At 33.4% G+C, this 72,089-nt stretch overlaps 1 protein-coding gene across 3 annotated transcripts; it reads right to left on the bottom strand.

Moving 5' to 3' along the window:
- Nucleotides 1-42,083: 42,083 nt before the first annotated feature.
- Nucleotides 42,084-69,827, bottom strand: LOC123692585. 3 transcript variants are annotated; one of them, XM_045637349.1, is made up of 10 exons: nt 69,539-69,827; nt 68,761-68,962; nt 57,851-57,989; nt 49,808-49,924; nt 48,357-48,605; nt 47,722-47,826; nt 47,060-47,281; nt 46,183-46,342; nt 44,080-44,201; nt 42,084-42,542 (listed from the first exon to the last, which is right to left on the bottom strand). In XM_045637349.1, exons 1-10 carry the CDS (start codon nt 69,555-69,557, stop codon nt 42,411-42,413), a joined length of 1,467 nt encoding a protein of 488 aa, XP_045493305.1. In that variant the 5' UTR covers nt 69,558-69,827; the 3' UTR covers nt 42,084-42,410. The 3 variants fall into 3 exon arrangements, with proteins under 3 accessions (XP_045493305.1, XP_045493303.1, XP_045493304.1); XM_045637347.1 differs by having other exon boundaries at nt 42,084-42,488; XM_045637348.1 differs by having other exon boundaries at nt 42,084-42,488; nt 68,761-68,959.
- Between the last annotated feature and the right edge of the window lie 2,262 nt (nt 69,828-72,089).

Raw genomic sequence — 72,089 nt, 5'->3', positions numbered from 1 at the left:
TGATGAGTGGAGACGTGCCTTGGAAGATGAATTTCTGGCCCAAATTAAAAATGTAACTTGGGAAATGGTGCCTCGACCACCAAATCGAAAAATTATTGGAAGTCGATTTGTGTTTGGTTCGAAGACTATAGGCAAGAAAGTGAGACTTGTAGCAAAAGGATGTGCACAACGGCCAGGGGAGGATTTCCACGAGACTTTTTCTCCGGTCGTGAGATCTTCATCTATAAGAATTATAGCTGCCTTATCAGCAGAATATGATTTTGACATACATCAGATGGATGTGGTTACTGCCTACCTGAATGGAACATTAGATGAGGAAGTATTCATGGAAATACCAGACCAACTTGGCAATGTTCTGTGTAGAATACTGTCTAACCAAAAGATTGGAACAAAGAGAAAGGTTATTAATGATGAGAAAATATTGGAGACAGCTTGACGTTGGTATGATGCTATGAATGAATGTGAGAATGGTGTATGTTTGTTAAAAAAATCTTTGTATGGACTGCGTCAGTCGGGGTTGCAGTGGCATAAAGAGTTAGTTCGAGAGCTTACTAGTATTGGATTTAAAGCAATGCCTCAAGATTCTTGTTTGTTTGTAGCACAAAAGGGTGAATGTATGATGTTGATTGCAATTTATGTAGATGATATTATTTTGGCGACGAATGATAATGTGTGGATGAAAGAAGTGAAGTTTCAGTTATCATGTGCATTTGAGATGAAAGATATGGGTAGAATAAATCATTGTTTAGGTATTGAGTTTACTCGGGATGAGAATAATAGAGTGTATCTTAATCAGAGGTTGTATGTAGAAAAAATTTTAGAATGTTTTGGTATGAGTGAATGCAAACCTATTATGACTCCTATGGATGTGAATGTTAAGTTAGAAAAACCTGAATGCATGAATGATGATATAATGAGTAAGTATCCTTATCAAAGTTTGATTGGTGCTTTGATGTATTTAGCCGTGTCCACAAGGCCAGATATCACATATACAGTTAATTATCTTAGTCAATTTAACACTAATTATGATAGTGAACACTGGAAGGCTGCTAAGCGTGTTTTGAGGTATTTGAAAGGGACACTTGATTATGGATTAATGTATGAAAGAACAGGTTTACCATTATTTGGTGTGGTAGATGCTGATTGGGGTTCAAATACAGTTGATAACCGTAGGTCATATTCTGGATTTGCCTTTATTTTTGCAGGTGCTCCTATCAGTTGGCAAGCATCAAAACAAAGAACAATTGCTTTATCAAGTACGGAAGCGGAATACATGGCTCTCTCTGAGGCAACAAAGGAAGCCATGTATTTACAAGACATGTTTGGGAATTTGTGTGTTGAGTGTGAGTGTATTACATTATTTAATGATAACCAGGGTGCGATTAAACTTGCACAAACCCGAAATTACCACCCTCGTACGAAACATATTGCTGTTAGACATCATTTTATTAGAGATGCGTGTGAGGAAGGTCTGGTGTGTTTAAAATTCTTGTCCACAGATCAAATGCCTGCTGATGTGTTGACCAAGGGCCTTAGTAGAAGAAAGCATTTTGAATGTATCAATAACCTTGGAGTTGTGGACATTTTTAAGGAAGGTGCACTCGCGACTTCGAGGGGAGGTGTTCGTGTGTGAAACGAAGTTCGCGCGTCATTAACAGATTGAAAATAGTTTTATTATCTGTGCTTGCGAAGCGTATAGCTCGCGCTTTACTTTTTCCCTTGTATTAACATTCTATTCAATATGGCTGTCGCCTGTCGATTGTGATACGGATACGATTAAACGATGTGAATAAGTCTGCGTTTTAATTCTCTGCCCAACACCTATGATAGCTCGCTTATCAAATAGCTCATGGCATTTATAACGTTTTTGTCAACAGGATAACCTTATATTTGTTTTTATAAAGTGAAATAGAATTGAAGTTGTAATAATATGATACATTAGTTCATATGAAAGCTAGCAAAATCTAATTTAATAAAATAGTTTCCCAAATATTATGATAAAATTAGCAATGTTTTTGCAAGTCTGTTGCAAACAGACAAATGAACTGAATACACAAGTTAGATAAATACATTGTATTTCATTTCGCTATATTTCTTCAGACGTGACGACAAAAACATATCTGACGAATAGAACAATGGACGGGGTCATTACGCTGAGCGAATGAGGAGTCTTTATTATCTACTAGCTTACCGCCCGCGGCTTCGCTCGCTTTGTCTAACCTAATAAATTATATACTAAAACCTTCCTCTTGAATCACTCTATCTATTAAAAAAACCGCATCAAAATCCGTTGCGTAGTTTTAAAGATTTAAGCATACAAAGGGACATAGGGACAGAGAAAGCGACGTAGCTATGTAGTCATGAACAAATATGCCCATGATAAGAAAGGATTTCCCGTGGAAAAACGGGGATGCACGTACAAAGTCGTGGGCGGAAGCTAGTGTTTTTATAAAATTTTACTCTGTTGCTAAAGTATTTTGCATATTACAATGTATTTGTGAAATTTAATCTGTTTTAATATGGTTAAATGTTTTGTTACCAGAAATATTATTTACCTTTTATAAACTTTTAAAGTTCACACGCATAATATGAAATATAGTGAGTTCCTGTTTGAATCCATGTCTAAAAATAGCGATACCAATATACCAGCTACGTTGCTTTTGTTAAAATTTTGTTCAAGCATAGCAAAAACTAACACATAATATGATTTTTGCCAGGAATCTCTCTTGTTATTATTTTAATAATCATAAATGTTTAAAATGCTCACAAAAAATTCAATAAAACCTGGCAACATAGTATAAAACAAAGTCGCTTTCTCTGTCCTGTCTTTATATCCCTATGTCCCTTTGTATGCTTAAATCTTTAAAACTACGCAACGCATTTTGATGCGGTTTTTTTAAATAGATAGAGTGATTCAAGAGGAAGGTTTTAGTATATAATTTATTAGGTTTTAGACAAAGCGGACGAAGCCGCAGGCGGTAAGCTAGTTTTAGTATATAGTAAATACGTAGCCTTAAAACAAAGTAAGAAACATAAACCTATTCGAGATTGACAATTTTTACCTTTATTTTCTAAAATAGCGTTATTATTTTGTCTCTGTCAAAGGGATTGGGGATCAGTGAGCCGAAACCAGAGAATTGTAACTTAAGTAGGTATTCTTTGAAAGGGTCTTACAGAATTTGAGAGGAATAGATAAAAATAATGGTAATTTGTATTTGAAACAAATAAATTCATATGTTAGAATTATAAACATAGATAGAGATTAATAATATAATTAACTATCTATATAATTATATAAAAATTAAACCCGTTTCGCGTTGTCGCAGCATCACGTGTGAACTGGTGGACCGATTTCGATAATTCTATTTTATTATATTCCTTGAAGTAAGTACGCGGATGGTTCTTATGTAGAGAAAACGTAAATATGTACCACGGGCGTAGCCGGGGCGGACCGCTAGTTTTTAATAAAATCATTCACACACCAATTTAAAGTAAAAGATACTTTAACAAAACGTTGAATTAAATTAAATAGAACTAACTATATTGTAACAATTTGTCACAATGATATCAGTTACAAAACGTCCCTTGATACATTAAGGACTAAGGTCGTTAAATTTGAAGTCGACCCAAAACACAAAATGTCTACGGGTTAATAAATTCAAAACCTACGTGAGCTTGGATAAAGGTACTTTACATAGTATAAAGAAAGAAGTAGACCGACTGCCGATCTTCAGGAGCGTAGGGTACCTAAACTCGCAAGGCGCAGGGTTGTCACTTGTCACGTCATAGTTATTAAAAAAAAATGTGTGCGTGTACTAGTGTACACACGTAAGAAGTGAAACTTCTTTATGACCTTATTTTTCAAAAAATAATTTACTATATGCAACTTTACAGAAATACGTCGAATCACGCGTGGTAAGGATAAGAAAAAGATGGCGCGTAACGGAAAAATGTCACGCGTAACGGAAAAATGTTACACTAAATTTTTTTCCAACCCCGATAAAGAAGTTTCACTTCAATAATAATCGTATAAACAAACACCGACCGCTCACAGCAAAGGCGCGGGTGCGGCACTCACGAGACCGGTCCATGAGTAGAAACCGAGCGGCGTTGTGTGCGTGCGTCAAGCTTGCGTAATGCGTACGTACATGAACTGGGGGCGTGGCCAAGCACTCCGCGTACATACAAACGAAGATAACTTACTTTTCTCTTTATACTATGTACTTTATTAATGATTTTGACAAGACGTGAGGTAGCGTTTTAGTGCTGAGATTTTAGAATGTAATCGTGGTTTATGGCATGTACTTGACGTTTGAAGGATCTTATTAGTGAATTTACGATTCCATAGCAGTAGTTTTGGCTAAGGGAATAGAATTAACGGAGGTATTTTGTATATTGAAGGACTCTTTAATAGCGTATATTCCCTATTCTATAAGAATGGATTTGCTATATAAATGTTCGAAGGAAAACCTTATCAATAGATATGAATGGGATCTGGATTTAAACAAAAATATTTATGCAAATATTTTTGTTTAAATCCAGATCCGTTATGGTATGCACCTACCTGTTATGTTATGTGAAGAAAAACTTATATAGGTAGGATTTTATCTTAAAAATTATTATCTTCCCTATAAAATGTGAAACAGATTTATATCTAATATCTGGGTATGGTATCACAAGGGACTTGATACATAAAAATATTTTAAATGATGTCTCAGCCGAATTCTTATATTTTATCTCGGAAATTTTACCTTTATCTTACGATTGTAATATAGAAAGTAATTCCCATTCTGACAAGGATCAAAAGGGCCGATTACTTCTAGCCCGTAAGAAATAGATATATGAATCAAGAAACACGTGACATCTGCTACGCAAAACTTCAATTAATTTATAGGTAGTTAATTGTACCTCTTTTTTTATTTTAATCTGCAGAATACTGTTACTTTCTTATACACGTACATAAATTACGTACGTATAAATGTATCTACATGGTTCGATATCTACATTATAAACGGTTGAAGCATTTTTCACGAAAATCTCGGCTCGATAGATTTTCGTGATTTTTCTTTTCATTGTCTGAAAATAACAAAAAAAGACTAACTAAAATGGTTGGTTATAACAGTTGTCGTTGTAATAAATTAATAATTCCAAGTTGTTACGAACTTCGGCTAGTTTATACGTAAAATACCGAAACTGAAACTCATACAAAGTAAAGGTTCATTCAGGGACACTTCTGTACATATTAAACTCTAAAATTTAATAATCTGACCTTGTGTGGTTTGCCTCTGAGGTGTTTGTATGGGATGGCTTGAATCATAAACACTGGAGAAATATAATTTAATATTGTCGTCCAACTTAATGTTATTAGTACGAAATTCTGTCTGTCTGTTTCACTTAGAAATTGATTACGGTAAACAACATCTAAAGAATTGAAATGAGGATGAATGAATTCAAAGTTCTTTTAATAAAATGTTGTAGTAAACAATGATATTTAAAATTGCTACGAATAACTAAATACTTTTATAGAATCTAAGGATCAAAACAAAAATTATAGGAGTTTACGAAATTGTAAAAGAATAGATTTAAAACATAAAAATATTTCGTTGGTAGCGATCATAAAATATTAAATAATAGATGTTTTATTTAAATTTAGTCGCCATAAACTTATTCTAAATGAATAATACATTATTTTCATTTAGTTCACAGATAAGAAACTAACAAACTCATAATTCATTTTGTTTTCGTTCAGTAAACAAGAGCACTTAGAACAATATTATGATTTAATGATGGTTATAAATCTTGCTTTAAGAATTGCTTGCTTTTTCCATAAACTTCTCGGTTACGTCGAAAAACCATCATGATAAAAACTTTATAAAACTCTTATTCCAGAGTAATTTCCCTTGATTAATTAGCTTTAGAGAACATTATTTCTAGTAAATGCTTATAAAATTATTAAAACTTTATTACAAAACTAGCTGCTCCGCAAACGAACAAACAAACAAACTCTTCAGCTTTATAATATTAGCATAGATTACGTTTCTCTATTGGAGACTACCTACACGTTTTATCCTAAATTTTATTAATAAATCAAACTTTCAACCTCAGAAGCTGTACATATTTTTTTTTTATTATCATATCTTTTTAATTTGTAAAATACTGTTTCAATATTATCATAGCTGATATTTTAATCTATTCTAAAAATATTCCACATGAAAGGAAGAATCGAAGCAAACCATCGAAAGAATTAAATAAAGTTTTGAAGTGAAAAAAATTTAGTGTAACATTTTTTCGTTACGCGTGACATTTTTCCGTTACGTGCCATCTTTTTTTCTCATCTCTACCACGCGTGATTCGAGATATTTCTATAAAGTTGCAAAATATAGTAAATTATTTTTTTGAAAAATAAGGTCATAAAGAAGTTTCACTTCTTACATGTGTACACGCACACTTTTTTTATGCGTTTTTTTTACAAACAAATGGGTTTTTCATATTATGTTTGTAAATTGTAGGTACCATTATACAATTTATTACTTAATTTTATTATTTAAACGATCAATCAATATTTTTATGCCACCAAAATGAAATACATGTCATGTTATTCGTTCCAATCAATCATTGGAATCCATATTGGGTTTTATCGAAAAACGAGGTCTTGAACGAAGATATTAAAGTAGGTAGGTACCTATACTAGTAGTGCCATTATATTTTAGTGATATCTTATAGTTTAATAGATGACCTTGCAAATTCTGCCAGGACACTCTTACGACGGGGTATAAACATTTGTTTACAACCAATTCTCAATCCTATATAATATACCTATATACGATTTATTCGTAAAAATTGTTCAAGCTTTTTACATCTTATAAATGAATAATAATGCCTCATTGAAAATCTATAATATAAAAATGAATCCCAAAATGTGTTGGTAAGCGCATAACTTGAGAACGGCTTAACCGATTTCGTTAATTCTTTTTTATAATATTCCTTGAAGTTCGAGGATGGTTCTTATGTAGAGAAAACGTGAATATGTACCACGGGCGAAACCGGAGCGGACCGCTAGTGTGAAATAAAAATATATACCTATTTCGGATGTCGCAACATCCGATAATTGTCTAAGTTAAACGAAATTTATATTATCCAAACAAAAGAGCAGATGTGTAGCGTGTTGTAAATCTTAGAGCAAAAACGCTCCTTTCTATACTACAAAAAAGTACTCAATAAAAAAACTTAAGTGTGAAGTCGAGTCAAAGCTACAAGCAATCATATCACCACAGCTTATGAGTTATGAAACAGTGAGAATCCTGTCGTGCCTCCTTTTTTCATTTCGCATGAATCTTTCATCTGGTATGGTTTAACAAGCTCTAGGTATCAGAGTGGTGTTAAAATGCTGCTGTTCTTGTTTAAATACGAATTTTTGTAAAGTAAAACATGTATGCATGTAAACATGTGTGTATTTATCGGCTTTTTTAAAGGAAAATTAGATGTAGAGCAAATGTAAATCGTGTGATAGAGTTGTTTATATTTTTAATTCGGTACATTATTTATTGTTTAGCTATATTTAAATCGTCATCTACGTTCTTATACAGACGAGGTAAGTTAATAAGTTTAATTTTCCTGATATCCGATCTTATTCTTATTTCTAAACACTATTAAATAGTATACAAAATTTAATTTGGCTTATTATATTTACGTATATTTATTGAATATAGCGCCTCATAAAACAATGAAAACGTCTACCACCGCTCAATCTCCATAATATTCAAGAATTCATTACCAAATTATTTAAACTATAGTATAAATCACCAAATTAAATAGTTATCTGCAACTAAGACTTTCCTCGCATTTTTCTAAAGCATTTGCCATTTCATAAAAAGCGCGATTTTAGTCACCCCAACTAAACCAGGGCGGGGAATACTAAAACGTCCTTATCTTGAGCGGTCGAAGCCTAAGCACTCCACCTTACATTTATTCGCACACCAATTTGCGTAATGGTTCTATGAATATTTACTTTTTTGTGAAATCGTGACTCGCAAGTTTAAAAAGAGACGTTTTTATGATATCGCTTAAAAATACTGACGCGTAGAATTCGCATGAAATTATTAGATGAAGGCGAGTGGAAAAACGAGGAAAATATTTTGAATTCTAGATGCTTTGAAAGAGATAACATTTTTTTTTTTCATTTAAATAATAATACCTCAACGGCACGGAATCTTGGCCACTTACAAATTTGCCGATAAAAAAAGTTTGGAAGTGTTTTTCACGATTTTTTTTGTATGCAGATATGTTAACATATTATTTGTTTAATTTTATGGTAAGAAATCATTGAGTTTGAGAATAATCTTTTACCACTTTTGAAGAGTTATTCGAAATTTGTGATTTGTGCGGTTAAGCCGAAGTTACGAATTGTTCGTTTTAAACTTTTTTCGATATCTTTTATGCCGTTTAAGTTATTGTTATTGTTGTACTGTAGTCAATGATCATAACAAACAATTAAAAATGCCATTAACATCTGAACAACCTACTCAGGCCATCACAATGTTAGACCAATGACTGCCGCAACGTAAAGTACCTAATGTACAGTACGTACCTCGTTCAGCGATGCACTATGCATGGAGAAGATACCAGGAGACTGGCAGCCACATGTGCAGACCAGGAAATGAAGGTGTGAGGTGCACATCAGCTCGAGAAGACCCGTTTATTGTTCGAGAGATACTCAGAAATGGCTTTCTGACAGTTTTTAGGATACGCCACCGGCTCTAAAACACCAGGATAATAAATGTGAGTGAGCAATCGGTGAGAAGACTAATGAAAGAAGTTAATTTGAAGGTTTTCAGACCAGCACGCCGTCCAGAACTCCTCAGACATCACAGAGAAGCACGTCTTCGTTTTGCACGAGAACATGAAAACTGGACCCACAGCCAGTGCGCTCGTGAGGTGTTCACAGATGGCTGCTAAGGCACTTTACGAGCTTCTGATAGCCAACAGTCAGTATAGAGGAGACGAGAAGAGAGGTTTTCACACATCACCACACTCAAAATGCGATTTTTCATGGAGGGTCAATAATGGTATGGGGAGGTATAAGTTTCGATGCTCGCACGGAGTTATTTATCGTAGATAATGGCTTAAATTTGATCAGGTACATCGAGGAAATTCTCCAGGAACATTTTCAGCCCTATTACAGGTTTATCAGTGAAGAAAATTTGCTACTTATACACTATAACGCACGTCCGCGTGTCGTACGATACGTATAAGAGTACCTTCAAGAGGTTATTATTGAAAAATTGGAGTGGCCAGCTCGTAGCCCGGATCTTAATCCAATAGAACACATCTGGGACATGCTTAAAAGAAACATAAAGTTCGATTCCAACCCAGCACTAATGTTAGATGAGCTTAGAAATACAGCTGGGGCCGTTTGGTACACTATAGCTCAAGTGGTCTCCAAAAATGTCTTCTAGAGTATGCCAGACTGGATGCAAACAGTGTTTAAGGCAAGAGAAGGAAACACCCTTTATTAAAAAGTTCAATTTTTTTTATGGAAACGTTCTTTCTAATTTTTTAGCATTTTTTAAGAAATCATTTAAATTTCACAGGAAAAGCGTAAATTCTTGTTTAATTCATATCTACTCGGTAGTACTTCTTATTAACTTCCAATTATTACTAAAAGTTAGTAAAAACATTAAAGTAACTAGTTTTGATTAAATTTTTATTGAATTTTGTAGTAGAAAAGAAATAGTGTTATTTTACGCAAAAATTTGCAGTGGCCAAGATTCCGTGCCGGTGAGTGTATAATTTACTATAATCAAACACATTTAAATAGTTTTCACGCTATTGAAATGTGATAGATTATAATCTGGGTATATTTTGGAAAGCTTTGAGAATTTTTAAGATTTTAATCGCTGTCAAAAAAATGTTCCATTCTCCCTTAAAAATCTAAAGTATTTATATTCTCTTTTTTTATCAATAACAAATTCCAGTAGTATTCTGTAACTGAAAAAACCAATAACATAATATGCTAGGATCAAAAACATAAACCACCATTTAGCGCATAAAAAATGCAAAGCTTACAGTGCTCATAAACATCCCATTCTAGCGCAGTTATGTTAAAAAATCCTGAAAATAACTCCGTAGTAAACTTCGCTCTGCACTAAACCATAGTATATAGAAAACGGACAGTACGGAAACTACGTTTAAAACGTTTGAAACGGCTCAATCACATGCACATTGGAGAGATTCGTTAGCACTTAGCAGTCTTCGCGGTCAGTCTGAAGCTAAGCGAATATAATACCCTAATATCAGAACTAAGTGTTTAAAGAACGCACGAAACGACGTCTAACCACGTATCACGTGAAGGTTACGCCATAATGATGTGGAAAAAATTTACAAAGTAACAACCCTATTACTTGTTGCTTGGGTATTTATTTTATCAAAAAAGCGTTACCTTACTGTATTCTATTTACTATGCAGCAAGCTTAAAATGCTTATCCCAAACCACAGATACTTGAAACTGAACAATTTAACCTGAGCGGCCTGACCCCAGTGGTCGGGAAAAAAGATAAATTCACACTCAAATTGAGCTGATGTTGTCACGTTCGGAACTTTGACTGCGGCTGACCTTTGGTACAGTTTGGTATTTTTTGTTGTTTTGTAAGCTATTGCGTTTTTTTGCGATAAAATAGGTATCGGCCTGGAAGAAATAACTTTTAAGTGATAAGTTCACCTTTTGTACTTTACCTCGGTACAATAAATGGCTAAATAAATAATGTCAGGAAAATTAATTGTGGTTTAAATTAAAAGGAAACAATGTTTTTAATAATTATAAAAAGCTTAAACAATTTGCGATTATGTATATTTTTATAATTACGGTTACCTATCACTATCTCAACTAAGATGAATAATAATAATATAACTACATCTCTGATGATTGAGAGCATATTGTAGTCGGGTAAAACCTAATGAAGTTAAAAAAAATAATTTTCAATACCTACATTAATAATAATCATTAGGAATTAATTAATAAAAAAAGCTTAAAAAATTTCACAGTATTTGTGTAAATTTTGCAAAAGCTTAATCTAAAACCAACCAAAAACCGCTGCGACAATCATGTCTTTGAATTGTACAATTTAACCTCTCATTTTTGCATTTCCTTTCATTTTCTTTATTTCACAAGAACAAGTGATCCGATTTTCATCAAACATAACTGAGACTGACTCTGATTAAAGCTTCTCGTAAAAAGAAACAATCTCTCTTCAAAGCAAAAAGATTTTAACCTTTTCACAACAAATAACAGTATTTATAAAAGTACTAGAGGTCCGCCCCGGCTTCGCCCGTGGTACATATTTCGCAATAAAAGGTAGCCTATGTCCTTTCTCGGGTATCAAAATATCTCCATACCAAATTTCATGCAAATTGGTTCAGTAGTTTAGGCGTGATTGAGTAACAGACAGACAGACAGAGTTACTTTCGCATCTATGATATTAGTATGGATAAGTACATCTTATAGCATTTATGTAACGTTGAATGAATGAATGAATGATAAGCAAATTTCGGTTAATAATAGCTCCCCTAATCGAATTTTGGCCAAGATGATTAAACTCGTTTTGAGACTAGCAACTGCGTATAAGAAATACCTACCACTTTTACTTTCATTCCATCTATACTTTTAAGGAACAAACCATTGCTAGAATAATAATATTATAATGTCATAATAAATAATTGTTTGTATAAAAAAACTTATTGTAAGTACCTACATAACATATTTTTGTGAAGGAATTCAATTATTACTGGTCTCCAAACTCAATCAACAACGTTTAGTTTCTTTATTATTGAAATAAATAAATAAAATAAAAATCTCATATTTACGCAAAGTAATACTACAAAATCCGACCAAGTGCGAGTCGGACTCGCGCTTAAAGGGTTCCGTACTTTGGGGGCCCCCCCTCAATATTTTACTTTTTTAATTTTTAGTATTTGCTGTTATAGCGGCAACGGAAATACATCATTTGTGAAAATTTCAGCTTTCTAGCTATCACGGTTTATGAGATACAGCCTGGAGACAGACAGACAACGAAGTCTCAGTAATAGGGTCCCGTTTTACTCTTGGGTACGGAACCCTAAAAAGCATCAGTTGAAAAAGACGTCATTATTATATTTAAAAACGATTAACAAAAGACATTGATCATCTTAACGAAAATGTTAATCAGTCATTAGTCTCTCAAAGAACATTATTCCAAATAATTCATTCCGTAATTACTATCTAATTAATTATTCCCTTTTCGTCTAAAATCAAGATGTCATTCGTTAATTTAAGACGGAAGCCTTGAAGATTAATATTCCAAGAATTCTCTTAGATTACCTCTGTTTTCGTTGAGTAATACTTATTTGTCCAATGGCATTGATTAAATAATTAATTAATACTGAACTGAAACAATACAGTATTTCAGAATTATAATAATAGATGCTAATCTATAAATAGCTATATAGTTTACTAGCTTTTTGCCCGCGTCTTCGCACGCGTTTTCAAAGGAAAACCCGCATATTTCCCGTTCCCGTGGGATTTCCGTTATAAAACAAGTTACCCTCTAGGTATATGTGTGCTAAATTTAATTATAATCGGTTCAGTAGTTTATGCGTGAAAACCATACAAACCTTTCCTCTTTATAATATTAGTATAGATATAGCTTGAAGAGTTTGATTAGGTATTTGTTTGAACGCGCTAATCTCAGGTCCGATTTGAAAAATTATTTCGGTGTTAGATAGCCCATTTATCGAGGACGGGTATATTATATTATCATCACGTTAAAAGAGATAGGAGCGCAGCAATGCGGGTAAAACTGCGGGGCACAGCAGCTAGTATTAGATATTTTGATTCGTGATAAAAGAATGCATGATTAAATCATGCTAAGTCGTATTCGACAAACTTTATTAAACTTAGCTACATCAAGGATATATTCAATTGAACCCTTTTGAATCAAATATTAAATATAATACTTAGTATTATCTCTACTTCACATGCCCATACGAATTATTACAAGATGAAAATCGTAATTTACAACAAAGCCGGTTCACTGAGCCGCATTGAATATGACCCACATTCATGTGTACCGACCTCTATCGGCTTGTACATAACTTATCAACCTTCGTGTTTATTTACTATTTTGTTTACTGCAATATGAATCCTGAATTGCTGTTAAAGTTAAACCATGAATAAAAAAAACTACAACATCTAGAGCACCTACGATTGCAAGCCGAAGTAACAAAGTCTTCAAGGTTTCTTTTAGGCAGATTTCTAGTAGACTCTAACTAAAAATTTTGCGCTGTATTATTTTCTAATAATTATATGTATAATCTAATCTCTAAATGAGCTTTGAAGACAGCCAGATTGGTTAGGTAGTAGGTAGGACTGGTATAGGTAAACTTTGCAACTTCTACTCTCTTATATTTACAACAAAGCTTTGAAGATCTCAAACAACCACTACATCCATGTATTTATTAAACTATTGCATAGCTTCTATCGCGGGCCTTGAGCGCGGGGACCGAATCCAGAAATTCCGTAACGAAAAACCTCACGCTCCCCACTTCGACCGCGGCAGCCCCCAGTGCCACACGTCATTTTTTCTTTACTTAAGCGTCTAGTTCTAACTCAAACATGTCTCAACGAACTTGGCAAAATTTAAAAGCTTTTGAATCGTCATATTATTCATTCGATGCTATCAGAGTTGACTCTGTAATTGGACTCTAAAAGGGTTGGACTATATCATATTCAATTTATCTGCACACAAACATTGCTTTCCGGCGTTAGTCCTTATTTAGAAGATCAATTTTGTTACTACTTGTATTACAAACGAAATAGGTATAGATGTTTATTGCAAATTCACACAAAAACGCTCCATAATATACGGAAAATGGATTGAAAATTTCACCGGTTTTTAAGCTATATTGCATATGCTATTGCTATTGCATAGCTTCTATCGCAGGCCTTGAGCGTGGGGACCGAATCGAGAAATTCCGTAACGAAAAAACCTCACGCTGGCTCGGAGGTGTGGCTTGAAGGCATGCTATGCAATAGCTTTACCGCGGCAGTCCCCGAGTGCCACACGTCGATCTTTTTTTTATTAATTTATTCATTTACAAATGAATACTATTCTCTCATATTATTTTTCAAACCTATTACCTATCTATATTATTATAGCACATAGTTCTAAAGATTAGCACGTTCAAACAAACGTCCGTAGAGCGCAATTTACCGAGATTCCTGCTAAGCCAAGCTTCTGATAACAGGGTGAGAAATTGAAGGAGTGATCCTTATATAGTACCTACGTATGACGTCACAACTTACACGTTAAGAAAGGAAAGGGAAAAAGTAGTGTGGCTCTTTATGAAGAAGTAAAAGAAACCTTTAAATTTTAATCAAGTAAATTGTTTATAAATATAGGTGAAAGTACAAAGTAATAAAGATACAAAAGCAATAATTTATTAATTATAAAATAGGTTATTAATTGTTTCAAATAGAACGCTACATTTTCCATTTATCCATCTAATTATACATTTAACAGAAAACAATATTTTATAACTTTTGATTTGAAGAAACATTCATTAGCGCCATTAAGTCACATACTTAGTCTAATATCTAAATACATACACCAAGCCTAAACCAACATTAGCTTGAACAAACAGAGCCTGTAATTGGTTTGATAATTGGCTAAGTGTTGTGCCTTTGTGACAGCGTGGTTTAGATAACGCAAACTTATAAGCTTGTAGATGGCTCGTAGATCATACATAGCTAAACAGTAAACATGCTTGGATACATTCATTTCATTGTCTACAGTATCAAATGTATTGAAGTTAATATGTAGTTAAAAAAAAATGTTGTGTGGTTTTATGAAACCACGGTAAAAGTGAAACTTTTTTTCACACTATAGACATTTAACTAAAAATTATCGTATTGGTACGATAATTATCGTACGTATCGTGCGTCACGCGACATGCGCTACACAGACCAAAAAGTTTGAGACGATGTAATAAAAGTTTCACTTTGAATGTGTGCGTGTACTAGTGTACACACGTAAGAAGTGAAACTTCTTTATGACCTTATTTTTCAAAAAAAAATTTACTATATGCAACTTTACAGAAATACGCCGAATCACGCGTGGTAGGGATAAGAAAAGATGGCGCGTAACGAAAAAATGTTACACTAAATTTTTTCCAACCCCGATAAAGAAGTTTCACTTCAAAAATTAAATAAAACGTAAGTTCTTTAGTTTTTCCTCGTTTTTGTGGCTCTGGCCAATAGAGATTAAAAAGTACAAGAAATTCGTTCGTTCCCAATTTCTTGTACTTTTTAAATAAATTTAAAACAAAAATATGAAATTTGCCTTTCAATCTTCGAATCAACATCGCTTACTTCATTTATAACATCTCAAAGTAAACATATTTCAACAGTCCATTATGCTCTCAACTATTTCAGTTAATCGTCATGCTCTTCACAATGGGCAGCGTTGGCCCAACAAATGATCGTCGATGTTTGCCCCCATTACGGCGATTATGAATAAACATCTACAATGACGGCTGATCATTATCTTAATTGCCTCTATTCGCCCAATGCTGCCCATTGTGAAGAGGGCCCATCTTCCGATTCACAAATGATAAATGTATTTATAGATGATGGTTTAATTTCCTGTTATAACATCTTGAAGACAATACGGCGATTGGATACATAGGACCTACACTCGACTTTGTTGTTAGAGAAAACAATGAAACTCTGAGAAATTTGCCCCAATGTTAAGGGTAAATTGTAAAGATAGATTTCTCGTTATGATGGTTTGCAAATCAAGAATAAAAGACATACTCAGGCATTCAACTCAATAATTTCTGTATTTAATAAAACATAAATCATATAACTAATGAGTAAAGTATTAATGATACAAATCTTATACATTTAAATGGACTTTTTCCTAGAGAAATAATATTATTATGTTGAATCAACATCTGTAGTGAACGCAGCATGCTATAAATATTTATTGAAATTGTTGCTTACGAAAAAAAGAAACACATTTTATCACATTCTACGCAAATGAACCTAGTAGGTACATACGTAGCGGAATGTGTGAACACAGATTGCTTAAAAACAAAACCTTTGATACACTTATGTAAATAAATCACTTTGTTTTTAAAACATAAATGTCAATGCAGATAACATAATATGAATAATATGTATTTTTACAAATATTATACTTGAACATTAAATTTATACGCAAATGCGGTAATTCTGTATTCAAATATTTGTATAATCCCTTTTATTTTGTTACGTAGGTAAATATATAAATAATATAATACGTATGGTTATAATAATTTTGAGATAATACAGGGCTGGTTACAATTATACAGAATATACTCGCTGCAAAGTGTGCGAAACGTCGGGATAATATCATAATGAATAAATCACGTTTAAAACCCGTTAAAATCTAAACGATTTACGAAACGTTACGTTATGAAATAAATTTAACAATGTTTTATAGCATTCTATAGATCACAGTATATTAAGAAGACATGGAAGACAACGCTTTATTGACCAGCTAAGTAATTAATTGTGTAGATTTTAAATGAAAATCTCGAAGCATTCATCTATCCTCATAAATAAAAACAAAATAATACAATATATTATGAAGATAATAAGCTTTTAATCTCCAAAATAACTCACCATCTTTCCTATCAAAACACCCACGTGATTTATATCCATACCAAAAATACTTAAAAACTTTGATAAACTTTTATATAAGGTTACAGGAGATGTTTAAAAATAGAGTTTAAATCTTTTCATCTCGAAAAACATCATTTTTCATGCAAGATGTTGGCAGTTATAAATCCTTGAGCTTACTCAAGATTCGCAAAGTTTATTCTGTTTATGATTTAAGCTTGATATTCATATCTACAATCCTGACTAAAATTGTAATTAATATCGTAAATGCGAAAATATGTTTTTCGTTTTTTGTACGAGCAAAAAGAGTATAACAAAGAAATATAGGTACGTAATATGCTGTCAGTGATATGCTGTTTAGTACCTACCTTATATAACTGGATGGAATCCTGAAGTTAAACAGTTTGTGATTAATTGGAGAGAAAATAGATTATGCTTCTCTTATTTTATAAGCTTAGTATATAAAATCCCTGTTCATTTATTGTTATTTTTATCTATTAGGTTGTTTATAATTCAAATAAATACCTCATGTCTAACAGGCCTAACAAACCAATTTTTTAACGCAACAGCCGCTTGAAAATTCAATTTTCAAATGGGTTTTGTCTAGATTCTATTTACATTTAAACGTTGAAAATAATCTCTCTAGCTCTCTAAAAAGCTAAATTTTCCAAAGAAAATTTCGCTTTCCCAAGACATAAACACGTATTTTTATTCGGATTTATTCAAATATAATTTCAAACACTTTTAAATAAAACGTTTTATAAATCAGTCAAAAGATATAAAACTAAAATAAAACTACTAAGAGTACATTTTTATTCACATGGAATTTTTCTTCGTTCGTTATTTTATTTCTGTTTCTAATGTTTCATTATTTACTTTATTTTGATAATTGGTACAGATTCTATATTATTTTTCATATTATTTATTTACGCTTTGTTTTATTATACTATGGTTACTAAGTTATTAAGATTGACTGCTATTTCACGGGTTCAATTCCTAGTTAAAGTCAACACACATTTTCTTTTGAAGTTAATTTTACAATAAAAAGTATACCAGTAATCTAAAGCTTAGAATAAGCACAGATATTTGAATTCGAATAAGTTCCAACCTCGCAATATATTGCAATCGTGTTTGACTTAGATATACTGGTTTGTAGTTTATCAATACATCGAGAAACTCAAAGTTTCATACAACAATGCATGTAAAGCAATAATAACAATAATATAAATCCTTCCGTAGATTTTAATTATATCAAATCAAATGCAACGTAACAAAATGATCGTATTAATTACAATAAGTCATTTATTTCCATTTCATTCAAATAAAGGAGATGCTATTGTAATTTAAAGTAAAGTAAAGTAAAAAAATGTTGTGTGGTTTTATGAAACCACGGTAAAAGTTTTTTTTTTTTTTTTTTTTTTTAACCTAAAATAATGAACCTAAGGTATCATTATTGAAAATTACGATCTAGCCTTTTACTATAGGCTAATGAGTAATATAAATCTAACTTAATTTGCTAGGTATAGTATGTCTAAGAATGTGTCCATTAACACTTTTCTTAATGTCTCTATTTAAGGCGAAGACACTTTGTTCATGTGTTCTTTATGAATAGCACTCACTATATTACACTGACACTTCACTAAACTAACTCAAAAGGTTTTGTCCTTTTCAGTCTTCTCACTATGTCCGTGTTGTCAAGGAGCTGGATAGCCTCGACGTTCACATGATGGTGAAGTCTGCGTTCGTGAGCTTCGGCGTTCTTTTTAATTATGTCCGTGACGAGATCTACTTTAAGGTCCCGATGTAGGTCGTCATTTCTAATGTACCAAGGAGCATTCACGATCTCTCTCAGTACTTTATTTTGGAATCGTTGTATGATAGTGATATTGCTTTGTTTGGTACAGCCCCAAAGCTGACTACCATAAGTCCACAAAGGCATAAGGACTTGTTTATACAAGAGTAACTTGTTTTGCTTTGAGAGTGAAGAATGCTTGCCAATTAGCCAGTACATAGCTTTATAGCGAAGCTCTAGCTCCTCGCGTTTCTTTTTGACATGAGCCTTCCAGCGAAGCTTTGCGTCTAGAGTCATACCCAGATATTTAGCTGTATTTTGATAAGGTATTACATGATTATTTATGTATACCGGATGATAATTTGGCTTTTTGTTTGTGAAGTCTATGTGAATAGATTTAGACTCATTGAGTTTTACTCTCCATTTTTTCGTCCAGTCAAAGATCGTATTAACAGCTGTCTGAACTTTTTCTACTGCTTCTTCATGAGTGTCACCTGTAGCCATTATAGCTGTGTCATCCGCAAATGTTGCAATGGTGTTGTTTTCTAACTCAGGAATATCGCAAGTGTACAACAAGTACAAAATAGGACCCAGGACACTTCCTTGCGGTACTCCAGCTTTTATAGGCTTAAGCTCTGAATATGCATCATCTTGCCTTACTCTAAACATACGTTGTGATAAGTAAGACTCTAAGATGTCAGCAAACTGTTTTGGGAGCATATTTCTTAGTTTGTATATAAGCCCTTCGTGCCATACTTTATCAAATGCTTGCGCCACATCCAAAAATACCGTGGAGCAAACTTTTCTTTCTTCTAGAGCCTTTTCAATTATATTGGTTATCCTATGTACTTGGTCTATTGTAGAATGGCGTTCTCTGAATCCAAATTGGTACTCAGGAATTAAGTTTCTTTCCTCGATTATGGGTTTTAACCGTTTCAAGAATAGTTTTTCAAATAATTTTGACATGATCGGCAGCAGAGAGATCGGCCGGTATGAAGTAGTCTCATGTGGCGGTTTACCAGGTTTTGGTATCATTATTACTTCGGCTATTTTCCACACATCAGGCACACACTTAAGCCTAAAGGTAGCATTAATGATTGTAGTTAGTTTGACAATAGCCTTCCGCGGAAGGTTTCTAAGGATTTCTCCAGTAATGAGATCATAGCCAGGTGTTTTCTTTCGGCTAAGTCGTTTAATTTCACTGGATACTTCTCTTGGAGTGACTAGTCTTATTTCTAGCTCATCATTTACTGTTTCTTCTACTAAAGCGAAGTGTTCATTCTCTTCATTGGGTTTGAAAATTTGCTCCAGATGTTGTGCAAATCTTGCTGCTTTTTGCTCGTTGCTGATTGCCCACTTCCCATTCACATCTTTAATTGGTGGGATATGCGTCATTGGTTTTTTTGAACTTTTTGTGGTTTTCCAAAGGGAGTAATCTGTTGTACGATCACTAGTTAGATGACTAAGGAAGATATCCATTGATTCATCTTGAAACTTTTGAATTGTTCTTTTCAGTTTTTTAGTAAGATTATTAAGGACTGTTTTATCATGTGGAAATCTCGTATGATGCCATATCTGTCTTTGTTGTCTTTTTTTGGCTATAAGATTTGTTATTTCTGGCGGATAATTATTGGATCTTTTGCTTTTTCTAACAGTAGGTGTATTATTCCAAGCGCTTTTCTGTATATCGACAATAAATTTTCTGATTTCATGCTCCAGATCTTCTTGGCATTTTAAAGGAATTTGTAATTCTATCACAGATTCCAAGTCCTTTTTGAAGCTTTCCCAATTAGTATATTTATTTACTAAAGTAGGATGGCTTTCCCTCATTATTATGCTCTCACTTATAGTTAGTATGATAGGCGAGTGGTCTGAGCTCATGTCATAACCTTCCTCAATGTGAAGAAAATTTTGTGATATATTTTTATAAATAAAAAAGTCAATTAAGTCTGGTTTTTTCTGTCGGTCGGTTGGCCAATAGGTTGGTTTCCCCGTCGATAAAGTTTTACACTGTGTATCTCTAATAGCACATAGTAACTCTCTTCCTTTGGTTGTGGTCAGTCTTGAACCCCAGTATACATTTTTAGCATTAAAATCACCTCCTAATATAAATCTGTTTCCAAGATCGTGTAGAAGGCTTTTGTAATGATCTGCTTTCAAGGAATACCTTGGTGGACAGTAAATGGATGAAATGGTTATAGGACAATGCTTAGTTTTTACACTGACCGCCACTGCTTGTATTTCTTCTTTTTCGTATTTATTTACTTGATAATGGTAGATGTTCTCCTTTATAATGACAGCACTTCCTCCTCTTGATGTATTATGGGGATGTAGCGCGTGATAAACTTTGTAGCCTTTGATTTCTACGTGGGATTCTTTGTTGAAGTGTGTCTCTGAGATGAGACATACATCAATGTTTTCTATGTCTAGGACTGCTGTTAGTTCGTTCTGATGTTTTAGCAGTCCATTTGCATTCCATGCCATAATTTTTAATGTGTTCGACATTTTTATTGTTTATATTTGGAAGCTCCTTTATTGCTTTCCTCAAGTTTTTTAAGCCTCTCATCAAACGAGGTTAAAAGCTTTAAGATGGTATTCATTTTTTCATCCATAAGTTGGTTTAGTGGCTTATTGTGTGACTGTGAGGATGTTTGTGGCTGCGCTCCTCGTGTCACGGATGCATACGAAAGTTCTTTTGTTGTTGTAAGTTTGCTGACTTTAGTTACTTTTTCTTTGTTTGGAATTTGAAGATTTGGCTGCGCATTCCTTTTTATGCTTTTGTTTTTAATAATTTGAAGTTCTTTAGCCACTGTGCATCCCCTATAGTTAGCCGGATGAGGCTCTCCACAGTGAACACATTTTGGCTTCATTGTAGTTGGTTTATTGCAATCCTTTGTTAAATGCTTGCCTGTACACTTAACACATCTGGGTTCTTTTGAACAGTATTTTTGTGTGTGGCCATACGCTTGACACCTTTTGCATTGTGGTATCAGCTTAGATGTTTTCAGGGGCTGTATGTCCACCTTACAGCCTAATATAGAGTTAATTCCATATATTTTTTTTATGTCCTCATCCTTATCGAAAGAGAGCATAAACATGTTTAAGGGTTCCTTGTTCTTCCAGCTCAGTTTGTTGACCGCGTCCTGGATTTTGTATCCCTTAGATGTCAGGTCTTCAAGTATTCTAGCTGGCACATATGAGGAGTGCAGGTTTTTTGCCATTACCCTAATCGGCCTTTCTTGTTTATTTTCATAAGAATACCAAAGGCAGTTGTTCTGTAACAAATGCTTGGTAATAGCGCGATATGAGTCACCGTCGTTAGAATTTATTTTAACTTTTTCTCCATTCATCATTTTCATGATGAACGAATCTTTCATTAGATTTTCCGAAAGAAGATCATAAAACTGTTGATAGTTTTTTACGTTTTCGACAATTATGGGTGGTGGTGAAGGTTGTTTCTTAGGTTTCACATTTTCTTTGTTTGCAGTAGTTTCGTCTGCTTGATGAGATGGTGGGGACAGTGATGTGTTCAATTTCCTTTTTTTTCTACTCTTCTGTCGTACCCATTCTGTTTCCTTTGCAAGCTCTTCTTCATCCGTCTCGTACTGGACCTGCATTGGCTTCCCATTATTATCTTTTTTGTCTGGGTCTGTACTTTTTTGCCCCTGGATATAACTCAACTCTTGCTGAAGTTTTTCTATTTGACCTTTGAGGTCATGTACTAAATTCTGGAGATGTTCTCGTTGTATTTTTTCTTCACTGTAGTGTTTATATAACAGGTGTTCTGTTTCAGTTTTTAGTTTGATTGGAGATGTCGAAGCCATAATTAATTAAAAGTTATAGCTTCGCCTTAACACTTTGTTTACACAAATATGTGAGTTACTTTCGGTAACTGGGTCATCGCGGCGACCGCACGCGGCCAGACGTGACGATTTGTAGGTTGCTGCGTCAGCGCAATACCCGAGCACTAACTAGCGCCCAAACGTGAGCGACGCGACGCGACCTTTCTTAGCGGAAGTCGAAAGATCACTGATGTGTCGGTAAAAGTGAAACTTTTTTTCACACTATAGACATTTAACTAAAAATTATCGTATTTGTACGATAATTATCGTACGTATCGTACGTCACGCGACATGCGCTACACAGACCAAAAAGTTTGAGACGATGTAATAAAAGGTTCACTTTAAAATATTTATCCAAAAATCAAGCATACAATCTTGTTGAACTTGTTTGAACCAAATGTAATTTAAAAGTAAAAAGTAATTTACAAACTAAATTAAGTAAATAACGACGTTGATATTGAACTATTATTTGTATTAAATTGTAAACAATACAATATATAGAAGACAAAACGATACTCAGTCATGTGAAAAACAAAGCAGTGTCCAAAGTCCAAAACCATATAAGCAGTCTATTTTACAGTAAACCATACGAAACATGTAGGTAACCATATTCGGTCGATCACATAAATCGAAAACAAGGCAGGGTCCAAAGTCCAACAAAATAAGCTGGTCTATTTATAACAGTTTAACATTTAAATCATACAAAACATATTATCTTTAGGTAGGTAGGTCATGTAAATGAAAAACAAGCCAGGGTCCAAACTCCAAACCCAATATACTAATCTACAGTTTAACATTTAACAGTAAACCATACGAACTATATTATCATTCGGTCGGTCACAAGAATCGAAAACAAGGCAGGGTCCAAAGTCCAAACCCAATAAGCTGGTCAGCAAATAGCAATATACAACATCAACAAGACCCTCTGTTAAAGGATCGACTTAGTTCAAGAGCTTTGAAACGCAATAATAATGTTATTGGTGAACTTTATCTAAGGCTGAACAATTTGAAAGAATAGTGATTCCTGCTTCACGTAATCTATACTAATATTATAAAGCTGAAGAGTTTGTTTGTTTGTTTGAACGCGCTAATCTTAGGAACTACTGGTCCGATTTGAAAAATTATTTCGGTGTTAGATAGCCCATTTATCGAGGAAGGTTATTAGGCTATAAAATATCATCACGGTATAAGACTAACAGGAGCGGAGTAGCGGAGCGGCATAACTAGTAAACCATAAAACTATATTATAAAAATGTATCGTACTTTCAAATATCTTGACTTATAAACTTCTCTACAAATAAACTGCTCTAATTGTTGCAATTGTTTATCTTTTTGCGTGCCAAAATTTAGAAACACACAAACGTAAAACTCAGGCGAAGCCAGGGTATCTTTAATCACATTAAAGTTAATGTAGAGTATAATAATAATTTGAAATTGAACAAAAATGCCTACAAACTCGTGAACCCTGTCTTTTAAAGTACTTAAAAACTAGCAGATCCTCTTGCAATAGATAAATGAATAACCACTTGATCTCAGGTATTACCCATTCAGCCAAACTATAGTTATTCGAGAATGGCTTGGAACCACAATGGATCGAGTTAGAAGCAATCAATGCCATATAGTTACGTATGCAAACCGTCTTGAGGCAAGGCTATCAATATTTATGGACGTTGGATGGGCGGTAAAATATTGCGTGGAAATTTTCCTTTGCAGGATTCGGGGTATTTGGTAAAATATTGCGTGGAAATTTTCCTTTGCAGGATTCGGGGTATTTATAGGGAACAGGTTTATTTATGTACTTGAAAATGGTCAAAGGTTATTAAATAAGAAAAGATACGTTTAGGTGCATAAATAAATACTTTAAAATACAGAAAAAATCTTAATGTAATAAGTTCAATCTAATAAATCGAAATCTACATAGTATCTTATCGAATCACTACATAGTATAAAACAAAGTCGCTTTCTCTGTCCCTATGTCCCTTTGTATGCTTAAATATTTAAAACAACGCAACGGATTTTGATGCGTTAGATAGAGTGATTGAAGAGGAAGGTTTTAGTACTTATTATAATTTATTAGGTTTTAGACAAAGCGGGCGAAACCGCGGGTGGTAAGCTAGTTTAGTATAAAATACTTAATCAAATTTGTTCGATTCTTTAGACTCAGATATCGTAAAGTTAATGGAAATTTAAGTCTAAACCTTTGAACTCCTCATAATGCTAATAATTGCTTCGTTAGGTCTTAATAAATACTCTCAGAAAGTGCTAAACCCCAGCGGCGAAGCCTCTGCAAAACCGGCTAAGCCTTTCTGTGTTAACAAACATCAAGTTTACAAAAGTTCTCTCTTAGCACTAGAACTAATTTCTAGCTTCGAGAAGTTTCTTAATCGGCTAGACTAATTCCGGAATGAATTTTTAAATGTTAATTTGGTCATTTTGTTGGATAATTGTTTCATTATAATAATACAAGATTTCCGCCCGGGCCTCCGCCCGCGTTTTCAAAGGAAAACCCGCATAGTTCCCGTTCCCGTGGGATTTCCGGGATAAAACCTAGCCTATGTGTTAATCCCATTTATCCTCTATATGTGTGCTAAATTTCATTATAATCGCGACAGTAGTATTTGCGTGAAAGAGTAACAAACACACACATACACATCCTCACAAACTTTCGCATTTATAATATTAGTAAGGTATACTACAATCCAAAAGTAACAGACAATCATTATTATAATTATAAAATATTAATATTAAATCAATAACACGAAAATTATAATAATAAATAATAATAACAGGAATGCATTTATGAAATTGGACTCATTTATTCTGTGACGTCATTCTAATTAGTCGCCAAATCCGTTGGGAGCGTAATTGCTGTTTTGTTCAAATACAAATTGTGTACAAATGTATGATTTTATTTTATCCTTAATTAAACAATAATTTATAGCACCGTTTGTGAATTATGTTTACCGCATTTGCTGATAGCAATATAATTTAGGAATTGTTTACAATTATTTGTTTTTAATATAAAAAATAAAAAAGACGACGTGGCACTCGGGGACTGCCGCGGTAAAGCTATTGCATAGCTTGCATTCAAGCCACACCTCCGTGCCCGTCGGAGAGGGGAGCGTGAGGTTTTTTTCGTTACGGAATTTCTGGATTCGATCCCCGCGCTCAAGGCCCGCGATAGAAGCTATGCAATAGTTAAAAATGTTTTATTTATATATAATAACAATAATAAATATAATAAAAAGTTAATTTATTTGCCTTCACAACTTAAACTATTACAATGAAACAAAATATTATGTAAACGTACTGTATGTCACATTTTCGTTGTGAAGGACTAGTGTCTGAAATAGGTCTGTGAAAGACCTGTAGTACAGATCACTAGCCCCCTTGCGGATAACACTACTAAAATACATTTATAACTAAATAACAAAACATTTATAGTTAACAAGTTAATAGTTTTACAACTTATATTTAGGTCTATAGAATAAACACATAAAAATCGGTCAAGCCGTTTCAGAGTAGTTTACTTAAATTTGTATTATGAAGACGAGTCCAAGATTACTTGATTAATCACTACATAGTATAAAACAAAGTTGCTTTCTCTGTCCCTATATCCCTTTGTATGCTTAAATCTTTAAAACTACGTAACGGATTTTGATGCAGTTTCTTTTAATAGATACAGTGATTCAAGAGGAAGGTTTTACTATATAATTTATTAGGTTTTAGACAAAGCGGGCGAAGCCGCGGGCGGTAAGCTAGTTGATACTAAAATGCAAAATATTTTACAAAGAAAACCAGGTATAATTAACATGCTAATTCACATTTCAGTTAATTTCATAAAAGGAAAAAGAATGGTTTCTTTTCGTAATGAATAATTTAATCTCTGTATTTCACAAGTCCAGCTAACATAGTTGTAAAAATTGTACAAGATTTTTTAAAATAAATGGCTGGAAATTCATCACAAAAACCTTATTATTTCTACCAAATATTTCATCCCGTACACGACGAAAACATTTTATGTAAGCGTATTTCATTTGTCTCGAAAAAATGCCTGAATCCATGTTATACGCTACCAAAAGGTTCAAAGAAACTACATATTATGGTGGCAATCTTTTTTATTTTCGTATATTGTATGTGCTGAATTCCGTAGGGATTTATGTTTAAAGGAGTCTCCAAATTTGTATTTATATATCACAAATTCTTGTTCGTGATTCGTCTAAAAGCATTTTGTTACAATATTTTTAAGCTATTGCATACCTTTTATCGCGGGCATTGAGCGCGGGGACCGAATCGAGAAATTCCGTAACGAAAAAACCTCACGCTCCCCACTCCGACGGGCGGAGGTGTGGCTTGAAGGCATAGCATGCAATAGCTTTACCGCGGCAGTCCCCGAGTGCCACACGTCGTTTTTTTTTTAAATTGGCAACATCCATATTTATTATCAACTGTCCGGCTGCTATTGGTCCTTTTTCGTGTTTTCACTTCATAAGAAACTTTCTTTGTCTCAATAAAAGCGTTAAAAAGAAATAAGAAGATTAATTATTATATAGAGGTATTGATGACTCATTATATTTTTATAGATTTAACATTAGTATATAGTACTACTTATAGAATGTACATACAGGTACATTCTATAAGATTGGTCAAAGATTTAACTGCTGGCATGGTGCACTAATACATAAATAAAACATGCGAAACGAAAATAGCATTTTCAAAGAGAAAGGCGAAAAGCAGTCTAAATCGATCCTCACAATTTTAGCTGAAAACTTTAGTACGAACTAATTCGGGCGACGAGCGCTCTGCAACTTGTATTCAATTAAAGTTCTCGGATAAACAGGGTTTAGGGAAAAACCCAATGGCTGAAAATCCTATGGGATACAAGTGAAGTTAGCGAGTGTTGAAAACACGCTTGTAAAAACTTCAGTTTAAACTGTGTTTAAGCAAATTGTAGAACAAGGCCATTTAGTTACGATTAAAAGTTCCGGGTAGGGGTCAAATGCTTTATCACGGATTAATTTTACATAATTACTACCACTTACGGCTTGACTGAACTCTATGGAGTGTAGTTGGTGGCACACACAGTTTAAAAAAAGTTAGTATCCATTTTGTGTATCGAGATTATATTATATTATATTATATCCAGGAAAAACTTACATCGCGATTTTCAGACCAATTAGTTATAACCATCATTTACAAAAATCGGTTGATACTGTTTTTTCTGAGTGACGAATTTTGTACAAATCCAGGGTTTTAATAAGCCATTAACATATACAAAATCTATTTGTTTAAACCAGGCCATAATTATATTTGTTGACGATCGTTGATTGTTTTAAACCAAACTTGATTTGCATATATTTCAAGTTTTATTAATAAATTATCATGCAAATTTTATTTTACTATCTTTGAACAGTTAACCATACGAACACACAAGGCAATCAATAAAACACGATACATGTTGAATTTGATATAATTATTAATTTATAAAGAAAAGAAAAAATTGAATAACGATGCGGGATTCGAACCCGCGTCCTTCACGCCAATCCGGGGCGGACGCTTGAACAATTCAGCGTCACGTTTATAAATGTATAAACACAATACATTTCAAATTAAATCTTTATTTCACCAGAATTATAGTGAAATTACACCTAAAACCGCGGTAAAAGCATCTGCTTTAATCATTTTTAATTAGTGCAAACCGCGGAAAGTTCTGAAAGGACTCATTTTAATTAGTTGGAACAGTTCCCCGGTTATTGCTTTACTAACTGTGCCCCACGGTTTTCCCTCAGTGCATCGCTACTGTTATGTTGGTCTTAGCTTTAGCCTATAGCCTTCCTCGATTAATGGGCTATCTAAAATTGAAATAATTTTTCAAATCGGACCAGTAGTTCCTGAGATTAGCGCGTTCTAACAAACTACAAGCTTTATAATATTAAGTATAGATTTGGCGTTGAAACGGATTGAATTTTATTACCATTGATAAGCCATTGATAGTATCTTGTTCACTTTCATATTTTAGTATCTTCGAAAAGTTGAAGGTGTATTGATGCTCGTTCACTCCTATTTCCTGTGAATTAAGTTCATTATGTAATTAAATTTTAAATTGTAGACTTGTAAAGTGATCCTGAAAGATTTTCTACGTAGATGTTACTTTAGAGACTGATTAAATTACAATGTGAATTTAGACGGTACAAGCGCAAGAAAAAATAAAAACAAACTGAAATAAATGTCTTACCAAAGAACACACTTACCACATTTGTCCTTCAACTGAATGCCAAACTCTCTCTGTAATCAAAATTCATTTAACGAACAACAAAAATAATATAATTAGATAAAATTGTTAAAAGGTCGTGACAAAAATTGCTTTCATTAAAACCTTCGTTCTAGAGATTTTGTTACGTCCGTTGAGTGATACGTATTATTATGAATAAATTTCATAACCCCTGGCGAAGTGTTTAATCCTTTATTCCCTTATATGATAAAAATGTTAGCGTTGTTTGTATAGGATAAAAATATACGAATAACAATATCAGACTTCTTTACTTAGGAAAATAACAAGTTAGTAGACATTTTTAAATAATCACCTACTACAGAAGCGTCGAAATTTATCTTTCTTCTTTATATTTGAATGGATACAAAATAATTATGTAAATCAAACAGTTATTCAAAAATTAACCCATTTATTTTCACATAACACTGGTTTTCAAATAAAGGCTTACAGGAAAGATGTAATTTACACAAATGTTCCATAATAAAAAATATGTGAAGCCTGTATGTTCTAGACCCTAATAAATTTAAGATTATCCGGTAACGGCCATCGTTTATTATTTAATAATAAACGTTGGCCTTTATAATAATAGTTTATTATAACAAGCTATAAAATTTATTATGAAGACAGAGTTTTCCATCGGTTGGTTTGTGATTGTGTCGGTTGGTTCTAAAAAAAAACTCTACAGCGATCTTCAAACGTTGTTTTCGTATAACATCGCATTTTTATATTTATTTACGTCTATTTGTTAAGTGCGTTTAATTCTAGAATTAATTTCATTTTAAGTAAAGGCATAGAAGCAATGAACAGACGATGAAAATTTGTTATGGGCGAGTGTTGGCCACGGATAGAAAACACATAATATATTAAATATGTTATAAGAATGCTGTAAACCATGACATAAATAATCGTTTTAAGCTATTGCATAGCTTCTATCGCGGGCCTTGAGCGCGGGGACCGAATCGAGAAATTCCGTAACGAAAAAACCTCACGCTCCCCACTCCGACAGGCTCGGAGGTGTGGCTTGAAGGTATTCTATGCAATAGCTTTACCGCGGCAGTCCCCGAGTGCCACACGTCTTTTTTTTATTCCGTTTTTATTCTCTTAAATACTAACCTCTAACCCTCAAGAGAATAACAAATAACACTACAGATGAAATTCGTAGACAGAGGACTGCGATAAATTTCATGTCTTTAGCCGTAATTATTATTCCCACCACGAAGTTGTTGACAAAAATTCTGTACGTTTCAGCAAAAGGTGATTGAGCCAGCAAATCCAAATTAATGTCACTCATAACAGCCTGCGGTTACGAGCTAAACGATATTAAGTTTTTGCACTCCATGTCACGGTTTACGAGATTTTTGATTAAGCTTGCCCATCGTTGTGGTCGTCTTGATGGCGGGTTTATAATAAACTGTAGATTAAATTGCGTAGACCGGACGAATTATGGTATGTGTTATTATAGATTATGTTTTTTATTTTTCGACGAAAACGGAATGTCGCTTGAACCGCAGGACAGTTCTTTAGCATGACGACTTTGATATATTATGAAGTATTGAAATGTAGAGTTAAAATTGTTTCTAAAAGAGCAACTGCAAAGTTGCTCGACGGCTCTACTCTGTAGAAACTGCTTTCCGAACCCACTGTTTTTTAAGCTTAGCTTCAGCATAGCTTCTATCGCGGGCCTTGAGCGCGGGGATCAAATCGAGAAATTCCGTAACATGTATACATTCAACTATACTTCTTTACAAAGTGCTATTCGATCGTCAAAATGCATAATTAAAAAAACGACGTGTGGCCCTCGGGGACTGCCGCGGTAAAGCATGTTTGAATTAGGGTTTATGTTATAAGGATGGGGTAAGGTAACTTTAAATCTTAAATTCAATTTTAATTTTATTTGTTCTTAATATGTTATCCTTAATGATTCATAATTCACATTAAAAGATTTTGGCTTTAATAATAATATTTAAAAACTCGTAACCTTTATTATTATTTGTATGCCCAAACCGATATCGTTTAATCGCGACTACTCTTGCGTTTTTGCGGTAATTACTTACGCATGCTTATTCATTCCACATTCATTCAGAAGCTGATTATTACAGAAAAGAAAATGGATGTCTAAAGGAAACGTCTGGAGGAATCAAAAATGTCAGCTTCATAATACTTAATTCATTTATTATGATTTTAGTTACTTACGTTATGCGAAAATGAAAATCCTTTGGTTTATACTAATTATAGTATTTATTGTATTCTTTTATTGGATTTATCTAATTCGTCTGGAATATAATGTTGTATGTAAATTGATCTGAGGACAAAGTACATATTTTTAGCAATTAATACATTGGAATAAAGAAATTCCTTCACATTTCACAAATGAACCGCAAGAAAAGATCGGCAATTCCCTTGTGTAACATAAATCAGGCATGTAGGTATGTATCTTCGCTTTTTCCTAAAGTTAGCAGTGATCGATTGACTTTTTGCTCATTCTTTTTTTACACTCCAAGCTCCACACATATTATATACATATTATGTACATCAATAAAGAGGTTTATAGATAAGAGGTGAATAGGTGAATCTATACTATACTATAAATTAAAAAGCTAAAGAGTTTGTTTGTTTGTTTGTTTGAACGCACTAATCTCAGGAACTACTATTCCGATTTGAAAAATTCTATACCTATCATCACGCTATGACCAACAGGAGCGGAGCACTACGGGTAAAACCATGGGACACAGCTAGTACTAAATAGACCGTATTACATGTAAAGGTAACTAATTAAAGTTTTCAAATATGTATCCTTATCGTTTAAATGTCGAAACGAATGAAATAAATTGAAATCCTTCCATCCATTATGTTACATTATGAGTTTAATCATTAATGTTTATAATTTCATAATTTAAATGCCTAACAATATTGTTCTGTAAAATTGTTGTTCATAAAAAGTAATTTTCCCAAGATATCGTTAAGTTACCGTTTCCTAGAGACATCTTTACATAATTTAACTCCTTTACTGTGTTTACATCAAAACGCGTCTCAGAAGATGTTTAAGGACGTATTTACAAATTGACGCGCATCAATTTTAGGTATTGAGTCTTACTACTACACGTGCACGGCTCACACACACATCGAAATGCGCGAAGCGGCGAAATTATGAGTAAACTGACACGACTTGATAATTGAGCTTATTTTTATTGCTATGTTTTTTTTAACTTTACTTTGATTTGTAAAGTTTGTAACGTTGAATGGTCACAAAAGTAGATACCATTTATCTAATTTCATTGGACAGTGATTGTTTGGTAAACAAGTACTTGCCAAAGTGTACTTCGAAGACTGGTACTGGAACTCATAGACGAGTGGAGCTAGGTGTGCCGAGTTTGGGCTCGTTTTGTTAAAAAAATTATACTGCGTCCGTATAACAGGTATACCTGTTATCTATGGACGCAGTATATTTTTTTTTTAATTGTACCGATTTCGTACAAAATCGATATCTCAGGATCCTTAGGATCACAAAACAGGAAACTGTTACCAAAATTTAAAAAAGTCAACGCCATTTTGATTTTTTTTGTTATTGTACCGATTTCGTTCCAAATCGATATCTGAGGATCTCTAGGATCGCAAAACAGGAAACTGTTACAAAAATTTGAAAAAGTCAACGCCATTTTGAAATTTTCTGTTATTGTACCGATTTCGTTCAAAATCGATATCTGAGGCTCCCTGGGATCGCAAAACAGGAAACTGGTACCAAAATTTTAAAAAGTCAGCGCCATTTTGAAATTCTTTGTTATTGTACCGATTTCGTTCAAAATCGATATCTGAGGATCCTTAGGATCACAAAACAGGAAACTGTTACCAAAATTGAAAAAAAGTCAACGCCATTTTGAAATTTTCTGTTATTTTACCGATTTCGTTCAAAATCGATATCTGAGGCTCCCTGGGATCGCAAAACAGGAAACTGTTACAAAAATTTGAAAAAGTCAACGCCATTTTGAAATTTTCTGTTATTGTACCGATTTCGTTCAAAATCGATATCTGAGGCTCCCTGGGATCGCAAAACAGGAAACTGGTACCAAAATTTTAAAAAGTAAGCGCCATTTTGAAATTCTTTGTTATTGTACCGATTTCGTTCAAAATCGATATCTGAGGATCCTTAGGATCACAAAACAGGAAACTGTTACCAAAATTGAAAAAAAGTCAACGCCATTTTGAAATTTTCTGTTATTGTACCGATTTCGTTCAAAATCGATATCTGAGGCTCCCTGGGATCGCAAAACAGGAAACTGGTACCAAAATTTTAAAAAGTCAGCGCCATTTTGTAATTCTTTGTTATTGTACCGATTTCGTTCAAAATCGATATCTGAGGATCCTTAGGATCACAAAACAGGAAACTGTTACCTAAATTGAAAAAAAGACAACGTCATTTTGAAATTTTCTGTTATTGTACCGATTTCGTTCAAAATCGATATCTGAGACTCCCTGGGATCACAAAACAGGAAAATGGTACCGAAATTTAAAAAATTCGGCGCCATTTTGAAATTCTTTGTTAATTGACAGATTTCGTTCAAAATCGATACCTGAGGATCCTTAGGATCAAACTCAGCTCTGCTGGTTACGCTGGCAGAAAGATTCAACAGTTAACTGACATAGAAACTGCAAGAATTGTATATTTTGCTTCTTTACCAGCTGAATTTATTAAATTTCGGTACCATTTTCCTGTTTTGCGATCCCAGGGAGCCTCAGATATCGATTTTGAACGAAATCGGTACTATAACAGAAAATTTCAAAATGGCGTTGACTTTTTTTCAATTTTGGTAACAGTTTCCTGTTTTGTGATCCTAAGGATCCTCAGATATCGATTTTGAACGAAATCGGTACAATAACAAAGAATTTCAAAATGGCGCTGACTTTTTAAAATTTTGGTACCAGTTTCCTGTTTTGCGATCCCAGGGAGCCTCAGATATCGATTTTGAACGAAATCGGTACAATAACAGAAAATTTCAAAATGGCGTTGACTTTTTCAAATTTTTGTAACAGTTTCCTGTTTTGTGATCCTAAGGATCCTCAGATATCGATTTTGAACGAAATCGGTCAATTAACAAAGAATTTCAAAATGGCGCCGAATTTGGGTTAAATTTAAAAATGATGCAGGCGAAGCTGCCGGCAAACCTGTAGTATTTTTATAAGTCGACAAACTCAAACTCAAACTCAAACATTTATTTATTCAATTAGACTTCTTCGAGTAGCACTTTTGAAACGTCAATACATATTTTTATCATTTACCACCGATTCGGAAAGCAGTATCTATGGAGAAGAATCGGCAAGAAACTCCATAGTTGCTCTTTTAAATCATTTCAGTATTACAATTTAATTTTACAAAATATGTAAGTAACCGTACGTATACTACGACACTATATTATTACATTAATTAATAAAACATATTTTGTAAATGCACCTGCAGGTCACTCCATCAAGTCCGGAGGTAAGGTCTCAACATAACTAACAAAATGAGCCCAAACTCGGCACACCTAGCTCTAACCATCTTTTAGTTCCAGTAGCAGTCTTCGAAGTACACCTGCAGGTCACTCCATCAAGTCCGGAGGTAAGGTCTCAACATAACTAACAAAACGAGCCCAAACTCGGCATACCTAGCTCTACTCGTCTATTAGTTCCAGTAGCAGTCTTCGAACTTTCGAAGTACACATGCAGGTCACTCCATCAAGTCAGAAACTAAATATGAAATTTATAATCCCATAAGTATGAAAAACTATAAATAAAATCTTTCCTTGGTGTGCCTTGGTTGTCGGTGCAGAATGCGTCAATGATCAAGTTTATTAGGTCAAATATTTTGTATACGTACAGCGATCTTTTCGTAAACGAGGAACTGCTTACAAGCGTCACAGCGTCTACTCACAAAGGCGTCCGAGCGCCGACTAAATTACTAAAATATTTCATTACAAATTTTATCAAGATAGTGACAAATAAAATAACCCTTATTTCAATGCAATAAGTATCACGCGTTACAGCTAAATATGTGAAAAAATAAGATTTGATTTTAATTTTTTTCTCAGCCTATTTGTAACATTTTGATAGTTTTATCTAGTACCTTTTTGAGTTAGACATGTCTACTTACTTAAAATATTTTTAAATAAATCAATTTGTTTTATTAAATACAAGAAAAATGCTCGTTTATTCAGCACGATATTGTCAATTTTGTGTGAAGAGGCAACGGAAATTATTTTTTTCAATATTATAAACCAAAATTTTCGACTTAAAAATTAGTACCACTTAAAGATTAAGGAGTAATCTATTTATGGTAATTATTAGTTAAATTTGGTTTTGTACTATTTCCCCGCAAAATGCACCGAAAAACTGCTTATTTTAGTCAGATTCGTAAACGCGTCCTTAAATTTCTCATATTTTCTTCAAACTCGTTATGAAGTTTTTTTTTTTCTCTAAGATTTAAATGAATTAAGTCTCAGTGTTGAGTTTTCATTTTAATGCCTTTGATCATAATTTTGCAACAATATTTGGTATTAAATAAGCTTCGTTCAGGAAATGTATACTTAACTCCATAATACTCGGGTACCACCAGAAGGACGGTACCCGGTCTTTTGGAAGGCTTACGTGGGGACACGGATCCAACACGCAGAGGCCCTTTTGAGAGTTTTAATGTGTTATGGGACACCAGCCGCAGCCTGCCCATGACTGCACTATATAGAGATACAGCCCTGGGCAGTCCGCGGCCGATGTAGGACTATTACAGAAAATGGAAATAAATGACTGGACTATGGAAGGGGTGCTATGTGGACAGGTTACTGGATCTATAGGAACTATGGCGTCTGCCTTTCTACAACAAAGTTTGTAAAAATTTATTGGCAGACGGTGACTCGCCCTCTCACAGATGGGCCCTCTAAAAAGTCGCTGTAACTTAGCAACAAGAGGGCAACATGTCGTGAGCAGCTAAGGGTGGAGAGGCGTCCCTGGACTTTAAACGACGATCACGCGCTCCCTGAGGGTCCAGCATCACGTGCCCACTCGCCACTTACGCTTCGCATCCACCCTTCGAGCTAAAAGCTTAATATTATTAAGCTGAAGAGTTTGTTTGTTTGAACGCGCTAATCACAGGAACTACTGGTCCGTTTTGAAAAATTATTTCGGTGTTAGATAGCCCATTTATCGAGGAAGGCTACAAATATCATCACGCTAAGACCAACAGGTGCGGAGCCACGCGGGTGAAACCGCGGAGCACAGGTAGTGTACTATGTACGGAAATATTGGTTACAATTACAAATAGTTTTATACGATTAGAGAGATTTAGATACCCAAGTCCTGTATCCCCTTATACTTTCAGGACCTTATTTCAAATCATATCCAACCTCTTTTGATTATGGTACAACTATTGACTTGGTGGTTGAGTATGCAACCAAGTGTGTATGTGTGTATGTTTGTGTCCAAAAAGCATATGGCGAAGCGTATCGTTTTTATTTCATAAAATTATATTTTGGTCTTGATATTATAATATTAGGCTTAGATGAAATATACTTTTCATACGTAAGCTGATTAGATCTGTATGAAATTTGATACAAATGTAGAGTTTTTTGTTTGAACGCGCTAATCTCAGAAACTGCTGGTCCGATTTGAAAAATTCTTTCGATATTAGATAGCCCATTTAGCGAAGAAGGCTATCATCACGCTAAGACCGGGACCGGGAGCGGAGCGATACGGGTAAAACTGTGGGGCACAGCTAGTATAAAATAAAACAACGTGCTTATGTATTAATTCGTTTATTTTTCTCATTTTAACGTATTTTTTATATAATTACTTATTTAAGAACACAATTTATAAATTTCTATTAGTCGCCTGTTTTAACGTTTGTTTGTTTGTATAAATTAATTATATTTACATTATTATGCATAAGATATTTCGAGTAATAATCAAATTTTGTGATATTTAAGTGTCTTTTTAATTATTACATTTAATTTATTTTTAATATATACCTAATTACCTAGTGTACTTATTAGATAAGATAAAATACAGTATCTATAATAAATAAAAAACAACAATTACGTAAAAAAAACTGGACACAACATTTACATTACAACATTTTTAAATAAAAAATCTTTACACTACGTAAAGACAGACATACACAAATTCTACAATTTTAAATACATATTAAAATAAATAATAATAGGACACATCAAATAGAAATCACAGAAAATTTATAATCTTAATAACTATACAAAATATCAAATAAACCAAATATACAATTCAATAAGTTTATATATAATTCAATTGAATTTACACCACAAGTATAGACAAATGACAAAACGCTATACAACATAATATATCTGCCAGAAAATTAGTCAAATAATTGAATATAAAATATCGATTCCTGATACCAGAATAGCATGGAAAAAAATAATTTTCATTGGTTTTTGCACCGTTAAAAAATGTATAACTTATTTAATACATTAAAGATTCTATTCTAAACGCGTTTTTAACATTTGTCTAGGCCAGCAATTATCTAAATGTATCATACTAAAAAAATATATACCGGCCGAATTGATAACCTCCTTTTTTTGAAGTCGGTTAAAAACAAAGAATGTTTGTAACAAAACAATTGAAGTCGGTTTGTCTCCGCAGGGGCCCTACAAACCACAACCCTCTTGAATATCCATTCACTTCTATTCTTTCAACCACTAAAGCCCTTAGGGCTTAGAAGATTAACGTACAGTTGAGCTTAGAATAAAACTAAAACAATATAAAAGAAGAAAAATGTTTTATTTCGTGACGTCAGTGTTCTGTGTTTCTTGTTATTTTGTTTCTCTGGCTACAAATAGGGCAACTTTTTTTAAAATGTCAGTCGTAATTAATGAAAATATATAGTGTTTTCTGACTGTTCATGGTATATATTAAGAAATATATTTTAACATAGTAAAATTGTGTTAAACAATATGGATACATAAAAAGGGTTAGTCACATAAAAAATCTTTAAGGGCCCTTAGTAGGTGAAAACGGCAAAATGGACTGTTTTCTATGAGCTATAATTGAAAATATTGAAGTTTTGTCGCACTGAAATTTCTAATATTTATAACAGAACGTATGTGTGATGGGATGACTGTTTCCAAAACACGATTGGAAAAATTTTGCTCGATAAAAAAAAATCCTGAAGTTACCTCTAAAATATCATATAAATGCTCAATACAACTGTAATTTACGATAATAATTCGTATAAAATCACAAATACATAGATATTTACCTTCCCGATTTCTTGACTGTTTTAGATTTCGAAAATACTAAATATTTTCATTCACTTTTTGATAAAAATGTGAATGGCGCTTACGATTTTTAGTTTCGAGCACGTTGATTACATACTAAACGCGGACCCCCTCACCGCTTACCTCAGGCCCGAATAGCTGAATTTTCGCTGACCGCCTAACCCCCCTTAATTAAAATGACCAGAAAAAATCTTACGTTAATCTCCTAAGACCTTACAAAAAATTATACTAGTCTTAAAAACACCATAATAATAAATTAATAAACAATTTAAACAACAAATTAATTACATTAACCTTAAGATCCGAGCCAAAATTAATAAAATCAGTCTTCACGGATAAAAAATGGATGGAAAATCTTAATATTAAAATAATGTGCACTGAATATCTAAAGTGCATCACGTTATGTTTACAATTTTTTTTTATAAAATATTCATAAATTTTTATTACTTTATGGGTCCATGGACCCTTTCCATTTTATAAGTTTTCGTATTTTAATCGACGAAGATTAGCATTACGATTTGAAATTAGTTTTTACGTTCATTTTTGCAGTTTCGTTCCAGAAAATAGCAACACTATGCTGTTTTAAGATGAATTATTCTATAAGTTCTTAATTGCCGTAAAGTGAAGTCCCATCGCTCGTGTGTTCATAGGGAAGCGGAGCGGAGGGACCGGGCGTAAACCGGCATCGACACCGGCGCAATGGAAAAACGAAGTCCCGGTGCCGGTACCGGTCCCCGACCATGCCGTTGCCGTGCCGGTGCCGGGCTGGGTAATGGAAAAACGCCCATTGGCTTATATATTCATACGTTAACCGCTGTACCGTTTACGTCATAAATAAATGCCATTTTCCAGTTTTTTCAATTAAATGCCATTTTCCATTTTCCATTTTTTTATTTCTATTTTTAGAATTTACTTTCATAGGGCTTCTCATTCTTCCAGCCCTCTCGAAACTTAGAAATCTATTAGGAAATTAATTCGAATTTTCCTCTTACACGACCTAATAATGATTTTTCTTATACGTACGCGTTAATTGAATTAAAATAGATGAATTATTTACACTAAATGAAGTCTATTAAGTAGAACAAATACATAATTTTTATTTATAATTTAATGTGACATCTTATTATATTTTATTTAAAAGTATTGTTGTTTTCCCAGGAAATATTTCTCCTGAAATTGTGTGCAATAACGATTAAATCTAAATATTATGTAATGACTTACAATAATTTATTTGTTTAAATGTATTCTAAAATCGACATCTATTCTTTTGGTGTCCATGGTTCGCGATTGCTTATAACAAAATATACTATACACTTTCTAATAAGATTTTTATAGGTTTTTTTCCTATCATATTGTGTTTAGAATTGAGCTTTTTCATAGTTTTATACACTTAAAGTTATAATAATTTACATAATTATTTTATTACCAAATTTTCATAATATTTGTGATTCGATATATATATGTTAGCGCGTTTAATTTAAAGATAAAATTATATTTTAAAAGTAAATCAATTGATTAACTTCATTAATTATTTTAACAATAACCAATTGGATAAAAGTATTAACAATCATTTAATTATCGAGTAATAATAATATTTCATGTCGTATTCAAAATAACGATCAAAACAACACAAATAACACCTGCGCTGACTCACACTGTCACACCACTCGAATAGTTGTTTTGATATAAATAACGGTCGTCTGCAGTTGCAAGTCATTCTTGTCTTGACTTTGGTCGAGTAAAGATGTTTAAGAAATATTGTATCAGTATTTAATTACGTAATACAACCACGCTCTAACATCAGAAGCAGAGGACGAACCAGCCCTTTACTTGGAATCCTGGCAGGCTGGCACAAATTCTTCCATCATACTATGTGACATTGTGCAACTGTCACTGTCACCATCATGACAGTATACCACTGTGGACTTCAACCTTCGAAAAAATTGAATTGAATTGACTTCAAGTAGGTAAACAAGGATGAAGGAACTCGCACAATGCGTGTTTTCTTGTGTGTTGTGTGAAGTAAATTTTTGTGGTGTGGAATATTGTAACGGTAATGTAGTTCATCAATATTAATGTGATGTGCAATCCGGGCGGTTGTCCAGGATATTTGAGCCTTTAATTGTGGTAAGCGAACGACGTGCTTATGTCGCAAATAATAAGTTTTTGATCCCAGGGAATTTGAATCCAATGTGGTGTCTTCGATGGCGCCCAGTGTAAGCTATTGTGGTGGTAAATTATTATTTTTCTGTATTTTGACAATTGAAAAACGCTTCTAAGCGAAGTCCAGTTGAATAAATCAATATTTGAGTTTGAGTTCATCATGTGGATGAGATGGTGTTCTATAAGGTCAGTTTGGCCGAGCGGTTATGTTTGTGTTATAAAACATTGTGTTTTGACATCACGAGATAAATTACCGTACTCATTTCAAATGAACGTACGAGGACGTTATTGTTTTACTTTGGCCAAGCCGGATATAACTTGTGTTTTAACTTTTAATTATGTTCCAGGACTATGGTTATCACTTGAGAGATGAGATACATAAGCCGCTGTTCGCAGCTGGAAAAACTCGTTGAGCTATCGAATACTATGCTAATATCAAATCACAATAATACTCCACAATAATTGCTATGAAGCGAAAAGTACAAGCAATTGCTAAACTGCTATTGTGTCCTATGTACGTGTAAGAATAGTACCAAAGCAGAATTTAGATGACCGTGTTAGCGGTAATGGAAACTAATTATGATAATCGACTGCCACTTGTCTGTACGGGTCTTCTGTGACTTAGTCTGACAATTGGGCAGATAATAATACAAATCGACCGCCACTTGTCTGTACGGGTCTTCTGTGACTTAGTCTGACAACTGGGCAGATAATAATACAATCGAATGCCACTTGTCTGTACGGGTCTTCTGTGACTTAGTCTGACAACTGGGCACATAATAATACAATTGAATGCCATTTGTCCGTACGGGTCTTCTGTGACTTAGTCTTACAACTGGGCAGATAATAATACAATCGAATGCCACTTGTCTGTACGGGTCTTCTGTGACTTAGTCTTACAACTGGGCAGATAATAATACAATCGAATGCCATTTGTCTGCACGGATTGTTACAACCGGGCGGGAAATAATAATAACCTGATTGTCACTTGTCTGACAACTGGACAAAGAAACAAATAATTTGAATACTTAAAACAAGTCTGAATGTCACCAGCGCGTGTGATATCATTGATATTTTGAGTTTTGAATTAACGCTCAGAGCACGAGCTTTTTTCAGAATGGCCGTGTTAGCGCGTTTAATTTAAAGATAAAATTATATTTTAAAAGTAAATCAATTGATTAACTTCATTAATTATTTTAACAATAACCAATTGGATAAAAGTATTAACAATCATTTAATTATCGAGTAATAATAATATTTCATGTCGTATTCAAAATAACGATCAAAACAACACAAATAACACCTGCGCTGACTCACACTGTCACACCACTCGAATAGTTGTTTTGATATAAATAACGGTCGTCTGCAGTTGCAAGTCATTCTTGTCTTGACTTTGGTCGAGTAAAGATGTTTAAGAAATATTGTATCAGTATTTAATTACGTAATACAACCACGCTGTAACATATATATATTATTTCCTATGTTAATGAGTAAGTATTGAATTACATATATTTATTGTGGGATGATACAATATGATAATGTTTAATACTATAGTATTTTCCTATTATATTCTAAATATTAAATGTAACGAATTTCTTACATGAATAGAAAGCGAGTATGTTTTAATATTCACATAATATACTTTACGTCATAAATAATTGATTACAAAATATTTACATATTAATAAAATATTAAAAATTTACTAAAGTAATAAAATAATTATTCTATTTCTATTAATTGTTATAAATGCTTATTAAATTGTTCATTATTTTGCGAAAATATCAAGAAATATTTTGGCACATTATTTACATACATTTGGCAATTTTTGCTTGTGAAATAAAAATACAATTACATAATATTATGCATTATTTATGTAGAATACAATTAATCATAAGATTTATTATTGCGAAAATTACCAAAATTAACGTTTTCTTTGGCATATCTTACCTACATTATAAATTCACTATTTACATACATATCGATTCCGCAAACAAAATTTACAAAAATATTAAGTACAAAATAATATCTTATAATTCAATAAGTATAGTTTACATATTTTCAAATTATTATAATAAAATACAGTACTGATAAACATTAATTTAAAACAAAACTTAACAAGATAATTAAATCTTTACACGACATCAATGAACCTACAAGTGCAACACTACAACGTCTAATCCGCGAGATAGAAAGTTTAATCCTCGGGATAGAAAGTCTCATCCTCGGGATAGAAAGTATCATCCTCGATTTAGAAAGTCTCATCCTCCGTATAGAAAGTCTAATCCTCATGATAGGTGAACGCACAATACTCACTACGCGATAACCGTGTAACCTAACGCACACTACAACTAATGTCCACTCGTAGCGGCGTGTGCGCTCAGATCGCGGGGAGGAGGGGGCTCGGAGACCGCGGACGGCGCACGTTGCCGTTCCACTCCATCATATCCTCGTCTCCCTGTACACGCGCACTCGAGATACTCTCAGCATCACACTCCTCAACTTCCCAACTCTGAGATCGAGATATCATTTACGATACGAGGATATTTCCACTAGGCTGGATTAAGGATCAATATTCAATAAGGACGGTTCGGATTGGTAGGAAAGGGTTGTTTTTGTGAACAATTGACAACTATTATTATCCTGGTTCTTGGTAGTTAGAGCTTTTTGAATGATACATTAATCAGATATCAGAAAAATAAATTTCTTTACAGTAAACTTGGAAACCTTCGAAGACATTAATTTACCTATTTAATATGACTATCCCTTCTTTGCATTATATTATGTGTTAAAATTAATAGGACCAAAAGGAAGGGTCTGCTTCGAATGTCATCTAAAAAAATATTTCAAACAAGTAAAAGATTCAATAAAGCAAGGAAAGGACATTTGTAAAGAAATATAAATACATGCAGCACAGAAGGCGTAAGCATTTCAGCATAGGACAAGGCGACATAAAGGAATACCTATCCGACATAATTTATAATATCTTATAAAATAGTTTACCAATAAGAGATAACAAGGGACACGTTACACAACACAGAAAAGTTTAAACCCTAAGCACTTGAGGAAGCTGAGGAGTGATGCCAACATTGAAAAAATCATAACTTCTTGCAACCTGAACAATAAATAGAAAACGAATACATATATTGCACGAGGAAACATAAGTGGTTAAAAGTAGGACTATGAAAGGAGGGCCAAAGTCTATAGGGTGATAAGCAAACCCTACCAGGGTTTGCTTATCACCCTATAGACTAGACATCTAATACTACAATGTTCAAAGAATCAAAAGACAGCAGAATTGATTTGTCCGTAAGGCCAGTAAGCACGACCTTGAAATACCGTAGCCGATATACCTTGATTAATTTGGTAACCCACAATCCTGCCTCGCATATCAATCAATTTCAGCTGCCCTTTGTCAATGATCCCGCAAGGATTAAACGCTTCATTTATCAAAAACTACCTAGGGTATCTTTGGACAACATGGTACATTTTAAAATGGTTGATTTTATCGATGAACGCTTGATACTACATCTGCTTTATTTTTACCACATCTTCACGGAATTCCTAAAAGTTAACAAGTCTTTAGAAATTTCGTTTAGATGAAATAAAAATATCAAGAACACAAACTCTACGATGGATTGATGACGAACTCAATGATGAAAAATTTTAAGATATAACCCTTGGAATTATGGAAGCTTATCCAGTTATTTATCTAAATTCTCTAGAATCTTTTATTTGTATAAAGTCTTGTGGAATAGAAACTTAAGAAAACGAGACTTTATATAAAACTAGATAAGGTATTTGTCAGATTATCTACATATTCTTCATTGCGGTCTACAATTTTTTTCTGTGCTTAAAATTTATCTTGGTTCAGAACGGTTTTGAGAATATGTCTTATTGACATCTACGTTACGTGGCTTTTACACGCACATCCAGTTTACAATCCCATCAAAACGCTTCACAAATTCCTCAAGTTATCTACAGGGTGGATGCAGGATGGTGCAAAAAACCACGTATGAGGTGAACACTTACATATAAGAGGTAATTACCATCATCGTGTGTGGGTGCGGTGCGGGGGGCGCGGGGGGCGCCAGTGGGGGTGGGGGCGCGGGGGGCGGCTCGGGGGACGCGGCCGCTGGTGAGAACGACGATGGAGCGAGCGGGGATTGTGCTGCAAATAAATGTTATGTTAACGTAATTGTATTACGCGCGAAATGTGGAAGCTTTGACCAGGAGAATTGTTTATATTCCCTTGGTTCGTCTTTTAGTCGTCATGTTACTGTGATGTTGATTGAAACCGAAGAGTAGCGTTGTTGGTTCTTTCGAATAATTTAACTTATCTTCAGAATAAGTCAAAAAATATTGGATACACATAAATAAAACGTTATTTATACAAAAACGCATCATGTATTTTAAGTGATCGACTTGATTAAGTTTTGACCGAGACCGTTCTCAAATATTTGAATCAAAAAAACTTCCTTTATGACCCTCGTAATTGTCCAAACGTTTGAATAACTGAATGTTTTATAAAGAAAAATAATAATAAACCGTTTGTTGATTCAGGTAGAAAAAAAAATAACATAATTTTTTGTTGTGAATCGTGAAAATGTTTTGCACTTGACACGGCTTAACCTTGATAATTGCGTGTACCCTTAACCGTGCGAATGTTTGTAATATGCATAACTCATTTATTTTTATGTAACATATTTTATTTAAAATATTATGAATATAGCTTTGTCTTGAAAATTAATGCTAAACGACTTTTAATCATGCCTCGCTTACATGCGAAATTTCATAGCACATCATCAAAATAGAACATTATTTTAAAATACAAAATTTTCATTTCTAACGAAACTAATCTGAATGTTTTCGTTTTTTTTCTATATTTTATTTTATTCAATAAAATCGGTCATTATGAGATACAAAAATAAAATTTTGACACCTTATTATACAGTTATAATATACGTCTATGATTTGAGTTATTATAAAGTTTGATTATTTGAGTATTAAATATAATATAGTGAATTTATAGAAGTTTAGATACATATTGAAGTGAAACTTCTTTATCGGGGTTGGAAAAAAATTTAGTGTAAGATTTTTTCGTTACGCGTGACATTTTTCCGTTACGCGCCATCTTTTTCTTATCCCTAACACGCGTGATTCGACGTATTTCTATAAAGTTGCATATAGTAAATTATTTTTTGAAAAATAGGGTCATAAAGAAGTTTCACTTCTTACGTGTGTACACTAGTACACGGACACATTTTTCTTTTCTATATCTTTGGGAAGTTAAATCGAGTCGCCTTTAATTCGACAATAATTGTTATAGGTACTATGCAGATACATAATATTAAGGCTTCAAAACAACCACAACGTCACAATTAACTTAACAATCGAATTTAGATTTGCCTCGCTGACTCTAGTTTGGTAACAAAATGACCTTTGGTAAACCGCAAACCGCAATTGATACAGTGCTATAAACTCTAATTGTGCTATTATTATACCTTATAGAACTATATATAATCGGGAAAACAGCTGTCAATCCCTACATTTTACATCTGCCGAACCTGTTTTTGACCAGTATGTAGATTATATCATAATGTTTAAAATGAAAGGAAACCTTGGTAACTACAATAGTAATGAAAGGGTTAATAACGATGATGATGATGATGGTGATTATAATAATTTTGATGATGCTTATGAACATAATAACGATGACATTGAAGATACTGCTCGTGACTATAATGTTACTAATAATGATGATGTTCTAATGAATCATAATTTATTCTACGTTAAGTCTTTTGAACAACTGTAAGTGCAATTAATTTCGATAAAAAATATGGTTTTGGTGAGCACAAGAACGAACATACTTCACATAACACAACACTAGCAGATGGCATTAACGATGACAATGTTCTATATAAAGTTTACCAATAATTAACAATCTTAAACGCTAATAATTACGACAAAGAAATTAATGATAATGTTCTAAGTCTCAGCAGCAGCAGTGAGCGCAAGAACAAACTTACTCCAAATAACACAACACTAGCAGATGGTATTAGTGATAATGATGTTATACGTAAATTTTTACCATTAACAATAAGCGTGATGAATTTCGATGAAACAGAAAATGCTAATGTTCTAAGTCTTACCGGCAGCAGTGAGCGCGAGAACAAACTGGCTCCAATGAACGCAGCATCCACAACACAGCTGCAGAGCGGCGCGGCGCAGCGCTCGGTGCAGAGCCATGAACAGGAGCGGGTTCACCGCCGCGTGCACGTACGAAATGTGAAGCGTGATTTGGAAGTAGAGCTAGAGAAGATAATTGTATTAAATTTGGTGTTACAAAAAGTAGTCGTAACTTAGAGGTTATACCCTCTATCATATTCGAGATTAGATGTGTTTTTAATAATTAAATAAAATATTTAATCTCTACACATTATCTCAACGCATTAATCATAACTAATTGTAATTGATTTACGTTAATTTTTAACATAATTGTGTAAATAAAGCTATTATTGGTCCAGCTATTTCAGAGTTAAAAATTCATTGGCTCGCAAAACAACGAACGATTTATAGTTTATTAAAGGTCACAATAGCTAATATTAGCTTTTAGCCTTTCATACACTACGCTTCTTAAATGCTACGAGCTATAAAATGTTCTACAGGTGCTACGGTGCTACGCACGCAGCGTAGCGTGATGCGACTTTTATCGATGTTTTTAAGTATTTCTGTTTGCATCTTAGATCATTAAGTAAGTTTGCATAGAAAAACGCCTAGAAACGTGCGTTCTTTACGTGGAATAATTACTTTTAAAATTTGAAGTAGAAGTTTTGAACAAAAAATCTAGTTATAAACTACAGATTTAAAAAAAAAAACTGAAATAACACTTGACAAAATATTACAAAATTGTAAACATATTTTTTTTACTCTACATATTGCGTCCCTGCTGCCTCTTTGACAAATAAAAGTACGAAAATAATTAAAGTTCAGAAAATGCAAATAATATTTTTCATTTCAGTAACCTACTTCATACGCCACATGTGACGTCAGAGCCGGGTGATGAAGCAGCGTGATGATAAACAGTGGTCCCCAGAACAGCACATACGCGGCCGTAATCACCAGGAACATTCGCACTCGGCGCACCCCCTCCCGCTCCACCCTGGCGAGGTACCCCCGCAGGCGTCGACCACCACCCAGAGGCAGGTTCGCGCTCCGACACTGCCCGTCAGCTAGTGTACCATCTACTGTCTATAAATTGTGTAAAGTTAATGTGGATGTTTTGGTGGTGAAGGATTTTGGGGAGGTTGGGCTAAATTGAAGTCAAAGATAGAATAAAAATTTGATTAATTTAGAAAAATCTTTTTCCATACAAAAATAAATATCCAATAATAATTTTAAAAAATATTTAAAAATAGATTAAATTTTGTGACTTTAAGAAAAAGTTTAGAAAATTATAACTAAAATACCAAATAGCGCTAGAAGTACAAACAAAAATTTTGCTTTAGATTCATTTATAACATTGATTTATTAATTTTCATCCAATTTATCACATTATTTATTTAAACTATTTAGTAAAGAAGGTTATCAAAGGGCGTGGAATCCGTGTATCTGAAACGACTACATCCTACAGCGGTGCATCAAATAATACGCTACGAAATATCGGGGCATGCTGTGCATGCAATAGTCACCCTTGGTCCAACGCTGTTAGGTAGAGAATCCATCCGGCGGTTGTCTCCAGCCATGCTGACTAGCGTGGTCACTAGACCAGCTACGCGAACTGCCTCTACGTTAGCCTGCATGCGATAAGATTTAAATTTTATCCAACGCAACTCGCCCCAGCAGTACCCAATAAAGCATTCCCGGCTGGAGCTCATACCATGTTCACAAAATTTAAATCTTATAGTACAACCAGTTTATGTGTTTTGTGGAGGTTGAATCGCGTAGCACTGTGTGTTCTACGATAATTTATTCATCGGCTACACTCGTCGCTACATTTTATCGGCAGCCATGTTGAAAGCAATGGGTGATGTGAATTTCAAACGATGTTCAATCAACTGTTTTTTGTTCCCAATTTCCATATATACAAATTTAATTCTGTATTCGTTACATAAATAACTAACAAATGACTCTACATTTATTTCAAATTGTTGCTTTTATTAGTGTTGAACAAATTTAGTATTATTTTTACACACAATATTTATTTTCAATATGTACAATACACACACGTATTTGTTTTAAATCTTCATCCCAATAAAATAATATTGTTTTTCCAGTTGATTGAACAATATTCACACAAACATACAAACAATCACAACATACGTACCTTAGTGAGATCACGGTGTAATTTCTTCAAGTGAAACAGGGTGAGACCTACGCACACAGCGTTAACACCTATCCATAGAGCGTTGAGTACATAATGCCTGAAGGGGCCCCTAACTAGCGGACACGAAGGCGAGGGCCCGTACGAACTGTAGGAGCCGGCGCTGGCGGCCAGGGCCCCAGAGAGAAACGTGGGCCCTAAATTGATGGTTATTGATGCAAACCATATCATGAACGTTCCGAAAAGCACGCACTGCAACAAACGAATATTAGTTTTATAGTAGGTAATACAAATATATCATTAATTCTAATAAAAATCATGGTTATATTTGACAAAAGAAGCATTATTAAACCGTTTAAATTCACTGTAATCATATTGATATCATAGCTAATACGAGTATAATATCAAGTTACAAAATTATGCCGTTTGATGATGTAGGTGCACACTGCACATGATATAGGTACCTACAATGTATATCAAATTTTCAAATTGATGTTTATTAGAATATCAGAACCTCTTAAAATTAGATCTTATTAAGAATTTAAATAGATTCTAAACCTTTTATAACTTAAATAACATAATTAAATATTAAACCTCATTTAAAACTCAAATCACGTAATTAAATATATATATATATATATATTAGACTTAATTCCTAGAAAATAAACTACAACATAATTAACATCTTAATGAACTCTCTTAATGGCGGTTCTTAGGTTTGCCGTAATTAAAAATATGCGTAAATCTTCATCTATACTAATATTATAAAGCTGAGTTTGTTTGTTTGAGCGCGCTAATCTCGGGAACTGCTGGCAGCTGGTCCGATTTGAAAAATTCTTTCGGTGTTCTCACATCATCATCATCTCGCTAAGACCAACAGAAGCGGAGCACTGCGGGTAAAACCGCGGAGCACACTATATGGAACCAATGAATTTTATAATTATGTATATTAATATTAAATTAAATTTATATTTTTGGTTTTATGGCATTCAAATGCTTTATAAATATAAATTTATAAAGAATAGAAAAAACTCGATCACGAGGCGGGACTCGAACCCGCATCCTTTCGCGCCATTCCGGGGCGGATGCCTCACCAACTCAGCCACTCGTGACCCGCCCGAGCGATCGAATTTTTCCTATCTAATATATAAAAATCAATGCCACTTTTCGTTGTAATTCCATAACTCGAGAACGGCTGAACCGATTTCGATAATTCTTTTTTTATTATATTCCTTGAAGTACGAGGATGGTTCTTATGTAGAGAAAACGTAAACATGTACCACGGGCGAAGCCGGGGCGGACCGCTAGTTCTTTATAAATTTATAATATTAAATTAATTATTATTGTGAAATACACTGTATTGTAATAAATGATGATAAATGATTCGCTTTACTATAATCATAATGTGCTATTAATTCAATTAAAATAAAGTATTATTGTTTAAGTATATTAACCTGAGGGCTGTCCATAAGCAATGGTGCGGATAAATCGGCCTGTTCCTCCTCATTCTCCGGGAAAATTGGACTGTCATTCAGCACTGTTGTCAGCATGTTTACCGTTGATACCGTTACCTGGGGATGAAGTTGATTAATATTAAGAAATTAATAACAAATAGAAATATTCAGTAAAATAAGAAAATCTACAACATTGAATGTAATTAATTTAATTAATTAAATATGAGGTTGTTTATATAACTTACAGTCTAAACTTCAAAAAAACATTTCATAAATATATTAAATTAAAATTTGTTTTTATTTCTAATCCTTATTATGGTGGTTATAGTGGTTTTCTTTTTTTAGAAATGTTAGATTTCTCATGCGTTCTCTATAATTTCAGAATACTGTGTTCAGAAAGTTCTTCCTTTGCCAAAAGCTATAGCCAAGCAAAGCAGAAAAACAATAATTATTACCAAATATTGCTTGACCTCAAAATTTAAACTCAGTCCATGAAATGCGGACAAATCTTAATTTCACTTCGCTAATTAGTCTCTCAAATTAACGCTTTATATTGCCTCTGAATGAAGACAGAATATTGCAAATTGAATCTTAATATTTCATATTAAAGTTTTAATTGGCTTGATAATTATAATATTTGTTTACAAAACTAGAACAAAAATATAGTTACAGGGTCGCTTAGTTTAGGAGATTCATTTGAAAATCGAACGCTCATCCTACTAATTATAATACATATATCGGAAATGCATTTTAAAAAATAGTTCGTGCCATTTTTTTATAAATTTCTATAGAACACAACAATTGATGTTTTGGCATAAATGAATATTTTGTAATTCCATTCCAAGATATATAAACACGTTTAATTTCAACTAGTGATTTTGGGTAAAATTAAATCAAATATTATAAGTATTTGACGTAATAAGTTTTCCCAAAAATAATTTATTCTTTTCATAATAATATTATAATCTATATTCCCGCAAATTTTCGAGCAAATATTTAATAATTTTACTTCAAAGGACTCTAAACGTCGCGCGCAAAGTTCGCAATTATATTGGTAGGATATTAGATAAACTAAATTACGATGTGATAACTTTTAAACGAGATTTTAGTATCTACTACTAGTATATTATTATATTTTCTGTAGTATTTATATGACAGTATAAAACTCATATAAATTATATGATTTTTAGATTGTGGTACTTACTAACTGTTACATTTTTACTATGTCTTTCTTTTTTTCGCAGCGCAGTGATTCTATGATTATGATTTTTCTATCTGGAGATAGGAGAAGAAAGTTGTTACTGCGGTGAAATAAATCTTTACTACGTAAATTTACTTTGAAAGCGAGCAATGCCGCACGCGCAAGCTAGTCCTATAAAATAGCATGTGCCTTGGTAAATGGCTAAATCTTGTCTTGAAGATCTAGACAGCGCTTAGTACGTGTTAACATGGTGGACACCGGTCACAATACGTGAGAGCATGTTGATAAGGCTTATCGTTTTCTATATTATGCTACCTGAGAAATACCGTAATACCTAGGAAAGTAGGAAGTTTCTCGAAATTTCTTTTTATGAAAAAATGTGAGATTACAATTCAATATAAAACCTGAAAACATATTATCTCTAGGATTCTGGAAATTACTTTTATAATCTTTAGTTATAATTTATGTAGATTATTTTGCTGACGTTACCCTACTTTTCATTGTCAATCAAATGTGTCGTTGCGAAAAAAGCACGAAAGTTTTACTTTCGAAACCAACATAATGTATTGACTGTTTTGCTGACGGTACCCAGATTTTCATTGCAAATGATAGGGTATGTGTCGTGTGAAGCTCATCTCTCGTAGACAGCGCTCACTGCATGTTAACATGACCTCGATTGCATGATAGATTGCTAGGACTTGCTATATAAATAAATAAAAAATGATTTAAATTTATTTCTGAATTTGCACTAGCATTGAAAAGGTTTAAAGTAATAATGTCAATCGTAACTACCTACACTCTATGGAATAGATGAAAACTGTGTTTGTGTATTTTGTTAGATAAAAAATTATCCCTGTTGTTGTTATGTAGTACATAGAGGTAATATACCACACTTTATATTTATTTTATTGTTAACAATACAGTATACAGATAAAACATTAAGCGAGATAATTCAAAAAGAACCTTTGTAACACTTTTATTACGTAAATAGCAAAACTCGAAATTACGTCAGACTGAAATAGTTGCTCAAACTTCAAAAGTTCCAAATTGTGATAAAAAGTTCTTTATAAAATATTCTACAATTGCAAACTTTCCTACGTTCACGCTATACTTAACGAAGATATTTATTTTATATTCGTAGCTCTCTAACTCTTCAAGTTTTCCTGAAATTTATAACAGAATAAAGAGATAAAAACTAGGCCTTTTTATCCTCGATCAACTGATATAAATTAAAAATGCAAAGGTGACTGACTGACTAATATTAACGCACAGCCCAAACCACTGTACCGATCTGATTAAAATTTGGCATGCAGATAGCGATTATGATGCCTTCCCCTAAGAAAATATTTTGATAAATTCGAACTGAAACTTCTAACTGAAAAAATACCGTATTTTGAATAAAATACGGAATGTAAATTTATTTAGACCATGCGGCAAAGCAGATTACATCTAGTTTTAAAATATTTTCCTTCTTCCAGGCACTTACAACAGCTTACAGCATAAATAATTAATAACGTCCAAGTGCGTTTACTTAATTTTCGCTTCAAGTTAATTAAAAACAGTAAATAAAACTTTAAACTTGGATTCAAGTATTTCCTCTCACGTCCTAATTAAAGCAAGTTTCAGAATTAACAAATCTTATGAGTTTCTAAAAACTTTTAATAACTCAACGTCGGCGGTTTACGAAATAAATAATTTCAACTTTACTTGAGTTTTCTGCTGAGATTCCATTGACACAAAATGAGCTAACTTCAGTGTGCAAATTTTTACTTGAGAATTTTCAAGCGCGTTATGAACTTTTTATTACTTGGAAATGTGATGTAAATCTTAAGTAAGATTTTTGACCTTTACAACGGGTTTGTTGATGTAGTAGGTCAATCTTACAGCACATTATAAATTTCACTTCCTAGAAATAATAACGATAATCATATTCCTATATTGTGGGGTTATACCCCATAGTGCATTCAAATATGTTTTATGACGATATTCATTTAAAAATATAACTCGTGTTTAATACATAAGATGAACGTCTTAACGGATTTTTACGTTTAGAAAATTAATTGATTCTGCATTCATATATCTATATATAAAACTCAAAGGTGACTGATATAGTGATCTATCAACGCAAACCACTGGATGGATCGGGCTGAAATTTGGCATGCAGGTAGATGTCATAACGTAGGCGTCCCCTAAGAAAGGATTTTCCGAAATTCTTGCGGGAATGGGGAAAAAACCGGGATGCACGTGCAAAGTCGTGGGCGGAAGCTAGTTATGTATAAACACAATTTAGATTTAGTTATTGGCGGATCTTCACAGAGCAAGAATCCTCACGAAGCACTTTTCGCATGTGAACCCGCGTGATAGCAAAAAGCTTGACTAATAAATAATTAAATTAAAACCTTATCTTCACACGACATAAAGTTCAATATTTAAAACATATTTAAAAAGCATATACTTCAAGTCCGGTGAAAAACAATTCGTTACTCCTTACTTTCGTATTATGTCATATTTCACAAACAGGAATAGTCACGTATTGTATGACCAAAATGATAACAGGGCAAGTTGCCAATACCAGCCGCATTGCGAAGCTTAAACAGCATCTTATAGCAGATAAGTGCACTCGAGATAAAAGGGTTTAATCTTACAAAACTTTGTGTGAAACTGTCGAAATTTCACTACATAGTAGGTATAAAACAAACTCGCTTTCTCTGTCTCTATGTGCCTATGTCCCTTTGTATGCATAAATCTTTAAAACTACGCAACGGATTTTGATTTTTTAAGCTATTGCATAGCTTCCATCGCAGGCCTTGAGCGCGGGGACCGAATCTAGAAATTCCGTAACGAAAAAACCTCACGCTCCCCACTCCGACGGGCGGAGGTGTGGCTTGAAGGCATAGCATGCAATAGCTTTACCGCGGCAGTCCCCGAGTGCCACACGTTTTTTTTAATAGATAGAATGATTCAAGAGGAAGGTTTTAGTATATCATTTATTAGGTTTTAGACAAAGCGGGCGAAGCCGCGGGCGGTAAGCTAGTTTGGGATATAATACTTGTGTAAAATGTAGCTTTTATACGAAATTGGGATCACTTGGAGTCGTGCGAAATGTTGTTTTTACTTGAAGCAATTTTTATAAGCTGTTGTTTGATTCAGTATATTTTGTATAAGTCGTTTATATGACATCCTACTTTTATATGAAATCAAATGGAAAATCTAAAAGGTTTACTATAAAAAAAAATATCTAATAAAGAAAGGTTATAGGCTGAAATGTTCAACGTTTACCAAAATCGTCGTTCGATCGTGCAACGTTAGATATTCATAACTGTTTATATACCTGAAACTCCATGTTATCGAAGCCTGTGAATAAATAGGAAAAATAATAGCTATAAATCGTTATTAATATGAAATAAAACGACATTAGAAAACGGTGTGAAAATTATCACATAATAGCCTTAATATTTATACACAACCTTGGAAAATATTTCCTCTCAAGAATCATCTTACCCTGTTTATAATTTCAAAGGAAAATCAGCTCTAACGATTTACCATTATACTAGGCGGGGGACTAAAACAGTAATTCCATAATAGTCCAAAGTTGAATGCACGATACATTGCTTTAATGTTATTCAAGAGGTTTTGTTTTGTTGGCGCGCTTCCAACTGACGTAATTGGAATCACCCTTCGTTTGTAAACAGAAAATATGGTTAACTAGAGAGAAAAATGTTACAATGTAAGAGTGTTTGTAGACCAAGTTTTATATGAATACTAGGTTTTCGCCCGCGGCTTCGCCTGCGCAGTCATAGAAAAACCGCATAGTTCCCGTTCCCGTGGGATTCCCGGGATTGCGTCATTTTCCCGGGATAAAAAGTAGCCTATGTCCTTTCTCGGATATCAAAATATCTCCATACCAAATTTCATGAAAATTGGTTCAGTAGTTTAGGCGTGATTGAGTAACAGACAGAGTTACTTTCGCATTTATAATATTAGTATGGATGTTCAGGTTTTGAGAAGAAACATACAAATATATTTGTAAATTTTATCGTTATTATAATATTATTTTGAAAATAATTTATTTTATTATATAGGCACTGTGTCTCCTGGACTACTATGCATTTTTCATAAATAGATCTATTATTACAAAAACTTTAAACCATATGGCACAATCTAAAGCATTATGATTTGATAAAATAACTTTTAAGTAAAAATAGTGTTTAATTTACACCAACTTTTAGTCATTGCTATCTAAAAGAAAAATACGAAACACAAGAAACAAGCAAGAAACAAAAATACAGTATAAAGCCTTGACTGAGTTAATTAAAACTCTTCGGGCTGATAATAATCGCGTCTGTGAGGAACTTCCGAGAATAGCCCCGCTTTGTTTTTGTTTTGAGAAGGCAATAGTCAATCAAAAACAGTAGGCTTAAAATAGTACCTACCTTTATAGCAATAATTTTAATAAATTATTACAGTACTCCAAATGCGCATAGAAATCTTCGTCACAGTTCGGTAACTGTCATATTCCCGGAGCGTCCAAAGACGATATGTTATATGTACCTATATAGAGTGGTTAAATGCATTTTCTTCATGCATAATTTAGTAAAATTTGTTTAGTCAAATGAAAGACATTTTGGAAATATGACAATTAGTGAAGATTTGCATGTGCAATGTGCATTATTAATTTTGGAGTAGGTACTGTAACTTCGATTATTTATTTACAAGCTTTCCGTCCGTGGCTTCGCTCGATTTTTCTAAAACCTGACTATACCTACCACGCATTAAAACACAGTTGACAGATATATACGGTAAAAATATGTTGCGTAGTTTTAAATATCTAAGCTAGGTACATAGGCTATGTAATTATAGTGAATATATTATATTTATTTATTTAACTCTTTAATAGTTGTACAGAACAGTTGTACAGAAGCCTTAGAACTACTTACACATAGAACAGAGTACAACTATTTTGGCGGCCTTATCACTTAATAGTGATCTCTTCCAGGCAACCACGGTAAAAGGTAAACAAGCAAAAAGATCACTAATTGGCGGGACGAGAACAGAAAAAGAATAATTAATAGCAAGAAAACAAACAATAATAATATATATATATCTATCTTAAATAATACATGTCCATGTACAATATCACATATACTATACATATACATACACAATATATAAAAATACATATACATAAATAAAATAAACAGATAGATACTTATACATACCAATTACATATTATATAATATACATAAATAAATATATGTATACTTTGAAGGAAACACACTGATATTGATTAAGATAAAATTATTATACGAATACCATCTATATCTATTACCTGGATACCACGTACATATTGAAACATAATGAAAATATAAAAGAAAAATAAAAAAGTTAAAAAGATATTACTGGTCCGGATCAGCAGCGGAAAGAAAATGTTATAATATATGGTCTATAATATTTGCTTGTTGGATTACGGATAAAATAATACCGATTGGGGTATAACAATTTTAAATATTATAAAGCATCGTTCGGCAAACAAGACTTGTTTATTGTTTAATCCGTAACCAAATTAAGATCAGCTGTTTTGTACTTAAAATGTTACAAGCACAAACTAAAATGATAAAACCATTCCTTTTTACTACCTTATTTTTTGGCGAGACTTCCAAAAAATAGTAGCATAAAATTCAGAGCGGTTAAAACGGGGAAAATATGTCAACTGTGGACACAAAATTAGATTTTCAGCTTCCGCCTCTCTGAGCGATATTTTTCATACACGTTATACAACAGTCTATTAGGGTCGTTTATTTTAACTGAATGAGGTTTGGAGTTAATAAAGAGCAAATTTTATAGCCGTTATAACTAAAGGCTAATTAAAATTGATGTTAATTTAACACGTTTGAATTTAAGTGTGTTTTTAAAACACACTTTTACAACTTAGAGGCCTTGAAGTTAAATAAATTCGTGAAGTAATTTGAAGAGACATTTGTTGAAAAGATATTACAGATAGAAGAGACTTATTGTTGAGAATAATTATTATTCAAATAAATCAATGTCTTGTAACTTTGATAATTATAGCATTTTAACTTCGCTTTGAAGCAATGGAAAACAGAAAAGAATAATATCTATATAAACGTGAAAAGTTTTCAGAACATTGTGGAGCTACCAATTTCAATGGATTAGGGGGCTTGAGTCGAACTCAGAGCGATGTGTGTTTAAGCTAATTGATTGGTCGAAGTTAGGTCTTAGAGTGCAGTGAAATGCAATTTGTAGAACATATTTTTAGAAGAATACTTATGCTGTGTCTGTTTAATCATTAGGGATTTTATCGTATCTTTCCCTTACCAAAAAGAACAAACGACGGTTGTTGTCGAATGTCGAAAAATGTTACTATGTAGCCTATGATATACCTAAAACTCAGACAAAGTCGAAACACGTTCCAAAACAGCAATCGGTAGAGCAATTTAATTATTAGTTGACAAATTCTTTGATAGGTATACATCATACATTTTTAATACAGTTTATTTAAAAAACTATGGAATTATTGAAGTTAAACTTCTTTTGGCACGATGGAGAAAAATGATGAGAGTGAATTTTTACGATGCGCGCGCACACTGAACCTAAATTTAACAGCATGAAGTTAGTTCTAGGTGGTATGAAAATTGATAACTATGTTCAAGTTGTATATTCTAGTATTTTTTATTTAAATAAAATATTTTTGGTTAATTTTAATATTTATCGTTAATCACTACTGCATTTTAGTTATTTTTTTTTCCATACGCCAAAGAAGTATAACTTCTAACGCGTGTACATAAGTACATAAACTCTTTTTATATTATAAATAAACTTACCAATAACAGAAAAGCGGTTTCCACAAGCGAGCACTTATAAACAGGCTGACATCGAAACACAGCTATGCCGAGTGGTAGCAGGATGGCTGCGCGGGCGCAGTCCACCACCGCTTGATGGAAGAGTAGACCATGAGACCATCTGGAACAAAACATTATTTAAATACATAAGTGTAAAGAATAGAAAAAAGTCAATCACGAGGCGTGATGTGAGCCCGCATCTTCCGATTGCCACATTAATTTAGTAAGTCAAGTTTTAAAAGAAAGAAATAAATTTTATTAAAGAAATAGTATACTAAAACTAAAATACGTAAATTGTTGGCATCAATATTATTTAACATGGAAAAGTTTGAACAAATGATTTTATTAAGCTATATAATTGCATAGCTTCTATCGCGGGCCTTGAGCGCGGGGACCGAATCGAGAAATTCCGTAACGAAAAAACCTCACGCTCCCCACTCCGACGCGCTCGGAGGTGTGGCTTGAAGGCATAGCATGCAATAGCTTTACCGCGGCAGTCCCCGAGTGCCACACGTTGTTTTTTTTTAATAATTATCCACTAACTATCTTGACGGCTCATGACTGTAGAAACTGCTATCCAAATCCAAACCGGATGTAAATAATTAATTTTAATGTATTATGACGATTCAAAACGGAGTATAAAAGCTGTAAAGGAGTCCTATTAAATATTTTATAGTTTGACTTTCATCCGATAGATTTTGTCCATATTTTTTAATGTACAAAAATAAAAATTGCTCTGTTGGACAGCACATTTTAATTGAAAAACTATGAACTGAATATTAGAACAACATTTTAAACATGTCACATAACTTCACTATTTCATAACAATCTAATTCGAGGCTCAAATCCTCAGGGGCTAAGCTGTATCCAACACCTGAGCCACGCTTTACAATTTTCCTCTCTTTAATTTGTCTCTCTTCAGTCAACAACTAAATCTTTCATCTTTGTACATACAGATTACTGGTATTATATTTTTAACCGACTTCAAAAAAAAGGAGGAGGTTATCAATTCGGCCGGTATTTTTTTTTTTTTTTTTTTTTTATGTATGTACACCGATTACTCCGAGGTTTCTGAACCGATTTACGTGATTCTTTTTTTGTTCGATGCGGGATGGTGTCGAATTGGTCCCATAAAAATTTTATTCTGATAGGCCCAGTAGTTTTTATTTTATGAGCATTTTTGTCTGTAGGTATTTGTAAATTTTGCAAGTGCAAGTTTGAAGTCGGTTGTTTTTAACGCAGTTATCACTTGTTTGGAATTATGATGAATTATTTCTTTGGAATGTTCTTTGATTAAAACTGGAAGATTTACTTTTTATTTAATTTTACATTATACTGTGCCGCACGGTTTCACCAGCGGACGAATCCATGAACAAAAGCAAGTATTTCTGTTATTCTGATGCATAAGCTATATTATTGCCAAGTACTATCAAAATTCGTGCAGTGGTTATCCCGTGAAAGAATAACAAACATTTTAATTCATTCATTTCAATTAAACGATTTCCCATCGGTATTTTAACCATTTTTTTTTACTGTTGAGATAAATAACATTTTTTTAACTATTGATATTTTTATAAAAACATGCATTGTTTTAAAAATATTCTGCCTAAAACGGCAAAAGACAATATGCAAATAACTATGTATTTACATACGCTGCGAGCACTCAAAAACAAAATTGCATTTGAAAACGTGAATTTAAAGAGAATTTACACGAAATACATTTAAATTTTTTCAACTATCATCGACAGGATATTGCGAATTTTCGGATTAGCGGGATCCAATTTGCAACGAACGGGTTTTTCATTTTATAAGAGTTTTAGTAAGCGTTGCGTGATAATTGTATCGGTTTGGTATAAAGCGTTTGTTTTTTGCGTATATCAGGTATCAAAGAGCCACTTATAGTTTTATTCCATAATCTGTGACCCTTGAATAAAATATAAAAGGGTATGATTGGATAAGCTTAGTGCTCGCTTTGGTACAGCGGTATAAGGCTTCTGATTTAAAACGAAGGTCGAGATAGACTAGACGAACGTGTAAAAATTAAATTGGATAATTTTTTCTATCACTTCTTTTATTGTTATCACTTCATAGCAAGTTTGTTAGTTGTTTTCCAGAACTGTAAAAAAACGAGCTGTTAATTTTGAAAACTACAAAAAATGTTGAGACTAAGTCATAAAATGAACATTGAGTATCTGTATCGATGACAACATAACCGTGTTCATGGGCGTAGCCACGGTGGGGCACGGTGGGGCGCTTGCCCCACTCTAGCTTTGACCTGGAAGGTAGGTAGATACCTAACCAAATCTAAAAATTGAAGTACCTACTAACTACTAAGCTTAATATCCGTAAGAAAATTCACACTCGATTCTCGAAAGTCGACAGGCGACACAGAAAATGCGACCTTTATAATTAGTATTATTTACCTCTAAATTGACTGACTATAACAAGTGTCATACGCCCAGCGACCAAACGGCTGAAGATTTTTGGATCTATTTCATGGTGTGGTAGGTGAACAATAAGGTGTTTTGAATAAGAATACCTAATTCGAATAACGAATTACACACGAAAAAAGAAAATAGCTGAGGCTTCTATGTTACATGAACTGTAAGAAAAATGAGTATAGTACCCCAATTAGTTGCCCCACTAACTTATCCAATTTCACTTTTGTTGTGTTACACGTTCTACAACTAACTGATACTTTTTACTTTACACTTTTTTTTTCTAGTGCCTACACTATAAAAAATGCATTCGCGAATGCCTTCGCGAATGCCATCGCAAATGCCTTCGCAAATGCCTTCGCAAATGTCTTCGCATATGCCTTCGCGAGTGCCTTCGCGAATGCCTTCACGAATGCATTCGCAAATGCCTTTGCGAATGCCATCGCATGTCTTCGCATATGCCTTCGCGAGTGCCTTCGCGAATGCCTTCACGAATGCATTCGCGAATTCCGTCGCGAATGCCTTCACAAATGCCTTCGCGAATGCCTTCACAAATGCCTTCGCAAATGCCTTCGCGAGTGCCTTCGCGAATGCCTTCGTGAATGCCTTCGCAAATGCCGGCGGTACGGCCGCCGGCATTTGAAGACCAAGATATAACTTTGGGTACATACCTACTTGGTACATACAGTTGCTACTTACATATTATTTTTTATTGTTGCCCCACCTTGAGCCCATGGCTAGCTACGCCCATGACCGTGTTGCAGTTCACGAAATCCACTCTGTGTATTATGATCGTATTAATTTGCAAATTAATAACATTCACATGCAGCTATTGAATCATAATGCGCTTTATTGTGTATAATCTCTATGATATTGAACAAAGCGTTTAAATTGGCTAATTCAGTAACAAATAGAATAATTAAAATAATGTCTAGCAAATAACGACCGAAAATATAGGAGGATCTTTTAATTATGTTCCTGGTTTGGTCCTAGATTTTCTTCTACATTTACTATGGATTATCACGTTTATTGAAAAATATTTTGGACTAAGCCAGTCGTTTAATTGGCCAGTGTCTTATAACCTTCGTCTTCAAATTGTTAATCGAAAATCCTTTACATAAAAACCTATTTAACGTGGCCTGAAATTTCTTCAAATCTTAGTTATAAGAATACTAGCTGTTCCCCGCGGTTTCACCCTCATTGCTCCGCTCATGCTGGTCTTAGCGTGATGATATATAGCCTTTAGCCTTCCTCGATAAATGGGCTATCTAACACCGAAACAACTTTTCAAATCGGACCAGTAGTTCCTGAGATAAGCGCGTTCAAACAAACAAACAAACAAACTCTTCAACTCAAAACAGAAGAATTTGATTGTTTCGTGATTAAAGTAAGGCACCAAACTTTATATAATATGTAAATAATTAGTTAAATATGCGTTTCTTTGCATAAATAAAGTACTTATAAATATGTGAATGCTTACCAATTTTAAGACAAAACTTCCAAATTCACGCAACTTTTCAAGTCATAAAATATGATGAAACTTTCAACAAACAGGCTCTACGAAGTTGAATAAAGTTAGAAAATAATATATTATTTTCAGAGAGTAAATTAGTGCTTTACTTTTTCGACTTCCAAAGCCTTTAAAAATGTAAAAAATACATGTATAAACAACAATATAAAGCAATCACCATGGTATTTAATATGTGTAATTTCGATGATATTATTTTATAATTTTTCTTTTATATCCCATTTAACTTGTAAATTAACTGAAGTTTGATATTCTTACTACTTCTTCTTACTTCTACTTCAATAGTTCAATAGTAAACTACTACTTCTACTTCAAAAGTAAACACTGACAAAATGGCTTCCTGAATTAAGCCTTAGGTCAATGAACCTAATGTTCAAATCCTGTATAATAATTAATTCAGTAAATATACTTAGTAAACTTTGACTAAGCTGTCCTTTGACTTGGACCTTTGGCTAACGAAGGGAGGCTAATAAGATACTTAACCAACTGAAAACACAAACTTTGTTATATAAAGAGAAATAATGCTAGAGATCTCGTAATAAGTCGCATTTTCTACTATCCTAATTAATATTGAGAAAGTTTGTGAGGATGGTTGTTTGTTACTCAAAAACATCTGACCGCATCTATATAAAATTTGGGACATAGATAGTTCATAGCACGTTTTATTACAAAGGTTAATTTTCCCCCTACTTCGTAAATAAAACCAAGGGATCCAAAGTTTTAAAAATATGGAAAGCCGTAGAATGCCATATTATTTTCGAGATAAAAAAATCGAAATTTTGTATTATTATTAGCCTTCCTCAATCCTCATTCTGAAACAAAATAATGAGGCGATTCTCTCGCGTACCTCTTTTGTGTCGGGAATAACCTGAGATTTATGATAATGTCTAGGTACTACAGTATACTGGAAGCTGTATATAAATTTTAGTCGAACTTCTAAATAAAATGAACTGATCAATGTGAGAAAAAACAACCGAAGTTGATAAAAAAATGATTACTTGAGAAATAAATTTATAGAAGTTATTTTCGTCAGGTCATCTTTTCAATTTAAACCATGTCCTTATAATATATCACTTACATTTAACACCTAAAGTATACATATAAATAGTAGGGACAAACTTTACATATAAGGAGTACTTTATTTTTCTCGTTTATCACGATTTTAAAAACTAATCTTTCTTTGACATCTTTACCGAGAAAGTAACTCTGTCTGTCTGTCTGTTACTCAATCACGCCTTATCTACTGAACCAATTTGCATGAAATTTAGTATAGAGATATTTTGATACCCGAGAAAGGAAATAGGATAGGTTTTATCCCGGGAATCGCACGGGAACGGGAACTATGCGGGTTTTCTTTGAAAACGCGGGCTAAGCCGCGGGCGGAAAGCTAGTAGGCTATAATTCTATCACAGGTCAACCAGGTCAAAACCGGGACAATCATAGTAATACAATACTTATACAATTATATTTGACAAGATTCCTATTACGGGACAACGATTTCCTCTTATTACAAGAAGAACTCCCAATGGCATTACGAAACTTGTGAATGATAAATTATAGGGAGAAGTCTTCTTCATCTTGACAATGATTAATTTACTTGAAACGCCATGGGAATGTTTATTGACTTGAAGTGATTCATTCTTACGTTATTATATTTTGTGTACAGCTTAGTAAGTACTTCATGTTAATTGACATGTTTTAGCGAGATTAAGGGCTGATTTTTCAATCGGTGGTTAAAACTTATTCATTGAAAATCGTATTAAACTACCATTTCAAAAATGTATTCTAATTGTCCGTATTTGACAGTTTACAGGTGACATTTTAAAATGTTCGTGTAATACTTTATTCGACGGATAAATTTTAACCAAGGATTGAAAAATCAGCCCTAATTTAATTTACATTTAAATTAATACATTCATCGGATAAACTACACAAATGAACCTAGCAGATATCTGTTAATCTTTCACGTTAAAACTACTGTACGAATTTGCATGAAAATTTACAAAAATAAAGGTTGATTTTACACGTGATACATGATCTATAGAATTAGTTGATTTTACACGTGAGTCCGCAGGTGAAACCACGCGCTACAGCTAGGACATGTAAGGATACTCCTAAAATCTGGGTTAAGTTATGTAACCTTATGTAAAACCGCCACAAAAAGCTTCTGGCACTCAAAGGAAACCCTACAGCTAAAGTGAAGAGGTGCCAAATTATTTTCCTTTATAAATTACAGACAGGAAACATCCTGGGTACTTATAATATGCACTTCCTCCGGCATTGCCACTAATTTAAAGCAATAGACTGCACTAAGAGCACTCTAGCAGATGCCTCTTTTAAGAATTAAATGCCTACTTATAGGATAAACTCGAAAGCACTTGCTATGTATGCTTGTAGATATTTGTGTTCCGTTTTACTGCACAAGAGACTATGATAAAATAGAAGATATAAGACCAAGGACATTTTCTACTTAGAGTAAGGAAAATAGAAAAAGGAATATGAATATTCCTGGGTATATTTTCCAGAAATTTCCGATTGATTTGATTTGAATACAACGTGAAGATAACATGAACAAAGAGGCGGATGGAAGTAGTTCTAAGTAAAAAGAGAAAATGAATTTTTCTTCTTTACATTTCTATAATTTTTTTCAATTTTTTAGGGTTTCGTACCCAAAGGGTAAAACGGGACACTATTTCTAAGCCTCCGCTATCTGTCTCCAGGCTGTATCTCATAAACCGTGACAGCTAGAAAGCTGAAATTTTCACAAATGATATATTTTCGTTGCCGCTAAACAAAAGATACTAAAAATTTTAAAAAAATATATTAAGGGGGGTCTCCACACAATACATGATATTCTATTATAGAGTGCGGAACCCATGCTGCGCGAGTCCAACTCGCACTTGGCCGCTTTTTACTTTTTAAAGAAAATATCTCGACCACATTGGATTAACATCATAATTTAGAATCCACATTGTTAAGCGTCATTTGAATATAAAATTAATCCGTTTGAAACCCAAAGGTCGCGTCGGAATCGTTTAATATGCATTAAAACTTAATTCATATGTATTCCGAAATACGTAGAACCAATTAACATTGCCCATTTAAATGTCAGGTGCAAATATTTTTGCGTATACTTGGTAATTTTTATTGTGGTTTTTGCTTTTGCGTTGAAATAACCTCAGATATGAAATAGCGTAGGATTTTTGTACAATAAGCAGCCAGATATTTAAACGAGATCAATTTATTTATTTACATAATATGTGAATTACCTGTTAGCTAAGAACTACCGATAGAAATCTATTCTGTATATATTGTTCCAAAATTATTATTGATGGATTAATGGATCGTACCACACGGACATTAACATCTGTATCAATTAAAAAGCATATACAAAGAAACATAAGCATAAAAAAAAAAAATACCAGAGAATTCAAACATTTCACAGAAAATGACAATTATCATAAATTCTATTTTTTTATCTGTTCCAAATCTGTTCCAAGTCTTTCAAAATTTATCTTTCTATAATATAGGCCGACATACTCCTTAAATGGCTGAGTGAAGAAGAATTTTGCCACCTTAGTATTGTTTAGAAAGGACATAAATGTCAAGAGACACTTCACACGTAACAAAAGGCTACGTGTGCTGAGTTTGGGATACTCATATTATATTGATCTGCCACTGTAAATATAAGATCGGTATTGGCACCATCTGTAGCGAACTCTCTATTATTTTTAGTATGTTGACATACAATGATACTCTTTAGATTCTTTTCTTTTTCTAGATTTGTCCATTTTGGTACTGAAGCCGTTTATTCATGAATAACCAATGTACAGGATTAAAACTCAAACTCAAAAAAATGTAGTTCAATTGTTGCTTTTGTATGGTCATTTTTTGGCATTATTATTATCAAGTTTGTGTTAGCATAAAATAAATTATTAAAGTTCCGTTTATTCTGAAATGTTAACATGAACTGACCTCTATCCTTATTAGGTTAGAAACGTTTCAATTCCTTGATGTTTCCTCACATTTAACTAAAAAGATCCTGAGAGCAAAATCGTTAAACCACCTGATTGCCTGATCTTTTCTGCTGACGAGTATGTTCAATGCAATCGACTTGCCTTACGTGGCAAGATCAGATTGATTTATTAGCAAAAGCGTTCCACTTCTGCTTCACCCACACATACAGTTAAAATGCTCATCGTTGCCAATACAAAAAAAGACGTACTGTGGCACTCGGGGACTTCCGCGGTAAAGCTATTGCATAACATGCCTTCAACCCACACCTACGTGCCTATCGGAGTGGGGAGCGTGAGGTTTTTTCGTTATGGAATTTCTGGATTCGATCCCCGCGCTCAAGGCCCGCGATAGAAGCTATGCAATAACTTACAAAGTTTTTGTACAATTGAGAAGTAATCCAGAAGTGATACCTCTTACTTGAGGGAATATTCCTTATTACACAAATGTAATCACTTCGTATGTTATTCATGTGAAAGTAACACAAATTATCAAATGTAATCTGAAAGTATATGAATGCTAATGAAGTAGCAGTTTAGATTTTAAATACTGTTAAAATTCAGGCATACCGATTTTCTCCCGATACTTCTTACCATCAATATTATTTATTATTACGTATAACGAATCTCATCTACGAGCTATGTATTTATTTATTTTTATTTATTTATATAAGGCACAGTTACAGGATATCATCCAAAACATTTGCATCAACTTACTAAATTAAACAATATTAAGATTACAACCCAATTACAACTGCACACAACATATTTTAAATCATTACAATAACATAAAAAAGTGAATACAGTAACTATATATCAAACGACAATCAGACCTTTTATACTCCAAAGGTCGCTTCCAGCACACAGATATAATGAATACCCAACATTTCCATTCGAGCCTGACGTTTCTGACAATAATTTAATAACGGATTCAAATAGAATCAAGGAATGCTCTTAGAGATGCGAACATGGTCGAAATTCAATATTGACATGTGTTACGTGCGGTCTACAGGGCTCTGACTAGATTGGGTAGACTTGAATTATAGTCTTAGTACTACATTTCTTAATGAATATAGTTATCGTCTGGAATTCCAAACAAGATAGACCTTCTCCTATCTGTTTTTAGAATGATATTTATCAAATAAAATATGATTCTAAACTTATTTTAATAGGCTTGCCATAAAAATATAGTCAGGACTATAACTACTATTATTGTATAGAAATTTCTAAATAAGAAACAACAAAAACACAATTAAAACAACTTACTACCTCTTCTAGGTCCCATTTAAAACTCTCCGGTATATACGCAGGAGTTAAGAAAATTGTTTGCTCTAAAGTAAAATTTAATCCAAATTAATACGATTGAGAAATTGAGAGGCAATCACTTAAACTAAACGTCTCCAATTCCATTTAAATTGGCGGCACATTCGCAACTAATCGACATACATTCTTGATGAGTGTATAGTGTAGTAACATCTGTAGCTATTTGTTGTTATCTGATCCTAGCTGCTGGTCAAACCCAGTATGAAAACGCGAACAAAAATATTTAGGACACTCAAATATAGCTTATATCTAGTACTGATGGAAATACTTTTCAAAAAGATTAAAGTAATTTCAGACCTTATTTGGTACCAACAAACTAACATACAAAATTTCTTCTTTATAGTTTTAGTGTAGTTGTACAAAATCGATCAGCTTCAATTATCACTGCTACCTGAACGATCTTATGTCATAGACAATATCTTCATTTAGCCTTTGAAGTCGACATTAATTGCCTATAATATGAGTTGCTTTTGATTTAGACATTCTGACATAATGATATAACTATCTACGTACAAACTTGGAGTGTTTTATGTTTGCTATATATTTACTTTGGAAAACAGGGTGAGAATTTTTTTTCTGTTCATAGGGATGAACAGGAAAAATGGATGTTAAGGAACAACATCCCGCTAACATAATATTTTGAAAAGGCAGATAAGGAAAGATCGCAGAATCATTCATCACCCCTTTCTATACATAATCCGATAAATTTACTCCTTTGAATGGAAAATAATATTTGCACAAAACATAGAACCTACGAGTATTACAACTATTCGTCATAAGAAATCCTCTCTGAAACTCACATTTATCTTGATATAAAACCTTAAGAGATGGTCATAAATTATGGCCAGAATTGTTTCTACAAATCCCAGTTGAAAAACAACAATACCATGAAATAGATGCAAACAGAATAGGTAGCAGATAGGCTAGTTAATTATAAACTAAACAATCGCAGAAACGGCAAAACCACTGCCAATTAAAATACATCGAAGTCTGATACCATTATCATATTAGCGTGGATAAAATTGCTGACACAGAACAAGATAAGGCACGTTCAACTGTCGATGTATTTGTGGCATGTTCATACGGAATTAATATTGTAATGGAGCCTCTGCGGTTGTTTACTCCTACTACATGTTCCCTTTGAATGATGGAATATTTAATATTACGTGTTATGAATTAAGTATTGTAATAGTTCGGTTGTTATATTGTACTTTAAGTGACAGATTAAATTGTTATTTCCAACATTTTAGTTGTTTCTCTTGCGTAGATCGTAATACATGCTTACAACAAACATACATAGACGACCGTATATACTGATAACAAAGTACAAGACGCTATCGATCAGCCTCATTGTTCCTTTAAACATTATGTCACAAGCTTTAAAAGTAAAGTTACCTACCGCCGCAATTGTTTCTTGCTCAAAATAACCGCCATCAGCGCGATATTCGCTGACATGCCAAGGCTTGACAGCGCTAGAAGTGCTGCAGCGCTCGCAGCTCCCCCCGGTGGGCATAACCGCGTATTGTTAACTATTGATGCGATTTCTTCGTGACACATAATAGCACAAACTAAAAAATAAGAACAACCTACCGTCGCAATTGTTTCTTGCTCAAAATAACCGCCATCAGCGCGATATTCGCTGACATGCCAAGGCTTGACAGCGCTAGAAGTGCTGCAGCGCTCGCAGCTCCCCCTGGTGGGCATAACCGCGTGTTGTTAACTATGGATGCGTTGGTGGCGCCCGCGGAGCCAAAACGAAGGTTGGCTCCTATCATCGCCACCGCTGAACCTGCTGAAAAGATACTAATATTACGTATATGGAATGGAGTGATAGATGGAATGTATTGATTTAACCGTTTCAAAATGTGATGAACTTATTTTAACGAATATTCAAAGTATTGAAAAGGAAAGTGATTGATTTAGTATTCATAAATATTCAGTTCCGTGAATTCTTATATTTAACACGAGTATACGAACGTCAGGAATCAAATATGAAAGAACTAAACAATGGTTGTTGGCCTTATCAGTTGTGATTTTAAAGAAAGTTTAATTTTGTTTGTAGGTCTTGGAGAGAAGAATATTCTGAAATTCATTGTTTCAAACAAGTAACATAAAGTAGCGTTTATTTAACGTAACGTTTAAACTTGAAAGATCTCTCACGAGATATTCAGGAACTTTATAAGCGTTTGTTCAAATTAACGAAATCTGTAATGATGCGGGTGGCTTTGAAGACCCAGTCTCGAGTATCTCAATAATTAAGATATGAAAAAATTAAGTACATTTAAATAATTCTGTCCTATTTATAAACTAGCTCAAATAAACTATCATGAAAACAAAATAAATGATAGTTTTATCAACAATTTTTTACCTGCCGACATCTTATCCATGGTTGCGGTTTTTTTGACAACTACTCTGACGTCATAATCAAGCAGCCAATCAGATCGTCGTATTCTCCCCCCCTCCTTCCCACTGCATCTTCAAACACACGTTGTATTTCACTTGCATTACAGATTATAATTTTTTTACCACTTCTGTTTATTTAATCTATGACACTTCACTTCACAAATGTCAACGTACATTATCTTTATTAAATTATAACATCGTTTTATTCACTTATTTTAATTAAAAACTGTCACATAATATGTTCAAAGTACACAGTTGCTTCAAAATATAAATAATCTGAAACTTAAATAGAATTACCTCATTATTATAAAATAATTAATGTTGCCTGTAATTTTTGAAAATATTTTGGGCAATCCCAAAATAATATATTAAGTGTTATTTTTCATCATCACGCTTTCCTGAGAAAAAAGGTTTCCCATCTATCACCTACCACATTGACGGTTACGAGATGCTTTTTACACTATTATTATATAAAGTGAATAACTAACAATATTATTAAAGTAACAATAATTATTATTAGTAATAGTTCACGGTATAGTGTGTAACCATAGTCCATAGATAATAATAACAGTCAACTATACTAGTGTGAAACATACTAAATATTATTTTCGCTTCATTACTGATGAATGAAACCCTGAGTCACACAAGATCAATACAGGTTTTATTGTATAGATCGGGCATAGATTGGGACGTAATTATTCTCTCTGAATGTTGGCTTCGATCGTCACATAATATTCCCCTTTTAGAGGGTTACAGACATATATGCACAACCATCCATCAAACACAAAATGAAGGCGTTGTTATTTACTATAAAAACCGGTATGAAGTAATGGTTGATGAGCCTCATTTAGTTGATGCTAATTGTTTATGCTTAATATTTAGTAACGAGATTTGTATTGTTGGTCTTTATCGCCCTCCAGGTCAACGTAATACTACTAATTTTATTAATTCTTTAGATACATTACTGACTAAATTAAACAACTATAAAACAATAGTAATTGGTGGAGATATTAACATTGACATAGGTCCCAATAGTACCGATAAGCGCTCTTTTGAATATTTAAATATTCTGGCGTATCATTGTATACTACCCGCTCATACTTTACCCACCCACCAACACACATGTCTAGATCATTTCATGATTAAAACAAAATTGGATACCACATGTTGTGTAGCTGCCTCATCTGTGACTGATCATGACAGTGTTGCTATAACTATTAATTTGCAGACTAAACTTACCTTTAATCTATCAATCATAAAAAGAATTAATTATACTGAACTAGATAAATCTATCAATAAAATAAACTTTCAGTCAGTAATAGAGTACAGTGACGTAAATTTAGCAACAGACCACTTTGTCGCACTTCTAAATAATGCCATATTAGATAACTCGTCCATTGTAAGAGTACCTAACAAAAAGAGGATTCATAAGCCATGGATTACTACAGGCCTACTGAGATGCATACGCAATAGGGACAACTTGTATAAAAAACTAAAAAAGAAACCTGATGATGATTCACTTAAATTAACCTACAAAAGATACAGGAATTTTTGCAACGCTCTACTAAAGAAGCAAAAAAGAATCTACGAAAAACAAGAAATTGAAAAAACTAAAAATAATAATAAAAAATTGTGCGACGTCATTAAAAATATATGTAACACAAATAAAAGATCAGAGTCCGCTTCAGCGCTAATTGATAAGAACAATCCCAAGAATAGTGTTGATCATGTTAACAGTTACTTTATAGGTGTTGGAAAAACATTGGCTGAGAAGATTATCAGTAACCATAATAAACCTAACATTTATGAGAATGTTCACTCTCAAATATCCAAATCGTTTGTTCTGCTTCCAACTGATGATACAGAGATTGAACATATCATTATGGATCTAAGAGAAGATGCTGCGGTGGGAATTGATGGCATATCAGGCAAAATCATAAAACGTTACATCAAAGTAATATCGCTTCCTCTTTCATACATCTGCAACCTATCGTTTACCACCGGTATTTTTCCACAGGCTTTTAAGACTGCACTAGTTAAACCAATCCATAAAGGTGGAGATATAGACTCCATTACGAATTACCGGCCAATTTCTATTCTCCCCACTCTGTCTAAAATCTTGGAACGCTTGATCAATAAACGTCTGATGAAATTTTTAGAGTCTAATGAACTACTTTCTCCTGGACAATATGGCTTTCGCTCAGGTAGGTCGACTGATGATGCTGTTCACGAACTAACTAATAATATTGTTTGCAATTTGGATAAGAGGAAGAAATGTATTGTGGTTTTCCTTGACCTAGCCAAGGCCTTTGACACCGTATCAATACCACTCTTGTTACTTAAGTTAGAAAGGATCGGTGTGAGAGGCCTTCCATTACAATTACTGGGAGATTATTTAAAGCACAGAAAGCAGCGAGTAAAAATTGACAATTGGGTAAGCGATGAACTACTGGTGCAGTACGGTGTCCCCCAGGGCAGTGTTCTTGGACCTAGCCTTTTTCTGGTCTATCTAAATG

This window comes from Colias croceus, chromosome 6 (assembly GCF_905220415.1).
Source record: "Colias croceus chromosome 6, ilColCroc2.1".
NCBI lineage: Eukaryota > Metazoa > Arthropoda > Insecta > Lepidoptera > Pieridae > Colias > Colias croceus.
Note: the sequence above shows the minus strand (reverse complement) of the source record. Positions and strands in the feature narration are given on the sequence as shown.

Excerpts from the sequence above, each read along its gene's own strand:
- LOC123692585 (XM_045637349.1), bottom strand. Across the intron at positions 47,827-48,356 it reads TACACCGTGATCTCACTAAG|GCTAACGTAGAGGCAGTTCG; the intron begins GTACGTATGTTG and ends TATCGCATGCAG. Across the intron at positions 42,543-44,079 it reads CGCACCCACACACGATGATG|AGTTGGGAAGTTGAGGAGTG; the intron begins GTAATTACCTCT and ends TCTCGATCTCAG.